Source organism: Pinus tabuliformis, chromosome 4_1 (genome assembly GCF_031772625.1).
Source record: "Pinus tabuliformis cultivar Carrire ecotype Pingquan chromosome 4_1, CPIR1, whole genome shotgun sequence".
Taxonomy (NCBI): Eukaryota; Viridiplantae; Streptophyta; class Pinopsida; order Pinales; family Pinaceae; genus Pinus; species Pinus tabuliformis.
In genome coordinates, this window is record NC_142303.1 from 402,439,968 (window position 1) to 402,512,056 (window position 72,089).

Genomic DNA, 72,089 nt, shown 5'->3' on the forward strand with positions numbered 1-72,089 from the left:
CTCAAGTTCAAAGTAGGGAAAATTTTTAGCTGTTTAGCATCAAAGCGAGTATGAGGCCTCTTGAAATCCAAGATGATCAAATAAATATATAGACAATGGAGTCGCCAAGATGTTTATAATGAAATTCAGACAATGGAGTCGCCAAGATGTTTATAATGAAATTCAGACAATGGAGTTGCCAAGGTGAGAGATATTCAACCCACGCTTCCCTTGCTCACTTGATATGGGGAATGTAAAAATTGTCGTACCCAGGGAAAAATATTCTGATTCGTTCCTTGGAAATGACGACAGAAATATGTTGTCACTTTTTCTAGCACATGTAGCACAAGTGCTTCAGGAGATATAGAAAGCTTCCTAGAGACAACCTCTGGGTTGATTATAGACCAATGCCTAGGACATCTTAAAGAGAGGAGTGCTTTTGGATATTATGAGTAGGGATTTATACTGCACTCCAATTGTCACGTACTTTGAAAAGATAACAAAGGGGTCTTGGTTCAATAGTCTTTCATCAAGGTGAGTGCAAGACAATACAAGTATCTAAATGCATAGGGATTAAATCGGGCCAATCTCAAAGAGAAATGTCTGGTCTGATGGCCGACACAACAATAGGCAACCTAATATTGGATTTGTAGTAAAATGAAGAGGAGGAAAGAGAGGAGGGAATCCGATGCATAGGGTTGGAAACAAGGCGTAATCCTAAGCAACAATGTTCTGACAGAAGTATGGAAGACTGGAGAGGTGGAATGGAAGAAACAATGGAGCGCTAATTAAGGTACCAAACTATATGCATCATGGATACATTTATCACCAAACAACAATTAGTAAATCAATGCACATTACAGGTACTGCAAGCTATCAAATAACATAAGTAAATCTCTTCAAGAACACTTACCAACGCTCGTTCTAAATCCACTTCAGTGTCTTCTTCATCATAATTAATAACTTCCACTTTCAGTTTGTCTATGGCCATAAGCATGAATTCTTTTGGACTTTCATTATCTTTGTCCTCATTTGAGGATTCACTGACTTCACTTTCAGATGAGTTGGCTTCTTGGATATAGAGACTCCTCATCTTAGCCTTCTTCCTATCCTTTTGTATTTTCCTAAATTTTTCTCTAAGATCATAGTCCTTTTTTAGGACATTTTGAAGCATAGTGACAAACTTTGCCACAATTAAAGCACTTAAAAGGTAACTTACCTTTATATTTTCCTGAGCCTCTCTTGAGTTTCCTCACAAACTTGGCTTCTTCTTCATTTGATTCACAACATGAATCATCAAGCTCTTCCTTGGGCTTGTTGTCTGCTTTAAAGGATGAATTCTTTGTTATAGGATTGCCATTGGAAATTCTCATCTCATAAGCAGTAAGTGTGCGTTAGCTAATCCAAAGTGAAAGTGTTCAAATTAGTCATTTCTTCAATGGTTGAAACCTTGGGATTAAATCTCTCAGGAAGAGATCTCAACAACTTTTGAACTACTACATATTCTTCTAATTTCTCATCAAGGCCTCCTATGTTGTTCATAACCTCATCATCTCTTAAGAAGTACTTTGCAATATCTTCATTGTCATGCATCTTCAAAGACTCGAATTTCATTATAAATCCTTGAAGTTTAGCTTGTTTTAGCTTACTATCACCTTCATTGCAGCTACTCATCTTATCCCATACAGATTTAGCAGATGTGTAGTCCATTACTTTTACAAGTTCTGATTCAGGTAGGCCAACAAGCAAGGCATTCATGGCTTTAGCATTGCATGTGAACTCAATCTTATGATTTTTAGTAATCACTGCTAGAGCCTTTTGATATTCTTCTTCTACACCATCACATACATAAGCTCCAAGTGATTGAATATAGCTCTTCATCCTTACTTTCCAAAATACATAGTTTGTTCCATTGAACATAGGTGCCCCATTAGTAACTCCTCCTTCCTAGTTTTCCATGGTCCTCAATCTTTCTTCTAGCTATTAAATTGATTTGAAGCAACTTTTCTCTAATACCAATTGTTATAAACTAGGACAATATTGAGAGAGGGGGGTGAATCAATATTGTAGGAATTTCACAAACTTTATTTTATTGGCACACTACCTCTGTGTCCTCTATCTTTTTGCTGCACCGAACCATGTCTTGGCACTAAAGTTTGGCCGACGACTCCTTTATCCCGACACTCCTCTATTGTGCGTTCAATTTCCTTCCGGAGTCTACCTTGTAGGATTATGTGTTGCAAGGGGTCACCTTTCCACTTCTCCCATTAGTCGCCACTACTTAAATGTACATGCCAATGTGTCCTGGTGCTTGTCATCCCGCCGTTCTTATTTTCACACTCTTAAAACCTTTCAGGGTCAAGGAATCAAGATGAGTTGTCCCGAAGGGTCTGCCCGGTACACCTGCACACCAATCAAATGCAACTGCATTGAGTTGTCTCTAACAACTGCCACATACTCCCGATGCCCAATCATCCCACAGGTTCCGTTCAAAGTCTTCCAGGATCAAGCTTATGGGATGATGTCATGCTTGTGCCATCCCTGCCACGTAGTGTCTTTAGATTGGTCCACATGTCACCAAGAAATGGTCCACTTAGCGACTTGAAAAGTCCAAAAATGACTTCCACGTGTAACCTTGTGCGTCATGCTGACGTCATCATCAATCAACCAAATGCTGCCACGTGCCCTCTCCTCGTTGGACCCCTATCGCCTGTTAGTTAGTCACCCATTTTCTTATGGTTCCACTTCTGTGATCACATGTCATAGTCACATCGCGATCACAATCACAACCATACAAAATCAACTAGTGGTTTTCGGACCCCCCTCAAGTGGTTTGTGGCATAGAGGGCGGGTGGGTGCAGTCATCCTCCATCGTCAATCTTGTGATCAACAGTTTGGGAAAATTGGCCATTGCACACCCCCCTGCACATTAATGCTCAAAAGCGCTCGAGCTTGCACATGACTGACGATATGTGGATGGGGGCGCATGGCGACAAATCCACCCACATACATGCTTGTCTTTAATGGTCATGCTCCGCCGTCCTTCCGCCAAATTGGTAATGCACCAAAATAGACCTACTCTACATCACTACCAATAATAGCTCTACAAACTTACTTTTTTCGGTCTTGCCTTACATTGCCCATATCTTCTGATCCAGGAGGCCATTTTCTGACTTCCACATATCATTGGAAGGATCTTTCCATCCAAGTGGGTTCCACCTACTATTTAAGTGATCTTCTACTCTAAAAATGGCTTAGAAGTCACTGTACCTTCTCACCTTTCCTATTATTTTTCATTCTTCTCCTTATACCTATATCCTGATCGCTAGTGTCATCATCATTAAAACCTTTGACACCTTTTCCATCCTTTTCCATTCTTTGCCATCAATTAAAACAAAATTCTAACAACTCAAAATCCTTGACTAATTAAAAAGTCAAAACATGGTAACTCCATTCAAGGGAATGATTAGATATTGGTCTCACATACCAATAATAGAAAGCATGAGAGGAACAAAGATAGGTAACAATATTCTAAAGTACTATGTTGATTAACATAATTTTGGTGATCCCCTGATCGGGGTGCATGCAAGAGAATTGTCCACTTGGGACCCAAGCCATGAATGATTTGATGGTTATTAATGTGGGAGGGCGGTCGTGGCAGGTGTGCGACATGTATGACATATATGAGGTGATGCGAGGAGGCATGGGAGAGAGCAAGTTGGGTGTAAAGTCGTGCTGAGAATTAAACAACCAGGTGGTGGAGGATATCGCCAGTTCTTTGCATGCAATTTGGTTGTGGTGTATTGCAGTTCTGGGAGCTGAGGATCACTGATCGAGCTCCTTTCCTGCGACAAGTTTGGACGACAGGCCTCAATTGTGGAAGGGTATCGGCGCAGGCTTCATGGAAATGGTTATAGGGTATGTGCTATCTCTTCCCTTTGACCCTTTCCAGAGACATACCGAAAATGTGACAATATTTCATACAATCTTAGTTCCCTCCCACGAATGGGTGACTTTGAGATTCGATATGGTCTGTTCGTTAGATGGGAATATGGTTGAATCCGTTGTTTTTAAACCGGTTTTAGTCCTGTATAGTATTTATTACTTCACATAGGAATGTATGGCATAGTACGGACCTTCTCTCTTTGCGAGAACTGTATCTGTCATGGTTGACATGATTGTTTCTATATTTGGTCGAATTGGGTTACAATTAGGACCTGTAGGATGTCGGTTTTGGTTCACTGTTACTCTGAATTTCGATGTGGGAAATGGCCCGAGTAGCGTGCTGACAATCCCTTCCTCGAAAGGAGATCGACTCACCATGGTTTGTATTGTTTCAATGTGGTGCTAGGGCACAAGGTGCTAGCAGATGGAGAAGGGTACCAATGGAAGGGGGACGCCCAGTTCTGTTGTATTTTTATTAGAAATAAACCTAATTTTATATGTCCCCTCTTTTTGTTCTTTGTTAATGCACCAAGTGTTAATAGGTTGAAAGCCCGCCTATTTTGCGAGTCGTGGGCATCTGGTCGACTGACAGTTTGGATCAAAGATTGTTCTGTTGTTTAGTGTGAGTTTGGTGAATATGGCTTGGTCAACCGCAATGAAAAAACAAAATAATACAAGAGGGTGCAGACGTCTCCGAAATGCAACACCTAGGGAGGGAAGATGAGCTTCCTCCTCGCAACTGCCAAGGCAAACTGGCCAGAAATCACAAGCTCGACATATCAGTGCTGCGACTCAAGCTTATGTCACAGGCAACCCTGCCCAGGTGAGACAGATGATTGCAGGTTGGGAGGCGGACCTCAACCAACGAGCCGAGCAGGAGATACAGGAGGAAGAATGAAGGATGTTGGTTCTGCATCCCGACAATACCCGCAACAAGCTTACATAGTATAAAAAATAAATTCATTTCTATTGGATGATGAGGAATATAGTGGCCAGAGAAATTATGAACACAAGTTTCATTAAAACTGATCCAAGATTTCAAGAAATCCAAAAGGAATTCCAACTTGTCCAATTTCAAATTCAACAACAAAATGTTCAGTTGGGTCGTATTGAACGACACATCAGGTGCCCGCCTCAGTCAGATATTCTGGGTTCCAGTGCAAAGGACCCAACTCCAATGGAGTCCTCAAAGGACTAGCTCTAGATGTTTTTTGTTTTGTTTTTGTGACTGTTGTTAAATTTTGATGTTGTATATGTCTTTAAGTAGCACTGCTATTAGTAGGTTAATAGTGAACTCAGTTCTAGACATTTAGGCCTATAAAGCTAAGTTTGACAGACTTAAGAACTTCAAATTTTGGATGGCATATAATGCATTCCGATGGAAAACAGACCTAGTTTCCCGATGGGCAGGTTGAGGCCACAAAATGTCTATTATGGTTGTAATCTACTTTTGTTAGAAGGGGTGAAGCATAAGAACGATAAGGAAGACGTGAGAGGAATCCTCAAACCTATACATAGATTATGAATTTAAATTGGTGTATAAGAGTCCAGATATACAAATATTAGAGACAAAAATATTCAAAAAACGTTTGATTAATAAAACACAAATTGTAAATCCAAAAATATATTATTATAAATTCATTTACATTTGTGGCTTCCTCTTTCAAATCAACAAAGAAACATTGTAATAAAATATAAATGTGAATACAAGACAAAAATGAAATAAATAACAAAAGAAAAAGAAAAAGAAAAAGAAGACAATTATTAAAAAAGAAAGAACAAAATAGAGAACAACATTGTTTAGACATATCAACCAAAACCAATATTACTTGTTAATTTGTGAACTATCCAATATTTACATGAAAAAGATATACTTTTACCATTTATATATTATTTATGATATTGACGTTCCATCAACTTACAATTCAACTAAAGGCAATATTACTTATTAAAAAAATATAGTTTTATCATTTATCAAAACATATCATTAAACTTTTAATCCATATATATATATATATATATATATATAATGAATGTAAATGAGAGCCCCAATTTTGTGATGATATTCAAACACTTCAAATAAAGGTAAACTGAAATTTTAATTAGAATGTGTAAAGCTTGCATAACGATATTAAAAATTTGAAAATATTTGCTCAACATGAGTGGAAGGTTAGAAATTTACACAGGCCAAGTCCTTTTAAAAAATCCCTCAAATGAAACAAAAAACCTCGCCCTTTAATGCTTGCCCCACACTATGAGTCAAAAAGTATGCATTTGTATTTAAGTAGTGAAAGAATCAAATGTTTTTTTCACTAAACAATGTGGTGCATTTACAAAAGTTCTTTCCCTATAAAGATGTTGTATCCTAATCAAGGTCACCATCAACTATATTTCTCAAGATATACCGAAGTATGCCAGGAACAAGTGAATAGGAATATGTGCCAACCAACATGCATATTGGATACTTTTTATAGAATCTATAATTGAAAGAAAAACTAGGAAATTTTGCCAATAAACATATATTTGAGATTTAGTAGTGAAAATGAAATGTCATTGGTGCATGGATGGTCCTATGAATTTCAATGGGTCAATTAAATGTTAGGATTTATTAGCATATTAGATACTTTTATAAAATATACAATTGCAAGAAAAATTGAAAAATTTTGCCAATAGACATATTATGAATGATATTGTGAAAAAAATTCTACAACTTTAAAAGGTGGAACTCTCATCAGTTTGAGAAGAATCATAGAATCTTAATTTATTTCTCAAAATGTTGGCAACTCTAAATAAAATTTCCTCTTTTAAGCAATCATTTGATAAAAAGGAGGAACTCTCATCAATCCAAGAAAAATCATAGAATCTCAATTTATTTATGAAAATATTGGCAACTATGTCTAGGAACTTTACATATTGTGTTTTCCTTTTACAATTAAAAAAAAAGTTTTGTTTTTGCCATCACTTGATCCATCCTAAACTCCATGGAAAAATGAATAGATACATATCTCCTAAACTCAATGGACAAATAAATGAATAGAAATATATAACAAACCACAATGAATAGGAATATAAATTTACTTCCTGCAACAGGTATTGGGATGGAAATAAACAACTAATTAATTAATTGATATTGCATTGTTATAGATATGGATGATCAAATTTTACATAATTTGTCCAATAAGACCTGTATTTTCTCATTGCTATTTCAAACCAAGGTAGGCTTCATGTTCCCATTATTGTGACGAACAATTGAATTTTCAATATCCAAAAACTCCACACTTGGGTTGTGTATCCTTGGCCGAATACATGCTAGGAGCTATTCAGAGGAAGGTCAAGTTGTAAAATGTAATCAAATTGGGAGGCAATGTTCCAAGCTTCCACAATACCCTATCCTCCCTGTCTTCATTCTGAGACATGCAATAGATCCACAAATCAACAATACCATGTCCTTGTTTTGAAAAATGCAATAAATCCACAAGTCAGTATACATGACTACAATTAAGAAAGCTCATAAAGAAGAATAATTGAATTTTATTATTATTTATTGTTTTTAAAGAGACATTTTATATAATGATAATGAGATACAAAGATTGGTATAAAAACTAACCGTGCTTTGCCACTTGTAATAACTCACGTTTCTTCCATTCTTTTAAGTAAAAAACATTCATCGTATATGCCCAAGCATAAGCATTGAGATACTACCATTTAACTTTCCTTGGAGGTTGACAAACCAATGTCCTTGTTTTGAAAAATGCAATAGATCCACAAGTCAGTATACATGACTACAATTAAGAAATCTCATAAAGAAGAATAATTGAATTTTATTATTATTTATTGTTTTTAAAGAGACATTTTATATAATGATAATGAGATACAAAGATTGGTATAAAAACTAACCGTGCTTTGCCACTTGTAATAACTCACGTTTCTTCCATTCTTTTAAGTAAAAACATTCATCGTATATGCCCAAGCATAAGCATTGAGATACTACCATTTAACTTTCCTTGGAGGTTGACAAACCAAAGTGCAAACAAAGTTTTTTGTACCACAATATCATCATTTAAAAAGAGAGGATATTGTCCAACTTAGCGTAAAATTGAGGTAAATAAAAGCAAAAATGATTTAGAATAGATAAGTATTTTGGATTTCGATACTTCAAATTGGAAAAGTTGTTACCAAAGTGGTTGGATGATCTCCCTTGAAATAACATTCTTTCATTGCTACAAATCAAGCTATCTAGGAACTAGACAATAGGAAGAATTTAGCCATTTGTAATCATCGACATTTTCAACATTCATGTATTGTAGCTTTGTCTGGAGGGTTTTCTGAAAACCACATCTGCATAGCCCCAAAATTCAATCTATCTGTTATAAGATGAAAAACATGTTTCAATCTAACTGTTATAAGATGAAAAACATGGTTTTCAGGTTCCCGATAGAAACAAAAAATATGTTGAGGTATATGTTGAATGAGAACAAAAAGAATGACCCATAACCAAAATAAAACATAGTATGACACTGAAATTAGATTCATACCTGGGCATTTATTTTGGATGAATTCACCATGAAAAAAGTAGCTAGCACATTGTCAAAAATTAATGCATAATGATAACTAGCGTACCCCCTAAGCAGGGGAAGGAAGCACTGGAAAGAAAGAGGTAAAATTTTGATTATATGTAAATGTATTGAATGTAAAATCAACAATTCATATAAAACAAGTATCGCATTAGTGAGAAGCTAGAAATTATGCTCTAGAAAAAGTTACATAAAACATTATAACTTGTATTGGTCAATGTGAAATTAACAATGGTTAATAGGCAAATTGAATCATCTAGTTTTGCTTTGGAAGAAACTAAGTTTAATTAATAGACGAAATAATCTTTTCCCAGACTTTTTGTTTGTCAATTTTACCCAACATATGGTAGAAATTAGGCTTCATTATTAATTACACCGTGTTGTTAAACTATTCATTTATCTAATGGTTTTACTCGTTGTATTTATAATTTGTGTAAAATTTACAAAGGATGTCATTTTTTATTATTATAACATGTCAATTATAAATATTTGTTAATATAATTTTATTTTGAGTTTGAACTTCTAATTAATTAAAAAATTGTAAATTCTTTAGTGTCATACTATTAAAATATGTTTATTATAATCGTTTTCATTTTATTATATTTATGATTAATTACATTGTGTGAAGGTTCTTGTTCTCACACCTCTGTAGGAATTTACAGGGTAAGTTCTTCAGACAGAACACCAAAGGACACCGCTCACAAACAGATCACAGATCAATACACTAGTATTTTTGACATGGTTAAAACCCTCAAAGAGGGAAACAGTCCACGACCTGAGCCAACGCGGCCACTTCAGGCAATTTATTAATAAAAGAATGAAAATTTACATAAGCTTCTCTCATGGACAGTTACCCTACAAATGACCCTCCATGCTCTTTAAATAGAGATCATGGACCAATCGGGTGTTAAGCCATAGATCAAGTGTCGGTAATACCGAGGAGAGAATGAATCGTCAGATCACTACATATCGTGACCGTCAGATTGTAAGTTACAAAATGTACATAGTAAAGAAACACACTTAACCTAACTCTATACTAGACCAAGTTATACTTAACTATTTCCTATGTGTCGGAATATCCTAACATCCCCCGTTAAGAACAACTTGGGATAGGATTGAAGGATTTACAAATATGACACAATAGGAGAAGGAAGGAGGCACTAGAGCGTATCCCCCCTTAGTGACAACTTCCTAAACTCCAACCATAAATCGAAGTTTAGTAAACTTCGCCTCTGTGAGAGCCTTTGTAAAGATGTCTGCAACTTGATCATCTGTTGAACAATATTTCACTTCAAGAACATGGTCGTGAATGAGCTTTCTGATGAAGTGCATGTGCAATTCAATGTGTTTGTTGCGCTGATGTTGGACTGGATCTTTGCATAGTTGAATAGCACTTTGATTATCACACCAAAGTGTAGTCAGATGTTGTTGCTGAAAGCCAAACTTTGACAAGATCTGACGAAGCCACAAGGCTTCCTTACTAGCTTCTACGGCACCACGATACTCTGCTTCTGCTGAAGAAAGAGAAATGGCACCTTGTTTCTTGCAAGCCCATGTAATAGGTCCTGAACCAAGAGTGAACACATAACCTGCAGTAAACTTCCGATCATCAGGGTCACCAGCCCAATCAGAATCAATGAAACCAACTAATAGAGGAGATGCTTCGGCACTGTAATGAATCCCAAATTGAACTGTACCTCGAACATAACGAAGTATTCTTTTAGCTACTTTCCAATGACTTTCATGTGGGTTTTGCATAAACCGAGCAACAAGGTCAACGACAAAGGAAAGGTCAGGACGAGTATGGGAAAGATACAAAAGTTTTCCTACAAGTTGACGGTATAAGGTAGCATCAACTTCAGGAGAAGTACAAGTGACTGAAAGTTTGACTCCAGACTGAAAGGGAGAAGGGGTTGGCTTACAGTCTTCCATGTGAAAATGGCGTAGAATATCACAAGCATACTTGGACTGGGAAAGGGAAATACCTTCCTTGGATTGCAAGACTTGAAGACCAAGAAAATAATGTAAGTGTCCTAAGTCTGTCATTTCAAACTTCCTTTTAAGGCTAGACTTCACATGGTTTATAAGGTTGGGATCACTACCAGTCAGGATAAGATTATCAACATAAAGAACAAGAATGATAAGAGACTTGCCCACTTTCTTGGTGTAGACAGTATTATCAGAATGACACCTAGAAAAGCCAGTTTCTAAAAGAAAGTTATCCATTTTGGCATACCAAGCTCAAGGAGCTTGCTTGAGACCATAAAGGGATTTCTTAAGCCGACATACAAGGCTGGAGTCTGTTTGTATAAAGCCAATAGGTTGTTCCATATAGATTTCTTCATGCAAGTCCCCATGCAAGAAGGCAGATTTAACATCCATCTGATGGACTTCCCATTTGAAAGAGGCAGCAAGGGAAAGAACAAGGTGGATAGAGTTCATTTTGGCAACAGGGGAGAAGGTTTCATTGCAGTCAATGCCTTCAACTTGTGAAAAACCCTTAGCAACAAGACGAGCTTTATGTTTATCAACTTTCCCATCTGGTCCATACTTAGTTTTGTAAGCCCATTTGCATCTAACAAGTTTTCGTCCCTTTGGTAGAGGAACAAGATCCCATGTATCATTTGCCAATAATGAATGATATTCTTCATTCATAGCTGCTTCCCAATCTAGATGGCCTGAAGCTTCTGCAAAGGTGTCAGGATCATAATTCACTGAAGCTTGAGCCAGTAAAGAAGAGGCTCAATCAAATTGAGAACGTGTACATCGCTGATCTGTAGGATCACCGGCAAGATCACCTGCTGCATCCCGAGTAGCATAGACCTATTTTGGAAGCTGAGGAGCTGAAGGAGGATCCTGAGAAGGTGGGGGAGGATTGTCATGATCGCTTTCATCATCTGAAGAAGAAATATTTTCAAAAGTAGAAGAGATAGGGAGAGGTGGCACATCCTCCGAACTAGGCTCGTAGGCCGATATATTTTCAGCAAACTTTACATCTCTTCTAATGATAACATTTTTGGACTTAAGTGAAATAATTCTATATCCTTTGACATCTTCAGAATATCCAACAAAAATACATTTTTCACTCCTAGGTTCTAAAGCTATATGTTTCTCATCTGGAATATGGGCCCATGCTTCACTTCCAAAAACACGAAAGTGACTTACATCTGGTTAAGTTGAGCTCCACGCTTCTTCTGGAGTGATATTATTTAAAACCTTAGTAGGAGTGTGATTTATTATGTAATTTTCACAGTTAATTGCTTCTGCCCAAAAATTAAGACCAAGTCCTTTAGATTGAAGCATACAATTAGCCATTTCCTTTAAGGTGTGATTCTTCCTTTCAACGACACCATTTTGTTGTGGAGTATATGGAACAATATGTTGCATTTGAATTCCATTCTCAGTGCAAAAGTTGATGAATTTGTTGTTAACATATTCTCTGCCATTATTAGATCTTAGCTTAAGAATTTGATGTCCAGATTGTTTTTCAACAAAGGCCTTAAAGGCCAAGAACATGTTAAATACACTCTTGAGTTTTAAGAAGTATACCCAGGTGCGTCTGGAGAAATCATAAATGAAAGTTAAGAAATACTTGTAGCCAGAGAATGAAACAACTGGAAGTGGACCACATAAATCACTATGCACAAGCTGTAAAGGGGCTAAGGCGTGCCAAGAGGCACGTTTTTCAAAACTATTTTGGTGATGTTTTCCAAGTACACATCCGGAACAAACACCATCTCTGCAAGATACCATTGGAAGACCTGTCACCATATTTTCTTTACATAGATTCTGAAGGGAGCGATAGTTTAAGTGACCAAATCGCTCATGCCAAAGTTTGCTCACTTCATCGTTATGAGCAACAAATACCGAGGGAAGATTTGATGACCCAAAGTTGTGAAACTTATACAACCTTGTAGAATCATTATCAATGCTAATAGCTAAAATCTGTCTAGGATCTCATAGGTCCTTAATTACAACATCGTGAGGTGAAAATTCAACAATTTTACCTTCACCTGAATGAGTTATCTGATATACAGATAGAAGGTTGCAGGATAAGGTTGGAACACATAATACATCATTAAATTGACCATTGTCTATATGAACAGTTCCAGTCCCTACAACACTAAGAGATCTATCATCACCAACATATATATTTTTGGTGATACAATCATTTAAAGAAGAAAACATGTCTTTGTTTTTGGCCATGTGATAAGAAGCTCCAGAATCAATGAGCCACTCATGAGAATGAGAAGAAGAAGATACATTTAGTGCATAGCTAGACTGAGATGCTTGACAACCACATGCAGAAAGTGCTATTCCTGAAGATGAAGTTGAAGTTGAAGAGTGCTCCAAATGGATGTTATGCTTCTTCATTGCTGCTTCCAAGGCTTCCATCTTCTTAAAGCATTTGGATTCTAAGTGGCCATCTCGATTACAAAAGTTGCAATGTCTATCAGCCTTCTTCCCTTTGCTTTTATTTGTCTTATCATTTTGTTGAAATGATTTTTCATTTTGAGGCTGAAATTGCTTAGGACCCTTGTTTGGTTTAGGACCATTCCTTTTAGGATACAACTTCTTAGGATTCTTTGAATTTGGTTACTGCTGGGCGGCTAACACTTTCTTAAAATAGTTTCCAAGATTAAGAAGACCAAGGTGTAAGAGTTTTTCTTATTCTCTTATTAAAGAATCACAAAAGGAATCAAAAGAAGGGGACTTGTAGGCTTGTCTTTGAGAAATGAAGGCTTCTCTTGTAGAATGGAAGGTGGAAACAAACACAGAATAGGCTGGTCCCAACTTAGTAAGAATGAAATATATAAAGTTACTATCTTCTTTATTAACCTTAACACCTTCCAAGAGAAGTCTAAGGGTCTTGAACTTGGACAAAAAATCTTCAATGCAAGAAAAATTATAAGGGTCCAATGTAAGCAACTCATTTTCGAATTGATGGGCTTTAAGCTCATTTTTAATTCCAAAAAATTTAGTGATTTGTTTCATTGCTTCCTCAGGAGTATCAAGTTCTGCAATATGAAATCTAAGATCTGGAGAAATAGACATCCCTATCAACCCTCGTGCTTGATCTTGCCTATTTTCCCATTTAGCTGCCTTATCTTCATCTTTCGGTTTGGTTTCTTGGCCTGAGGCTATTCTATAGAGACCTTTACTTCTAAGTAAATCCACAATGTAGGACCACCATTGGAAGTAGTTGGTGCTGTCAAGAATAACTTGGCATGGACTTTCCATTTTAACAAAAACTAAAGCTATAGATGCTGAAACTAAGTGTTCCAATGGAAAGATCTCGAAAAATTAGGCTGGTTCAAAAAAACGGCTCTGAAAACGGCTTCCGGATGAAGAAGTTATGGTTTTTTGAAGAAAATTTGATGAAGATGCCGACGAAGTGCGGGAATGTGCGGAAATAAATGATAATGTTATAAAAAAAACAACCCCCTTTCCAAACTTAATCTAATTAGCTCAACAAAAAGAAGACTTGAACTCAAGACCTCTACTCACATAAAGTAGCTTTGGACCAAGTGAGCTAAACTAAAAGTTTAGTAATTTTGGAAAAGCGGCAGGGTTTTTTATTTTAGTCGGTGAAGCTTTGGGCTGCGTGCTTAGTTTGAGAAAGCTCTTTTTCCCTACAAAACAAAAAACACAAAACTCAACACGGACATACAAAAAAAGCGAACCTTGCGGCTCGAAGTTAGCTTTAGCCGGAAACTAAATATTTTCCTCAATGTTTCTGATTTTCCGAGATGACACTAAGGCGCAGCGGAAAAGCGCATACACATGAGAAAAATCCTTCCTTTCTGTTTCTGATTTGCTCAGATCGCACAGAGTCGCAGGGCAAAGAGCATACACAGAAATGAAAGGTATAGATCCGGTAATTAAAAAAAGCTAAATAAACCGAAATAAACAGAGAGAAAATAACTGTAAACTGCAAATAAACACTGTATACCTCCAAATCTTAAAAATGACGTAGCTAGGGCTACCGGAAACCTTTTCGCGTGAAACGAAAGGGGTTCCTCATTGGAACAGATGCTCCTAACACAATAGAGCAGTCCTCTCGGCCTGAAAGTAGTCAGAAACAGTAGATCTAGGAAACGACAGTCGGATGCAGTTCTACCGGCTTTAAATTTGGATCACCAACAGACGCGACCCTCAAATAGCTTTGATACCATGTAGGAATTTACAAGGTAAGTTCCTCAGACAGAACACCAAAGGACACCGCTCAAAAACAGATCACAGATCAATACACTAGTATTTTTGACGTGGTTAAAACCCTCAAAGAGGGAAACAGTCCACTGCCTGAGCCAACGCGACCACTTCAGGCAATTTATTAATAAAAGAATGAAAATTTACATAAGCTTCTCTCATGGACGGTTACACTACAAATGACCCTCCATGCTCTTTAAATAGAGATCATGGACCAATCTGGTGTTAAGCCACGAATCAAGTGTTGGTAATACTGAGGAGAGAATGAACCGTCGGATCACTACATATCGTGACTGTCGGATTGTAAGTTACAAAATGTACATAGTAAAGAAACATACTTAACCTAACTCTATACTATACCAAGTTATACTTAACTATTTCCTGTGTCTTCTATATATTTTTATTTTAAAAAACTTAAATAAACACAAATATTTTGCCTAAATTATATACTAAAATTAAAATAAGTTAAAGGTATAATTAAAATTGAAATAAGTCAAGGATATGGGCATGTTGTGTTTAGTAAAAACAGAGGTTAAATTTGAGGGATCCCCCACTTATCAAGGAAATTTTTTTATGAAAGTTTTATTTTTAAATTGTTTTTCACATGACTAATTTCATCTAAATTCTGCAAATTATATTCATAATTACTCTCAAATAAAAATAGTAAATATAACTATTGTTACTCTCAACAAGATTCCAAATAGGATGTTGTTTCTTCCTCTACTTCCCGTAGAAAATCCAACTTGCGTCCTGCCAAGATCACCCCTCCCCCGGCTGTTGTATGTTTAGATGGGATCAAGCTGAAGGACCGTATTGAAAGCTTACAATCCCGCGCACTAATTGGGAAATGGCATTTCCCCGAAATGAACGACGTCCAAATTAGGAAATGGCTAGGAGCTAGGTGGCGGTCGCTCATAGGGTACACCCCTACCATTGTCCGTCTAATGAAAGACTAGTATAGCTTTCATTTTCAGAAAATGAAGGACCTCTATATCGTTTGGAAACTTCCATGGGTGTATGGACGGAGCTTTTTTGCTCTCCATAGATGGTACATAGGTTTTGACCCGTTGAGAAATACCCCTCACAATAATTACATTTGGGTCAAATTGCCAGCTCTCCTGATTAAACTGTGGACAAGAGAATCTTTAGCATGTATTTGGAATGTTATCGAAAAGTTTGTCTATGTCGATCCTAGGTGCCTGGGAGCAAATGATAAAAGGGTCGCCTAGATCCTGGTAGAAAAAGATTACAGGGGTGGATTTCTGGAGCACATTGATCTGTTCTGGGGAGCTTTATCTACCTATCAAAGGCTAGATCACTGGGGAGTCCCCTTCAGGTGCTCCCTATGTCATAAAACGGGACACCTCAAGCACAAATGTCCGCGGCAAACAAAAGCAAAGACGAGACAAAAAGATCACAGGGTGTATCAAAACTACCAGGTCAAGACCACACTGTCTGGTTCCGAGGATGATGAAAAGTTTTTTTATTACAGAAGCTCCCAAATCACTAAAATTTCCCCAGCTTGGCCTCTCCATATTTCCTCCTCCCTGTTTTGGTTAGGGGAACCTTTCCTCCGCCCTTTCTTATCCCCCAGAAATCATAAATCCTCCTCCACAATCTTTTCGAGATCCAATTCGATGGGAAACTTACTCAACTCGGTTTCCAATGTCTTTCCCTCTCAACCCCATCCTCCCCAACAATCTCCGGATATCCCCATCATCTCGCCTTCACCCATCCCGAAGGAAAACACAATCTTGCTCAATATCTCGTCATCCTCTTCTTCCCCTACTCGATCGGGTCATGTAACTCATATTCTATCCCCTTCTACCATCACTCCCCACCCCCCGATTATTTCCCATAAATCCTCAAAGGGAAAAGTGCCACTGATCTCGATCTCTCCCCGGTCATCTCCAATCCCATCCCCCACAAACGCACTGGGCAGCGATCTGGATATGCTTCTACAGAGGGAGTCTCTTAGCCTGCTGCCCCTCACCATTGATAAACCTCGAATGTCAACTTCCCCTACACTCTATGCACACAAAAAATTTAGCAGCGGCCATCCTTAAAATAGATCTCAGGAGAGCTTACGACTGCATAGATTGGAGCTACCTGAGGTGTCTTCTCATAAAGATCGGGCTAAATGACTAGTGTACAAAATGGATAATGGTATGTGTGGAAGGAGTAAACTTTGCCATACTTATAAACGGAAGTCCTTCTACTTTCTTCTCGGCAGAAAGAGGTCTTCGATAGGGCTGCTCCTTGTCCCCCCTGTTATTCATATTAATTATGGATACTCTAAGTCTTCATCTAAAAAAAGTTGTGGATATGGGGAGCATTGGTCCGCTTTATGTTTCCAGGGGATGCTATTTCTCTCACAACCTCTTCGTGGATGATATCCTACTCTTTGCTATGCTCTGTAGAAAGTTTTGGCTTATTTTGCACGAAATTTTAGTTTCCTTCCAAAAAGCAACAGGTCTATGTATAAATGAAGGAAAATCTTCATTCCATTATGGAACATGGATATGAATGATATGGAATATATTTCTCAGCTGTACAAAATATAGGCTATTTCTATCAAGGAGGGTATGAAATATCTTGGTTTCACCCAAAACCCCACGGCTTATACCATATCCGACTGGTCATGGATCATCAGCAAATTTTATAAGTTGATTTTGGGATGGGAATATAGATGTTTATCTTTGGCGGGCAGGATGATTCTCTCCCAATCTGTCCTGACCCGATTATCAGTCTATTGGGCGCAACTATATTACTTACCTTCTGCTATAATAAAAAAATTGAACAATCTGATGGCCAACTTCATCTGGGGAGGAGTTAAAGAAAAGAGAAAATATCATCTCACAAATCTAAAAAACATAACCCTCCCAAAGAAAATGGGGGGTTGGGGCATCATGCATCTTCGCAGTTTCGGCATGGCCCTTTTTTGTAAATCACTGTGGAGAGCTGTCTTTGGAGACAACCTTTGGAGCACTGCTATGAAAATAAAGTATCTCGGGAACAAAGACATCTCTTTTTGGTACAAGAACATATTGCTTGGTTCATGTCAAGGTTCGGCCATATGGAGAAGCTTTAAAAAGGTATCTCAATTCTTCCTTAAGAGACTGATATGGAAATTACATACTGGCAACAACATATTAATTGGCTTTGATCCTATCTTGGAGTACAGACAGATTCCCCTTTCCCCTAACAACTCATCATGTCTCTACATCAGAAAGGCCTGTTCTATTGGTCACAAGTCTTACATGGATGGCAGGGATCTGTTCCTATTTGGAAATCGGCCATAGAGCTGGGTCTTGATGATACTCTAACTGATTTATGGAATAAGACTTTATGGGATATGAAACTCGCGGGTTTTTACAAATCAAAGGAAAATGACAGCATTGTCCTGCAGATTAAGGAAGGAAAGTCCAATGTACTAGTCAAGGATATATACCTCTCCATGATGGAAAATTTTATGGATGATTCTCGAAGAATTTTCCCCAAGTCCTTTTGGAAAACTGGTGTTCCTCTCAAAATCACACTATTTGCATGGCTAGCATTTCATGATAGAAATCTTGGACTAATTTGCAGAAAAGAAACTGGCACGGGCCAACCATATGCTCAATTTTTTTTGCAGAAGCGGAAGACAATTTCCATATTTTTCTCAACTGTCATAAAACACGGATTCTTTGGAATCGGCTGGCAACACATTTCAGTTTTGTTGTCATTGCGCACTCCTCTATAATGGATGCCCTTCAATGGTGGAGCTCCCAGAAAACCGAATGGAGACCTATCCCTCTTTTAGTTTTCTGGTTTGTCTGGAAGTGGAGAAACAAAAGAATTTTTGAAAATGGAAAGGAGGATTTTGGACACATTTATGACAAAATTATTCCTTTTTATTCAACAATTCTTCCAGATTTTCCCCACCAAACAAGATCTCAACACATATCAGCAACAATCCAGTTCTCCAATCCTTGGGCACACTTCGATGGAGCATCAAAAGAAGGCGTATGTGGTTGCGGAGTTTATTTACACATGGCAAAGGATATGCAGTACTATATCTACTGGAATGGTGGAATGGGAACGAGCAACCGAGCTGAGGCAATGGCTCTCCATGGACTTCTCATCTTCTGCACCTTTTTGGAGATTGACTCAATACATATCTATGGTGACTCAAAAGTCATTATAGAGCACGTCAATGGAAAACTTTCTATCAAAAACGACTCTCTCATGGGATGGATGAACAGAATTGCAGCTCTTTGGAAACCATCTCGTTTTCCTATATCACACATCAAGCGCTTGCATAATGTGGAGGCGGACAAACTTTCAAAAAAAGGTTTGCAATCCTCTCGAGGTATGTGGAACCTGAGCATCTCTGTTTACTCCATTACATACTTTCCACAGCCTTTCAAAATGCCCGGCATATAGTTGTTGACAGCACTGGTATGTTTCGTCTTTATCCAACAAAATCATGTCCGTGGGAAGCTATTTTGTTTTTTTTCTGCTGTCTATAAATCCGATGGGTCTCCAGCAAGCAGATATATTCAGTCTATAGGATACTAGTAGACAATCTGGTTCTCATTTCTCTTTTGTCTTTTTGCTATCTCGCGGGCAAATCACCCATGGTCTGACTATATTCTCAATCTACAGTATGTACTGCATATATTTTTGACATATAAAATATATATACAACTTTTTCTCCTGAAAAAAAAAAAAACTAGTGTTACCAGTTTAGGGTATATTATCCTGACAAACCTATGTATAAATGATAGCCTAGCACAAATCCTATTATTTTACAAGCAGGAAAACATAATAGAGGTTAAATTGATAGTTTATGTTTCAAATTCATCCACCCATAAGCAAGTGTTTCAACTTATGGGTATATAGTAAAATAGTTGGATCTTCATCGAGTCATCAATTCTACTGAATATAACTATTGTTGCAAGTTTAAGGCATATTAGCCCGACAAACCTGTGTACAGATGAATAATTGCCTAGCACAAATCCTAGGCATATATTATTTTAGAAGTAGGAAAACATAATAAAGGTTAAATTGATGGTTTCTGTTTCAAATTCATCCACCCATAAGCAAGAGTTTCAACTTATGGGTATGTAGTAAAACAATTGATCTTTATCGAGTCATCAGCTCTAATGAATATTTCGCTAAGCTGGCCACCAAGTAATATATCGCTGAAAGAAATTAAAATGTCAGTAAACTACTACTTTTGCTCTCATCTCCTCTGGATTCTTTGCTTTCCCATGCCACCCGTCTTTTTAAGGTCCCTCCCCACTCATGAATCTCAATGCATGCCTTCTTGTAACTATATTATTCAAACAATGGGATTTTATTATCCGCGTGTTATTTAAATTTTTGTATTCCAACAATCTCAATGAAGATTGATTCGACAAGGTAAGATATGGTTGAGGATGATTTGGTTCTATAAAATTACCACCACTAAATTCCCAAGTTCACTTGCATTCTCTAGATTGGTTGAAATACGATATTTTCAAATACAAATTTATCATTAACCAACCGAGTTAAAACTTAAACTGCATCCAAGGGTCACGTTGTCACTATTTGTTTTTGTCCTCCTTTTTCTTACTCTTGACTAACACCAGTTTTATATTTAATCATCAACTTCATAGTGAAAAGCCTTAAAATCTATCAAGGGCCAAGCTGTCACTATTTATTTGTCCATCTTTTGTTGACACTAAAGCTGTTAGTGTTGTCCTTTGGTTTCACTTTTTTCATCATGGGTTAGATTCTTGCCAGGGGCAGTTGAATGCCATTGTATTTGTGCGATATTTTCAACTACGAATTTATCATTAATCAACTGAGTTAAACCTTAAACTGCATCCAAGGGTCACGCTGTCACTATTTGTTTTTGTCCTCCTTTTTTTAACTCTTGACTAACACCAGTTTTATGTTTAATCATCAACTTAATAGTGAAAAGCCTTAAAATCTAAGGGCCAAGCTGTCACTATTTATTTGTCCATCTTTTGTTGACACGAAAGCCGTTAGTGTTGTGCTTTGGTTTCGCTTTCTTCATCATGGGTTAGATTCTTGCCAGGGGCGATTGAATTCCATTGTATTTGTGAAATGCTGGACATCTTTTGTTGTTTTAAGAAAACAAAGCTCTTTCTCAATCGTACCTGTTTTCTGTCAAACAGAGGAGCATTAGAGAGCAGAAGAACAAGGGCAATTAAAAAAATACATTTTTATCGGTGAACCATCTGCTTTCTGTCAAACAACGGAGCATCAAAGAGCAGAAGAACAAGGGAAATTAAAAAATACATTTTTATCAATGAACCATCTGTAGCAGTAGAAACAACTTTCCAATTTTGTGAAGTTATTGCTCCATTTTTCTCATAAAACCAATCCATTAATATGTAAGTGTAGTTATAACTTATCATTATCGATAAAACAGAAAAAAAATTATTTTAATAATTTGGGTGAAACTGAAGTGTTCTATGGTTACAGGAATTAACACACCTTGAGAAAACTCAGGTTATAATTTTCTAAATGTCTACCACAATATTATTGGAAGAAACCTATTATGTCTATTTCAGTACTTGTTAAGACACCGAAAGATATGTAAGCATAACATCGCAAACCCATCTTAATAAAGCATGTGGGATGAGAATGTAGCTGTTAAATTCTGAGCAATTTTAGTTTAAGCAATGTTTATCATATGCTCATTTAATGCCTAATATCAACAAATAACTTATACCATATATATGCATTGCAACTCTTACCTGTCCTCCATCAAAATCATAAGATGCTATTAAATATTTCATCTGTATTAAGTGCCTAAAGAACTGGACAACCTAGCATGCAGAGAGGTATTAGCTTGATCAATCAGGACATATTGGATATTACTACCACAATGACTAGTCACATAGCTGGTCTAGTTGACTACGATTTCCAAGTTCTTGCCAGGATTGCTACAAATCAAGTCAAACTTGCTTGACTCGACACATTTCAATAACACGCATCAAAATTTACCAAGTTTAACAAAACTTGTCCCTCAAATTCATGCTCCAACTCAACCACACCAAACTGTCTCATCAACCCTTTAAAAAGCAACGCTTCACTCTTCAACACTTTCACAGATATCAACTAGATATTCAAGCTCGAATGATTTGAAAAGGAGAATGATTAAAAAAAAGTTGCTTTTCAATTTATATCAAAGCTTTAACCTCTCAATTGCAGCAACCATTTGTAGTGTCGTTCTTGGGCAATAATTTGCTTGATCCTTGGATGCTTAATCTTCCTTGACTGAAGGCACCTTTCTCAAGAAGACTGGAGTAATTTTAGGATATTTGGGTAATTTTTCTTTGAGAGTTTGTGCATTGTATTAAGTAATTACAAACTGTCTGTCATCAACTTGAAGATTACAAACTTTCAACGTTTATAAACTAACCATGCGTGTTATAGTGTCAGACACATGTATGGTATATACACAACATATCTTTATTTGGAATGGACTTCAATTTGTGATGGAATGGAATTATCTCCTTTCTGTCAATCCTCTATGAAAGTCTGTGTATTTAAACTTTCACCTAGCTGCAAGTTAACTCTTGGATTTTGCATAGATTCCCATAACTGGTGATAAATGGAACTAATACCTCGATCTCAGAGAGCAATGAAAAATGTGTACCATCATTTACTTTACAATAATGCAGATCCATCTTAACCTCGAATCTATTATGCACCATGAGGTATCAAACTGCATGAGGTGCCAGTCTCAATGTTTTCAAATACACTTTGTATGGTTAAATAATATTTATGTTAGCTGATTTTTCTCTTATTTCTATTAGCATTACATGGTGCGAGCACACACACAAATGGTTGATGCATATCCCTTGTCAAATGCACCTCTTGGTAAAAGAAATGGACTTCTAAATTTTCAATTCTTGTAACTATGAATGCATTTCTATAGCGTTTTGGTTTTATAACTAGAAAATATGTTTGCATAGATTCAAATTTCCAGAAATAGAAGTTGTGTTACAACTCATGCTTAGTTATTATTCCTAAGGATCAGACTAAATTTAATTACTAGCGAATCCATGAATACCGGTTCTTGCATTACAAACTGTGAAGCAATTTTGTTGAAATTTCACTGGTGTATATGTATATTACATCTATATTTAAAACACTTCAATTTCACCCTCATATTATCACTAAAGACCTAAAAATCAGAAAGGCAATTTAGTTTCACCCAAACACTTTTCTTGAATTCCTTTTTCGAATCAGATTATGCTCCCCCAAAATGACAAATAAAGCATGTAAGTCAACTTTCAGTGCCAGGGTTTTGACAAAGCATAAGCAAACAAACCTACAAATTTGCGGTTAAGAGTTTATTTTCATGAGGTCTACTTTCATTTTAAATCAAGTTCTCAAATCAAGCTCTCCGAAATTATCAAAATAAAGCACAATTCTTCAATCGATTTTAAATTCCGAGAAGTTAACAAAAATTAAGTACAAGACTTACGGGTAGGACGACCTCGTATCTCGCCTCTCGTCGTCATGAGCAATTGCTCCTCTAAACAGTCTGTCATTTTCCTGTTCACTTGCTTCCACGATTCCATCATCACCGATCCTTTGAATCTCTTCTTCAAGTCGTTCTCTTCTACTCCACGCGGCCCTTGCCATTGATCATTTTCAGTTTCGTCCAAACGATTTATTAGCTCTCGCATAGTAAACGTTTTATGAGATTGATCTTCGTTTTCATTAAAGTTCTCAACCTTCTTTATAGAGGTTTCACCATTCTCATTTGATTTTTCCATTTTATAGTAGGTTTGTCGCTCATATTTTTGACATTTTCAATTAAATTTTCAACATGCTCAACATTTTCAATATTTTCCACCTTCTTTACAACAGCCTCCCCTTCAAATCCCTCTGATCAGCCCATTTGTTGCCTCTATCGTTCAGCTAATACGTTGAAATCTGCAAAATCTTGTTTGTCTGCATTCACATCCTCGACCCTGTTGGGGTTGACTGTCACACCTTCTAGCGCATTTGCAGATTCGTATCCATTTTCTGACATGGTTTTGACTGAAAATTCTTGATCTGTGGTTGAATTCAACAAAATTGAGCTCAAAATGGAGTATTTGAGTTCATCTAGCTGCCTAATCCGCACCTTCCCATCTACGCGGCCACTGAAACATAATTCGACAGGCTGCCAAATTCGACTTTCATACATGTATCCTTCAATGTTGCGCCTGCACCATTGTCCCCGGCAGTTGTTCGATGCGTTGAGAAATCTAGGGCATGAATAGTTACACGATTTCTCTACTTGATAATTGCTTGTGATATACTTTTACTTTTTAGCTTATGGTTTTTTTCATTATGCTATTATTGTGTTCTTTTCATCAAGACAATTACCAATATGCACAATAAAAGACAGGTGACACAGTATGTAGGCTTGCCAGCCAAGGCCAAAACCTCTCACTTCTTGAGAGGAAAAGCAGATCAAAATTCTTCTTCTAGATCTTCAATTGACCAGTGCCAAGACCATGACATAGACCCTTGACTTAAGTATCCTCCCAAGAACCTTGTCACTAACCTTGATGCTCTGCCTCTTTCTCGACTTTCTGCTTGATCGCTCTCCTAGACTCCTAGAGAAACTCGGTCTCTATACTTCACACTACTTCTTCTTGACTTTCCTAGAGAATCTCGGTGTTTAGTCTCCACACTACTCTTCTCGGCTATCTCTAAAGAATCTCGGTCTCTAGATCAAAATCCCTAGTTTCTATATTGCTTCTCTTCAATCTTTACTTGATGCCTTCAGATCTTTTTTTTTGTACCCAAAACAAATACCCGAGAAGAATCCTTCCTTCACTGAAGAGGATAAGTGACAAGGTCTTGGAGAATACTTTACATAGACAAATTTGACCTTTTACAAAATGTAACATGGCTTCATTACATGACAATGACTATCATTTTATGACTAGATGACAAATAATTCCTAAAGACTCTCAATGGGAGTCTTGACTCCAAAACAAAATCTCTTCTTCATGAAACCCATGAAGCAAGTCAATATAATAATTTATTTTTCTTCTTTACATCTCATTACATAAAATCATAATTACATGTCATTATGAAGACCGAACCTATTTACACTTTTTAACATAGTGTACTTCTCATTAGTATGTGAATTAACTTAGACCAACATTTTCCTCTTGGTGGTAGACTCCAAATAATGCCCTATATGCAGATTGCGTGTAGGACAAAATTTCCATGCATAAATCTTATATTAATGCAAAATCTTATAATTAATACAAGACAAATGTCCATGTTTTCAACACAAACACCCTTGGCATATTTTTGTCCATGATTACAAGCAATATATATATAAACCTGTCATTATCTCATTTTTCAGTTATTGTGATATTAATACAATCCATGGATTATCGAAATATTGAAACCGAAATATGATAATATTGAGGTAGAGGAATAAAGTAAGTTGAGACTAGATTGGATGTGAGAAGTAGCACGTGTAAACCATATTATCAATCTGAATTGAAAGAAGATTCCACACATGTTCTATGGAGAGGAGCGGTGATTCGAACATGTAAACAATGATGACTTAATCGAGAGCACAATCATCCCTAAAGAGAAGCAGGGGATGTGAAGAGCTATAAAATACCACCTAAGGGATAGAGAGGTAGCATAAGAATTGTAAGGAAAATATATTAGGGGTGAAGAGATTAGAGGAGATTGGAGTAGTTCATGGTCGAAGAAAGAGAAGTATCGTGAAGATGGTGCAAGGGATGGAGGTTGTGATGAGAGTAATAGAGGGAGTTGATGGAGGATTGTTAAGAGTTGAGAAAACACTGAGAGAAAGTGTCAAAGCTGCTGACGGCTATAAGGTGACTTGGCTATGTAAGAGAATACTGTGTCAAGAGAACCTGGGATGGAAAAATGAGGATCAGAGACTACGTCCATGAGGGGTGATTAAGTTACATCAAGTGGCGTAAACAAGGGAGGGCCCCCTCTGCTCACTAGAATGGTTTTCTCAATACACTGCAGCTCCACTAGTTAGTTTATCCTGACACCGATTTTGGGAGGACCATATGAATATATTTAGTATACTAGTGTCGAGGCAATCCCCACCATGGGGGTTGTAGCAGTTGGACAGGGTTTTGTCCCCATGCATGATTGGGGGGCATGGGGACACTCAGGGAAGAACCCCTACTATGGTGGGTAAAAGGAGTTGTAATCACTTTGAGGGCACGTGGCAGCCAACTAAAAAAGGATGAGCTGCCTCTCCATGTTGACCCTCGCAGTAAAAATGGAGAAGGCAAGAAAGTCAAATTCATGCCACTACTCGCTAGAGAATGGAGCAACAGTGGTTCTTAAGTTTCTTTTTCTGAGAGCACAGATATGGGGAGACGAAGTGTAACACTCCCCTCTTATCTGGTTTCAGAGTTCCAAGACAACCAAACCACCTCACTGCCCTTACAAAGTTTTGTGCCATAAGCGTGAAGCAACCTTAATATGAACAAAGGTTACTGAATCCATGGGGATAAAAGAAGGGTTGATTGACTCGGGACGAGCCACAATTTTGTGTTAGCGGCTTGTTGGAGCCCAAAAATTATTTTTTTTAAATTTTTCTAAGTGAAGGACCACGCAAGAGGAAAGAGGAGTATCAAGGAGCAGATGGTGCACAGTAGAAGGAGATGGTGTAGGAGGAAGAGGCACAACACAGGAAGGTACCGCATCATTGATCGAGAACACTGAGCCAACTTCCCCCCCATTTGAGCTCCCATGGTGAGGAATTGAGATAGAGGGCTCTTGGGGTTGAGGGATCTTAAGAAAATAGGGTCATATATGTTGCTCCCCTATCTGCTACCCATAGGGTTGGAGTAGTAGCTCACCCTATATTGGTATTTTTAGATTATACCCTAGTTGGAATCATACCCACAAGCTAGGCTTGTTGGGAATACGCTCCCCGTTTGGTCAACGGGTTGAGAGTGTAATTAGTGTGTACAACCCCAGATGATTATGATGTAGGTGTTCTACTACATGTTTATTAAGGTTCATTGTTCGGAATATTAGTAGGAAATAGGATGAGTTGAGTAGTAGCTCCCCTATATCACCTATTGTTCGATATGGGGTCATAGATGTTTATCTCCCACATGAGATTCTAGGTTGAGATATGCTCCCTGATGTGGTTCCAGGTTAAGATGTGCTCCCTGATAATATGATCTTTGATGATGGTGTAGGTCGTAGATTTAGCTCCCCAATAATGTTTCCCAAGTGGTATAATTGGGCTTCCTGTTGGTAGAAATTCTGCGCGGTAGCAGTGACTCCCTGATAGATAATGGGTGGTAGATTGAGCTCCCCTCCAATGTCGAAATTCTTCTTCTTTTAGATTCGAGAATGTTCAACACATGAGAAGGTACAATCAAAAGATAAGCAGGAATAAGAAAGATATGAATCAAGATGAACAATGATGATTCATGATGATGAGATACTTGTGATTAGATATGATTTGATGATAGTATACACGTGACATGATGCAGGTGGAATTCTCCCTAGTTGAGAGGGAGTGTTAAAATATGAAACTATGCTAAAATTACACTTTGGGTAGCTCATTTGATATAGATAATGATTTCATTTAAATCCTCTTTATGAGAGGACCAAAATCGACCTAAATATCACTCAAAATGGATAAGGGAAAGTGTACTTATGAATAAAAGCCCACATGTGCATATTTGATAAGATCAACCCTAAAGCAAAGTGGACGCCCTTAGAAGGCTATAAATACAAGTGACATCTACCTCATTTTGAAATCATCATGAGACACTATTCTATCTTGGTTTTTGTCTCGCACAGGTCTGAGGCTCGTCCGCGGAGGAGCAGCTTTGCTCGAAGATGAAATTGCAGGGTTTGAAGCTTGCATTTCTGTTCTAGGGTTTTGGGCCTCAGTTGCAATCATTGGAAAAAGTTATCTCGACTGTAGTTGCTCACTACTAGGCTCATCCTTACGACCAAATCATCCTAGTCCCACGCACAGCTCGTCCTTTGTGCGACTGACATCTAGGTTTCAGAATCTCAGTTGCAAACTACAATCACTCGCTTGTAAGCTCCAGAAAGCGATTATAAGCTTCCCAACTACATGCATGACTCCTACTCCATATGAACATGACCTAAATGATGGAATTTTAGTTGTCAAAATATTTCGCACAGTGACTACAGTGTTCGACAATTGACCATAGAAAATGATAGTTCATTACAGGCTTCAGAATCGGGATTTTGAGTATAAGCATTATTGGGTTCATTTCATGGATGTTGTAGTTTATTTTGATGAATAGTAGTATGAATGAAGATATGGATAATTGTACTATATTTTTTTGAATAATTCTATGAAAATCTGGAAAGGTTTTTCCCCACAGTGGGTTTTACCCTAGTCTCCGACCAATCCTGGTGTCTCTATGTGTGACTACTTTTCTTCTATTGTTCCTTTATGTTCTGCTACATTGATGATGATGATATTGTTCTTTCTATATAATTTCATATGTTGTTGAATAATGATGTAAATATGAATAATGTTATGATGTTATGGGGTGAATGTAATGTGTTAATGAATAAATGCAATTAAGACAAATATAGCCCTAAGAAAATTTAACAAGCTATTTGCAGGTAGTTTGAAGGAGGCCTATTTTGGCTATTTTCAGCCTTTTTGAGCCCAAGAAGAGCCTACATAGGGTATTTTGGGCATTCTGGATGCAATGGCAGTGTTATTTTTACAAGCTAAGACTTGTATGTTGATGTATTTGAACATTTGAGATTATAATAAAAAAGGCCACCATTGGACGCTGGACCTAGATATGTAGCCCAGGAGGGGTGAAATTCATCATTAATTTGTTGTGTTTTGATGCTGCTTATTGTCCATTTTAACTATTAAAAATTTGCAAAATTTACTTTAGTTTGTGTGCTTTTGCAATCACGATCCATTGCTTAAAAGACAAGCTATCTTGCAAAAAACAATATGAAACCTTGATTTTAATTTTGGATCAACCCACTTGATAGTGAATCTCTGTTGCTTCATTGCCCTTATGGTTTTTTCACAATTCTAGCCACATAATGGTGAACCAACTCTTGCACTCATTGTACAAAGTGCTTCTTCAAGTCTTCTTTATGAACAATTTCAAATTTGGGCATACACCATTTAGTCATGCCTAGGGCTTCATTGTACTTGCAAAAAAAAAGAACCCTCACAAAAGGAACTCTTCCTGATAGTTGCTACAGGGAGATGTGACCTTGTTTGGGAAGGCCTACTAAGAAGCTTGGTCCCCAAAACAGATCCTTCTTTCAATTTGCAATTACACATAAGCCTTATTCCCTCTTGACTATGAGAATCCTCCTTTTTCTCAAAACTATCCCTCTAGAATTTGGACAAATGTTCTAGGGCTTCAAAGACACGTTTTTCTTCCCTCAAACAGTCTTTTAGATGCCCAAACAAACTGTCCTAACTTGGACCTCATCCACTAGCAACAAAATCAACTTGAAAACACCATGCTACATACCTTTCAATACTTTTCTAGGTTTGTGCATCTATTGTAGGTTCTTGGCTTGGTTAGGGATTTTATCGGTCTACTTAAACCCTATCTTCCTTTTCCCAAAAACCCTCCTCAAGTTGCATTCCTCCTCTTCCTACAAGACCTTATCATGCCCTGGCTTCTACAGATGCTTTTAGCCCACTATAAGGCCTTTCTTTCCTCTTCAAGTATGAAGTTCAACGCTAGACCCTCCCTCCAAAAATCACAGAGAGTGTGGTATGATTTTAGAGAAATATGCCTCCCAAAAATTCACACAAATTTACCCACAACTTCATTTAAATACTTAGCCTACTCCTTTATTTGAATCTGCCCAAGCAATCACAAAAAAAATCATCAAACAAGGTCTTCCTTTCTTATTTTCTAGGATTCAAATGTTTGTGGCATAATTAAGAGATGTCTTCCTTATGTTTCGTTGCTCTTTGAATGGATAAGATCATAGCCTTTTTTAGCATCCCATCTAATCCTGCAAGTTCACCCTATGCATAGACTACATCTCGACTTCTTTTTACATCTTCTCGAGAATTAATTCGCTTTTGGAGAAAGCTTGGATCTTTAAACCTTGCATTAAAAGACCTTTAGATCTTATATTAACTCATATCATTGAATAGGTGTAGTATAGATAAGGTGTAGTGTCTTGCCATAGGCTCGGATATAAGTCACTGCTTTTGGATTGAATCAAATAATTGCTCCAGAAATTTGTATCTTCATCATATCTTGGAGGAGGTGTTACAAATCAATGGTGTAACTCGTACTACTATCAACTTATCCCCTCTTTGAATCATAAAACAACTTCATAGCTTGTATGACTTCATATTGTTGTCATTTTTTCAAATATATAATTGTCTAAGAGGATATGGCTTTATGTCATATATCAGAGTCTTAACTCAGATGAACGGTAACTTGGATCATATAGTCATGCCTTCTTGTCATTACGAAAGATGTATTTCGCCTTGCAGTCGACAACTTGGATCATAGAACTTTGTATTTAGACTGTAGAGCCTCACATGATTGTATTTTCATATATTGTAGCATGACTTTAGTGACATCCCATACCTTACATATCTTCTCACTGTCCTTCACGCTTCAGGATTTTGATCTTTCTCAGAATTCTTGTATCACGAAAATTCTGATCTTGTAATCCTCCTTCAAATTCAACCTTTCTTCATCCTTCTTGATGGTAGAAGAACAAAAATTTTGATCTTCAAGAATACACTTAAACAAAACTGCCTTATCATAGTATTTGGTGAAGGAGATTGTTGTAGAGGTATCAACTATGCCAATAATGGTGATATTCAAGATTCCTACTTTTACCGGCCTTAACTCTAATACCATGTTGGAAAATCAAGGTATTTATAGATTTATGTTGATTCTCCTTACTTAATAATTAGTTGTGATATTTGTTGCCATTTTATTATTTTGTTTTTACTTCTTCATCAAGCAATTATAAAAAAAATTAAGATCACAAAACACAAAGAACACAAGATATAGTCTCCATGCCAGGTCAAAACTCTGCAACTGGGGAAAACCCGAACAATCCACTTCTTATAGAATCATATGAAAAATAGATATCCAACCTAAGACTAAATACTCCCTTAAAAGTTCCACGTCAGCCATCCTCTCAAGTCAAAGTAAAATATGGTCAACTTCCTTGAATCTATTTTCTCAAGATATATTCAACCTTCCTCAAACTTCACTTTAGCTACAAGAGTCTCAATATTGTTACCAACTTCAAGTCAACTCAGATTTTTGCCTTTAACGAAACTACAAGATGCTTCAGATTTCCTCGGCCCTGTCAAAGGATTACAGGAAACTCGCACCTGTGAAACATAAAGTACAAAACTTTGGTCTTCCTCATATTTTTGTTTTTTTCTTGTTCTTGAAAACTTGACTTGTCTTACTTTTTATCTGCTACATAGATCAAACTATTTCAATATTATTTTCTTCTCCTTAAAAGAGCTCGAGTAGGTGTCTATTAATAGTTGATCATGAGGTGTTAATTACCCACACACGATGACTTGACTAAGAGAGGGACGACTTGAACCTTTTGACTAGCTATAATTGACCCAAAAAAAAAATCCATATTTTCAAATCTCAAATGCCATGACTCAAATATATATTAATTTGAATTCTTTTGACTTCAAAAGAATGAAGAACATGCTTGATAAAATAATAAAAATAAATTTATTAATTAATATCTCTCATTATGAAGACTGACACTAGTTACATTCTCTAACATTAGCCTGCAAAAAAATTATGTAAGTTGGAGTAGGAGCTTCCCAACAAGTTATAGCTTTCAAAATAGCAGAGAGGTTGGAACCTCCAAAAGTTGATGTAATAGAGGAAGTATGAGTTTGATTTTCCATCACAACAACAAATTCGTGGTTTTCTCCCTTTATGGGTTTCCATTTATATATGGTGTCCACATGTGATTTCTTTTATTTGTTGATTTTTATGTTGTGATTTACATGTTAAATATTGGTTATAAGTTAAATTTTTTGTTCATATGATGCTCTTCTTATTAGTTAATAAGTTCAGATAAATATTTGAAGGAAAAGTAAACATAAATTTTATGTCCATGAATGTACTAAATTGATTCACCCCCACTCTCATTTTAGTAAAGTTTCCTACAACCTTCAAGGTGTTTATTGTTGACCCTCAGCATTGTGGATTCCAACAATCCAAATAAACACGTCATGTATTTCCTACTATCATTATCAAAACATCACATAGATAATATTTCAACAACAAACTAATGGAAATTCTTGCAAAACCCTAATAATCCATGAAATGAATAAAGGATGAGGAAACCAAAACTTGAACCAATTCCCTTCTTCCAAATTTCCTAAAAGATATTCAATGAAGTACTTGGGAGATAAATTCTTATCTTCCACCTAGGCCTTTTAACAATGAGAATGGATCTCTTTTTATGGATTTCCCTTCCAACTAATTTGCATCAAAATATTATTAATAAAGATCGAGAATATCATTATCCACCTTTTCCTCCATTAATTTAAGATGATTCAACCCTTCATAAAATATTATTAGAAGGGTTTTGAATGAGGTATCAAGTCCACTTGCATTCTTCAAAAGAAAAAATAAATAAATTAGAGAATGCATTTATTATTCATTTGAAGGTTTGACCATGTCAACAATGCTACATGACATCTCCTCATGCAAGGATATCTTCAAATATGTAGCAAAAGCCTCAAACTATGTGCCCTTGACCCTAAAGGCCTCAAAATGAAACTCTCCTCCAAATATCTTAAACAAATCTTGAACAATGCCTCCATCAAGCCAAGATCACCCCTTTACACCTCTATTCTTACCAAGGATGATGAGTATAATGATGCTTATGAAAGATAGAATAATGTATGATAGCTTCTAGGTGTCTCCTCACAACTTATAACTATCACTTAGGCTCCCACTGATTTGCACTATGTCAGCAACAAAAATGTGCAATGAAAATTTGAAATAAATTGTGCATTTTCCATGGATAACACTAACTCCATGTAGGGGTTGCACTCTCTTGCAAGGTGCAAGAGAAACTTGCAAGGTGAATCAAAGTCATTGTTGTTCATGATGGAATGGGTCAAAAACTTCACATGCTACAAAGCGTCTTCAATCCCATTATGTTCCAAAAAAATTGGGAATGATTATCTAACTAATCATTCTCATGAGTTTTTATAGATAAGGCATGAGTCCAAAATGCCAAATAGAGCATAACATAAAAGAAATCTACTACTTACAAACATTGAGATTATTCTTCCTACCCCACTCTATAATAGGAAGATGTAATGATAAGTGAAACCAAACAACCAATGCAATTGTCACATCTTCCCTTGTGTGTGGTACTAAACCAAAATAATGTTACATCAAATATCTAACAAAATAATCTTGAGCATTGGTCACTTTGCAACAGAAATGTAGGGAACTCCTAATATAATATAAAATGGAGATCACACTAACATTAATGTGCAATGCTACATGAATGATTTATCCAATGTTTGAAATAAGAATGAGACAACCCATTTTCATCCTAATATCTTACAAAAGTTTCATGGAAATTCTAATCTAAATCCCAATCGTAACGACACAAACTTACACAAAATTATAAAAATTATTTACTTCAAAAATATAAAAATACATACATACATATATATATAACAAATGGCATATAAAATTTAAAATACATATGAAAACATTTCATATATTCACATCCACCAATACTAACTAACGTCCAAAAATAAAAATAAAAATAAAAAACATATATTATAATATATGTATAATTTAAAGAACAATGTAATTTTGACAGTAAAACATAAATAAATGATTTCCAGCATTAGACAATAATGTCCCTCATCTAAATCACATAATCCATAATCATAATCATAATCATAATCATGTGCATAAACAGAAAATCATATCATAATGTATTTGTATTGGGAAAAAGACATTCTACCCTTCTAATTTACTCATTTACGCATCCCAAAACAGAGTACTCATTGCGATCAATTCTTTGTTCCAAATTCAAAAAATAAATTACATCTGACTGACACCAGTGGAAAACCAGACTTCCCACACAGACAGATATCAATTCTTTGTTCCAATTTCAAACAAGAAATCACGTCTGACACCAGTGGAAAACCAGACTTCTCCAAACAAAAAACCGCTTCCATTCCATTGAACAAAAATGGAACAACACCTTGTTACAGTTGAAGAACAAAGAAACAAAAAGGGTTAAGCAAAACGCCTTCCTCTATCGTTAGTTTACGGAAATCTGAATTGTTTTGAACTCCATGGCAGGCGGAATCCTGGGCACAGTAACAGTCAAAACCCCATCCACACACGATGCAGAAATGCCCTCGACATTGGCATCCCCAGGCAGCGTGAATTTCCTGGCAAACTTAGGGCTTCTCTTTCTTTCCACTCGCAGATATTTACAGCCCTCCTCATCCTCGACCGCGTCGCGCTTCCACTTGACTCCCTGGCATTCTATCACCAGCAACGTCTCCTCTTCCACATACACCTTCAAAAAAATAAACCCTCCCTGTCACTAAAATGAAACCCTAATCAAGAAACCCACCCTGCTCACTGGATTTAATTTTCGCCATTTACCTGAATGTCGGACTTGGTAAGGCCCGGAACGTCAGCGTAGAACACATAATCCTTGGGCTTTTCTTCGATGTCCACCGCTACGCCCTTGTTCTCCTCATGGTGATGGCCATCTAACCGCCTGCATTGACTTTTGAGCATCTGCATCTTGTCATATAACAGAGGGCTCATCTCCAGCTTTTCCGGGAAGTGCAGACCACGATCCATGTGACTCTTCTCCATTGACTTTTGACTTTTGAGCATCTGCAGCTTGAGCATCTACATATCTAGCTTTTCCGGGAAGTGCAGACCACGATCCATGTAACTCTTCTCCAGCTTTTCTAGAGCACGATCCAGGTAACTCTTCTCCACGTCTTCTAGAGCACGATCCATGTAACTCTTCTGCAGCTTTTCTATAGCACGATCCATGTAACTCTTCTCCATCTTTTCCGGGAAGTGCAGACCACGATCCATGTAACTCTTCTCCAGCTTTTCCAGAGCACGATCCAGGTAACTCTTTATCGCTCAAATCTCAATCTGAATTACCAAATTCCATAGAAAATACGTTACACTCAACTAATTTCCCAAAAAAAAACGCCATAAAATTATTCAAACCCTCCTTAAAAGATTCTGCAGACGAAAAATTGCCATAAAGTTATTCAAACCCCCCCTAGCTGCCATTAAAAGACTCTACAGAAGCTTAAACCCTGCAACCAAAAATGTTAAACCCTACTAACCAAAAAGGCAAAACCGTGTATATTAGATTTACCTTCTGAAAAGAATAAAATGGATAACAGTGTATGTTAGACTTACCCTCTGAAAAGAAATAAAATGGATTACAGGCAGTCACAGTGGATGGGTGAGATTCTTTGCAAATCGATTCCAAACACCAAAATTCTAGAAGCCGGACATCGATCAAGCAAATTCAATTGACAGTTCTGATCCCATCCCTCGTGATATATAGGCACATAGAAACTTCGAGAGGAAAAATTGGAAGAGAGTGGAACGTTCTCGAGCTTTACAATTGGGACGTTTAACTTTTAAGCCATCAATTGAGTTTTGGTTCACCAAAATGTTAAAATTTTAAAAAGTTTTATTATTAAGTTTTTCGGCAATTATAATTTTAAGAAAAGTAATTTAAAAATAAAGTTTGTTAAAAATAATTTATGCTTTACATGGCGCTGAACAAAATCCAATTTACAATACAAACATTTAACTTTTAAGCCATCAATTTAGTTTTGATTCATCAAAATGTTAAAATTTTAAAAAGCAAAGTTTTATTATTAAGTTTTTAAGCAAATATAATTTTAAGAAAAATGATTTAAAAATAGAGTCTGGTAAAATTAATTTAAATGTGTACAATTGTCTTAAAACTGTTTAGTTTGACTAAAAAAAATTTAAAGATAAAAATTAAAGATAAAAGTTTTAGTAAAAATTATTTAAATTGTATAGTTGTCTTAAAAGTGTTTTTGTTTGACTAAGAACTTGTTTCTTTAAATGTAATGGCCCAAGACCCACAGGGAAAAAACTGGACAAGCACCTACAGCTGGAATAGTTCAATTTAGTTTTGGTTTACCAAATTGTTAAAATTTTAAAAAGGAAAGCTTTATTATTAAGTTTTTCCGCAAGTATAATTTTAAGAAAAATAATTTAAAAATAAAGTTTGGTAAAAATAATCTAAATGTGTATAGTTGTCTTAAAAATGCTTTGTTTGACAATTAACAAAGAAATTTTAAGAAAAAATAAAGTTTGGTAAAAATAATTTAAATTTGTATAGTTGTCTTAAAACTGTTTTTGTTTGACTAAGAATTGGGTTTCTTTAAACGTAATGGCTCAAGACCTAGAGACATCTAGCAGGAGTGAAAGTTTGCCCCTTACGAACAACTAGTTGGTTATTCTAGGTGGTGTGATTTTCCTTGAATAACAGTGATGAATCGACCTAGAGACTTCGAGTAGGAGTGAAAGTTTGCCCCTTACGAACAACTAGTTGGTTATTCTAGGTGGTGTGGTTTTTCTTGAATAACAGTGATGATTCAACAACTAGTGATGAGTGTCCTCACAACTAGTTTCACAACTGACAAATAAATTATAATAGATTATAGATTTTCTCACCATTTATAAAAAACTTAAATTTGCATAGTGTTTAATTAATCTATTATAAGAAAATAATTTCAAATTGATCAAAACACATTGTGGTAAACTTAAATTTGTAGTGTTTAATTAATCTACTCTAAAAAAATAATTTCAAATTGACCAAAATACTTGGATGCAGCGATATAACAAATGGTTTAGTAAATAGGGTACTTGCTTGGGGTATAAAAGTATAGGAAGAGGCTTTAGGGTCAGTTGGAGAACACACTAGAGTGATGAGTCGTTCAATTTTCTAGAGTGAGGTTTGCTAAGAGAAATCGAATCAATGATCAACAGCTAATGGCAGTGAGTACATAACAGAGAGGCAGAGTTGGTACTAGTGAGACAACGCAGATCCTGGAGAGGTTGATGCAGACGCAGTTGGGTGTTATGCAGAGGTAGCTACGAGCTGCACAGAGCCAGGAGAGGCCAGTGTGTGTGACTCAAAGGGTCTAATGGCTGACGTAGAAGCTTCAAAAGGTCAGAGAGGTTAGTAGAGATGACACAGGGCCAAAAGGTAGCGTTGGGAGGATTTCGTGGGACAGACTGGGAGCTGGTGAGCTGGGTAGGGTGATGCAGTCCCTATCAGAGTGATGCAGAGCAGTGGAAGATGCAATTGTTGTTGTACGATTGTTCATCTGGTGATTAATCAACCGAAATATCTATCTCCAAGGAGAGGTACTACTGCTAAGGGAATTGTATGTTGGTTGAGCCATTTCTGGCACCTTAGTTGTATTATGAAAGCTGTATAATAATAAAACCCTCTGAATAGCTGCACTGACTTTTCCACATTGGGTTTTTCTGGGGACATTGGTCCAAAAGTAACGGTGTCACTTGTGTGCTTGTTTTCTTTTAGTTGATGATCTGTAGATGTTAACACTGTACTTGTGTTTATTTTCAGTGTTTACATGGTAAATAACTTGTTAAGTAATTAAACACGTAGGAAGCAATAAACCAGATAGTACATGAAGAATTTCTAACGGGTTAAACTTAGAAATTCCAACAAGGTATCAGAGTGTGGTTGCAGATCATAAGAAAATTGTAGGCATTAACCAAGCAGAGCATTTGCAACAGATTCAGTGGTCCCCAGTGACAGAGCTGATCCTTGCAGAAGGCGACAGAGAAAGGAGTGGTGCAGAGGCACTATGTCATTGTTCTAGGCCAGAGAAAGGCAACGCAGAGGCTAAGGGAGGCAGAATCAATCTCACGCAGAGCCTAGGAGGGTTAACGCAGTTGGCTAGGGGAGTTGATTTGATGGTGTCAAGATTGCGCAGAGTCAAGTGGATTAATCCTTCACTTATTAGGGCATAGGAGGCTGTGTGTAATTTGTGGAGCGAAGCTAATGCGGTACTATGGTCAGAACAATACCTAAAAGGGCAAGACCAAGGAGGAGGGAGTTGCTGCTGAGACGGTTTTCTAGTGTAGGAATCCAGATCAATGTTATAGTTACACAAATGATCGGAGTGGGGAAACTTGACGTTGGCAAAAGGATTTCCAGGAGGGAAATCGGGACTTAGAGGGAGTCCAAAGGAGAAATTCTAGATGAGAAGTAAAGAGACTCAGGAGGAGTCAAACTGAGAACTTCCAAACAGGAAGAAGAGAGACTCGACAAGAGTCGAACAGAGGACTTCCAGGAGGGAAGTAGAAACACTTGGAAGAGTTGAAAGGAGAGCAGTGAAATGGCCATGAATTAGATGAGAGATCAGGACACACTAGACATAGAGTCCAACTTTGTAGTCTAGAAGGCTAGGATTTGTCCGTTTTAGAAAAAACATCGCATCAAAGGTTTCGCCTTGAGAACGATGGCTATCCCGATCGACCTAGTAGTGAATGGTATGTATGATGAGACAATGGCTAAGACAAAGTGAATCATCCTTGATGGGGTCAAGGATCATGTGGTACCACATTTTTGCTTAGAAGGAAATGACAAAGGAGATGTGGGACACTTTGAAGACATTGTACCAGCATACTTCTGTGTAGAGGAATATTCCCTTGGAGAATCACCCAAGGGCATACCAGATGCAGAAGTGAGAGAAGATAGATGTCTTCCTCGATCGGTTGAAGGAGATCCATGACTAGCTAACATCCATAGGTGGCTATGTGTCTCAAAAAAGCTTTCCCTTTACTAAAAATAACATCATAGTCTCTATCCTCCAAATTGCAACAAATACCAAATTATGCTTGAGACTTGGAGGTGTACATAGAGCAGCCCGAAGGTTTCGAGATCTTCAACAGCGAGTCGCAGGTGTGTAGGCTCAAGAGAGTGTTGTATGGGTTGAAAAAAGCACCATGTGCTTGGTACACACGGATAGACAGTTATTTCACCGGACTTGGATTCTCCAAGAGTGAGGCGGATCCTAACCTACACCAGATTATGGTGGAGGGTAAGTTGCTTATCATTGTACTTTATGTAGATGATTTGATTCTAACAGGTGATGAGTTGTTGATACTTTTATGCAAGGATGATCTTGCTAAGGAGTTTGAGATGAAGTACTTGTGCCTCCTTCATTATTTCCTGGGATTGGAAATTTGGCAGTGCAGTGATGGACTATTTATTTCTCAGGGTAAGTATGCTTGGGAGTTACTGGAGAAGTTCAACATGCATGTCTGCAAGCCTATTGATACTCCTCTTCCTGGAGGTTGGAGGAATGAGGATGCTACTTCAGCAGAGGTAGTGGATGCCACTGTTTATCGACAGTTGGTGGGGTCGCTTATGTATCTGGTCAATACATGACCTGATATATGTTATGCTGTTAACCAGCTTTCACAAGCTATGGTTAAGCCAACCAAGCTCTTCTGGAAGACAGGCAAGCATGTATTGCATTATCTCAGAGGCACATCGGGATATGGATTGTGGTACAGACAGGAGGAAGAGGTGAAGCTATGTGGCTTCACGGATGCAGATTGGGCAGGGAGCCCAACGGACAAAAAGAGCACATCTGGAGGGATTTTCAGTATCGGGTCGACAACAATTTCTTGGTATAGCAGGAAGGAGAGATCTGTGGCACGAGTATATGGCAGCGAGTTGGCTGCATGCGAGGCCATATGGATGAGGAAGATCCTGGTCGGGTTGTTCGGTTCATACTTGAAGCCTTCTGTGATTTATTGTGATAACCAGAGTTGCATTAAACTCTCAGCTAATCCAGTATTTCATGATAGATCTAAGCACATTGACATCAGGTACCATCATATCAGAGATTGTGTGCAGCGGAGAATCATGTTACTTTCATACATTCCAACGGAGGATCAAGATGCTGATATCTTGACGAAGGCACTGACCATGAGAAAATTCGAATACCACCGAGGCAGGACAGGGGTTGCTGATAATCCATATTTTGTTGAGAGGGAGTGTTGAGAATGAAACAAGATGATGGAGCTTAGTGGAAAGAAGTCGCCTTCACTAAGTGGGCCCGCAGGCTATTTTTGGCACAAAGTCTATTTTTAGACTATGTCTATTTTTAGACATATGGATCATGGTCTATGAGTTGCAGGATGCTATTTTTGGATGATTGGCCATGTTGGTAAAAATAGATGGACCTCTATTTTTAGACATATGGGAGGAGTCTATTTTTAGACTGTAAGGCTAAAAGTAGAACAGTCGAATATTATTAGCTCATAATAATATTTGAACTATAAACATTATCTTATCCTCTTAGAGCACTTCAGTTTGAGCTACAGATGTGGCACATGCAGCTGTCAGAAGGAGATACGCTTTTCTTATGGGTCAGTTGAGCTATTGCATGATGGACTTCAGTTAAAACTCATGTGGTTGAGTTTGGTGCAGTTGTTGGAGTTGTGTTCAGTTTGACTTGGTGTATTTAGTCTAACTGTAGAATACACTAGTGATCAGTGATGTGAATTAATTTTTAATTAATTCACTAATTATTAACTCATAAAGCAACTAAAGAATACATCAGTTAACTCAGTGCATGGACAGTTCAATGGAGACAGGTGTTAGAGGTTGAGATTGCTATCAGTTGTGACTATAGTTGTGCATGAGATTTGCACAATCAATGGATCGAGTATTAACAATGAGGATTGTGTGGTTCAACCAGGGAAATACGAGTTTGGATCAGTCATTCTCATATATTCTCATGCAGGATTGCACAATGGAGGCAGGCAAGCAGTGGAGGAGATTTGAACTTGTGATTGATTCAGATCTAAGCTAGTTTGTGTGTAACAGGTGGAGATAGTACTGAGTACTTGTGAGGAGTATTGTACTATGTATTGTTACATGTTCTCAATCATTATAATATACAGATAGTGTGGGGTTTTCAGTTGTATGCTTTCCCTGGGTTACATATTATGTTAATGTGCGCATGCGATTGATGTTTCATTGTTTTAAATTCTGCAAAATTGATGATCAACGTAGAGAAGGTTATGTATTATGCATGCATTCCGCAATAGTGTATAATCGAGATAATCTCTGTGAATAAGTGTCATATTATTCAAAATTTCTACAGAAATCACTATGTAATTTTGGTTTTTCTTGTTTCATGTCTATGCGTGTTGTTCTAAACTGTGATTTCCATTTCGTAGATTGTTAGATTAGAATTGTGTCTCTTGATTTCAGTTTGATTTATTGAACAATTGCAATTTATATCAACATTTATACATGGCATTGGAGCCCTGAAACCACATTAGAACCAATATTTTGAATTCTTCCCTCAAGAATTTTGAATTGTAGCTTCATTGTTGAAGTTTTCCTTCAGATTTTGGACAATGTCTTTCAACATACTAATATTGGAGTATGCCCTAGAGAGTAACTCAAATTTCATTGCCTGGAAGGATTGGATGGAAGAAGTGCTTGATAATAATTGTGTTAGAATATATCAATACTGATATTGCAAAACCCCAACAGTCTGATGCAAATCAATTATCCCAATGGAAGAAGGATGGTGCGAAGACCAGGAGAATTATTCTGGAAAGGTGTGAGAAACCATGTGATCTCAAATCTCCATGGAAAAGCTACACCATTTTCTGTGTGGGAGACACTAACTAAGCTATTTGAAAATAACAGTGACCATAGAAAATTGGCCCTAAAAGACAAACTTCAAAACATAAGGATTCAGAAGAATGAATATGTTGTCCAGTACCTGACTAGATTTACACAATTTCAAGATGAGCTTGGATGGGTTGGGGAGAATGTTGCAGAATGTGACCTAGTGCGCCTAGATCTTCTAAGCCTTCCAAAATCCTAGCATAGCTACTAGGACTCTATGAATGGAAGGAAAAAAATATCGAATTGGGAGAGGTTGTGGTCTGATTTGGTACAAGAAGAGATCAGGAGAAATACCAAAGATGGAGCATCATCCAAATGAGAGGATGAAGAAAAATTTTCCTTGGTTAGGAAGGGGATTAAGGGAAAAGGAAAGAAGACCTATAACAAACCTAAATCCAACAAAAAATATGGCAAGAAGAAATACTTGAGCAAGATAAAATACTTCCACTGCCACAAATATAGTCACTATGCTACAAAGTTTCCACGCAAAGATTCTAACAAGAAACCCTCAGGAGGAGTAGGAGGTGAAGCACTAGCCTCATAATTTGAATTAGACTTCACCCTAATAGCGTGCATATCCAACACTATATGGGGTGTGTGTGGTACTTAGATTTCAGTGTCTCGTTCCATATGACAAGGTGTACAGAATTTTTTAGCAACTTGGAGCATAAGGATCTCCAAATGCACATCAAATTGGGTAATGATGGGAGGTACAACACCAAAGGAATTGGGATTGCATGCTTTAAGAGGGAGTTGGGCTCCCATTTCCACTTGAAAGATGTCATGTATGTACCAAGTCTCAAGCATAATTTGGTATTTGTTGCAATTTGGAGGATAGAGACTATGATGTTATTTTTAGTAAAGGGAAAGCTTTTTTGAGACACATAGCCACCTATGGATGTTAGTTGGTCATGGATCTCCTTCAACCGATCGAGGAAGACATCTATCTTCTCTCACTTCTGCATCTGGTATGCCCTTGGGTGATTCTCCAAGGGCATATTCCTCTACACAGAAGTATGTTGGTACAATGTCTTCAAAGTGTCCCACATCTCCTTTGTCATTTCCTTCTAAGCAAAAATGCGGTACCACATGATCCTTGACCCCATCAAGGATGATTCACTTTGTCTTAGCCATTGTCTCATCATACATACCATTCACTACTAGGTCGACCAGGATAGCCATCGTTCTCAAGGCGAAGCCTTTGATGCGATGTTTTTTCTAGAACGGACAAGATCCTGACCTTCTAGACTACAAAGTTGGACTCTATGTCTAGCGTGTCCTGATCTCTCATCTAATTCATGGCCATTTCACTGCTCTCCTTTCAACTCTTCCAAGTGTTTCTACTTCCCTCCTGGAAGTCCTCTGTTCGACTCTTGTCGAGTCTCTCTTCTTCCTGTTTGGAAGTTCTCAGTTTGACTCCTCCTGAGTCTCTTTACTTCTCTTCTAGAATTTGTCCTTTGGACTCCCTCTAAGTCCCGATTTCCCTCCTGGAAATCCTTCTGCCAATGTCAAGTTTCCCCACTCCGATCATTTGTGTAACTATAACATTGATCTGGATTCCTACACCAGAAAACCGTCTCAGCAGCAACTCCCTCCTCCTTGGTCTTGCCCTTTTAGGTATTGTTCTGACCATAGTACCGCACTAGCTTCGCTCCACAAATTACCCACAGCCTCCTATGCCCCAATAAGTGAAGGATTAATCCACTTGACTCTGCGCAATCTCGACACCATCAAATCAACTCCCCTAGCCAACTGCGTTAACCCTCCTAGGCTCTGCGTGAGATTGATTCTGCCTCCCTTAGCCTCTGCGTTGCCTTTCTCTGGCCTAGAACAATGACAGAGTGCCTCTGCACCACTCCTTTCTCTGTCGCCTTCTGCAAGGATCAGCTCTGTCACTGGGGACCACTGAATCTGTTGCAAATGCTCTTCTTGGTTAATGCCTACAATTTTCTTATGATCTGCAACCACACTCTGATACCTTGTTGGAATTTCTAAGTTTAACCCGTTAGAAATTCTTCATGTACTATCTGGTTTATTGCTTCCTACGTGTTTAATTACTTAACAAGTTATTTACCATGTAAACACTGAAAATAAACACAAGTACAGTGTTAACATCTACAGATCATCAACTAAAAGAAAACAAGCACACAAGTGACACCGTTACTTTTGGACCAATGTCCCCAGAAAAACCCAATGTGGAAAAATCAGTGCAGCTATTCAGAGGGTTTTATTATTATACAGTTTTCATAATACAACTAAGGTGCCAGAAATGGCTCAACCAACATACAATTCCCTTAGCAGTAGTACCTCTCCTCGGAGATAGATATTTCGGTTGATTAATCACCAGATGAACAATCGTACAACAACAATTGCATCTTCCACTGCTCTGCATCACTCTGATAGGGACTGCATCACCCTACCCAGCTCACCAGCGCCCAGTCTGTCCCACGAAATCCTCCCAACGCTACCTTTTGGCCCTGTGTCATCTCTACTAACCTCTCTGACCTTTTGAAGCTTCTACGTCAGCCATTAGACCCTCTGAGTCACACACACTGGCCTCTCCTGGCTCTGTGCAGCTCGTAGCTACCTCTGCATAACACCCAACTGCGTCTGCATCAACCTCTCCAGGATCTGCGTTGTCTCACTAGTACCAACTCTGCCTCTCTGTTATGTACTCACTGCCACTAGCTGTTGATCATTGATTCGATTTCTCTTAGCAAACCTCACTCTAGAAAATTGAACGACTCATCACTCTAGTGTGTTCTCCAACTGACCCTAAAGCCTCTTCCTATACTTTTATACCCCAAGCAAGCACCCTATTTACTAAACCATTTGTTATATCGCTGCATCCAAGTATTTTGGTCAATTTGAAATTATTTTTTTAGAGTAGATTAATTAAACACTACAAATTTAAGTTTACCACAATGTGTTTTGATCAATGTGAAATTATTTTCTTATAATAGATTAATTAAACACTATGCAAATTTAAGCTTTTTATAAATGGTAAGAAAATCTATAATCTATTATAATTTATTTGTCAGTTGTGAAACTAGTTGTGAGGACACTCATCACTAGTTGTTGAATCATCACTGTTATTCAAGAAAAACCACACCACCTAGAATAACCAACTAGCTGTTTGTAAGGGGAAAACTTTCACTCCTACTCGAAGTCTCTAGGTCGATTCATCACTGTTATTCAAGGAAAATCACACCACCTAGAATAACCAACTAGTTGTTCGTAAGGGGCAAACTTTCACTCCTACTAGATGTCTCTAGGTCTTGAGCCATTACCTTTAAAGAAACCCAATTCTTAGTCAAACAAAAACAGTTTTAAGACAACTATACAAATTTAAATTATTTTTACCAAACTTTATTTTTTCTTAAAATTTCTTTGTTAATTGTCAAACAAAACATTTTTAAGACAACTATACACATTTAGATTATTTTTACCAAACTTTATTTTTAAATTATTTTTCTTAAAATTATACTTGCGGAAAAACTTAATAATAAAGCTTTCCTTTTTAAAATTTTAACAATTTGGTAAACCAAAACTAAATTGAACTATTCCAGCTGTAGGTGCTTGTCCAGTTTTTTCCCTGTGGGTCTTGGGCCATTACATTTAAAAAAACAAGTTCTTAGTCAAACAAAAACACTTTTAAGACAACTATACAATTTAAATAATTTTTACTAAAACTTTTATCTTTAATTTTTTTCTTTAAATTTTTTTAGTCAAACTAAACAGTTTTAAGACAATTGTACACATTTAAATTAATTTTACTAGACTCTATTTTTAAATCATTTTTTTTAAGTTATAATTGCCTAAAAACTTAATAATAAAACTTTGCTTTTTAAAATTTTAACATTTTGATGAATCAAAACTAAATTGATGGCTTAAAAGTTAAATGTTTATATTGTAAATTGATGGCTTAAAAGTTAAATGTTTATATTGTAAATTGGATTTTGTTCAGCGCCATGTAAAGCATAAATTATTTTTACCAAACTTTATTTTTAAATTACTTTTCTTAAAATTATAATTGCCAAAAAACTTAATAATAAAACTTTTTAAAATTTTAACATTTTGGTGAACCAAAACTCAATTGATGGCTTAAAAGTTAAACGTCCCAATTGTAAAGCTCGAGAACGTTCCACTCTCTTCCAATTTTTCCTCTCGAAGTTTCTATGTGCCTATATATCACGAGGGGTGGGATCAGAACTGTCAATTGAATTTGCTTGATCGATGTCCGACTTCTAGAGTTTTGGTGTTTAGAATCGATTTGCAAAGAATCTCACCCATCCACTGTGACTGCCTGTAATCCATTTTATTTCTTTTCAGAGGGTAAGTCTAATATACACTGTTATCCATTTTATTCTTTTCAGAAGGTAAATCTAATATACACGGTTTTGCCTTTTTGGTTGGTAGGGTTTAACATTTTTGGTTGCAGGGTTTAAGCTTTTGTAGAGTCTTTTAATGGCAACTACGGGGGTTTGAATAACTTTATGGCAATTTTTCGTCTGTAGAATCTTTTAAGGAGGGTTTGAATAATTTTATGGCGTTTTTTTTTGGGGAAATTAGTTGAGTGTAACGTATTTTCTATGGAATTTGGTAATTCAGATTGAGATTTGAGCGATAAAGAGTTACCTGGATCGTGCTCTGGAAAAGCTGGAGAAGAGTTACATGGATCGTGGTCTGCACTTCCCGAAAAAGCTGGAGAAGAGTTACATGGATCGTGCTATAGAAAAGCTGCAGAAGAGTTACATGGATCGTGCTCTAGAAGACGTGAAGAGTTACCTGGATCGTGCTCTAGAAAAGCTGGAGAAGAGTTACATGGATCGTGGTCTGCACTTCCCGGAAAAGTTGGATATGCAGATGCTCAAGCTGCAGATGCTCAAAAGTCAAAAGTCAATGGAGAAGAGTCACATGGATCGTGGTCTGCACTTCCCGGAAAAGCTGGAGATGAGCCCTCTGTTATATGACAAGCTGCAGATGCTCAAAAGTCAATGCAGGCGGTTAGATGGCCATCACCATGAGGAGAACAAGGGCGTAGCGGTGGACATCGAAGAAACGCCCAAGGAGTATGTGTTCTACGCTGACGTTCCGGGCCTTACCAAGTCCGACATTCAGGTAAATGGCGAAAATTAAATCCAGTGAGCAGGGTGGGTTTCTTGATTAGGGTTTCATTTTAGTGACAGGGAGGGTTTATTTTTTTGAAGGTGTATGTGGAAGAGGAGACGTTGCTGGTGATAGAATGCCAGGGAGTCAAGCGGAAGCGCGACGCGGTCGAGGATGAGGAGGGCTGTAAATATCTGCGAGTGGAAAGAAAGAGAAGCCCTAAGTTTGCCAGGAAATTCACGCTGACTGGGGATGCCAATGTCGAGGGCATTTCTGCATCGTGTGTGGATGGGGTTTTGACTGTTACTGTGCCCAGGATTCCGCCTGCCATGGAGTTCAAAACAATTCAGATTTCCGTAAACTGGCGATAGAGGAAGGCGTTTTGCTTAACCCTTTTTGTTTCTTTGTTCTTCAACTATAACCAGGTGCTGTTCCATTTTTGTTCAATGGAATGGAAGCGGTTTTTTGTTTGGAGAAGTCTGGTTTTCCACTGGTGTCAGACGTGATTTCTTGTTTGAAATTGGAACAAAGAATTGATATTTGTCTGTGTGGGAAGTCTGGTTTTCCACTGGTGTCAGTCAGATGTAATTTATTTTTTGAATTTGGAACAAAGAATTGATCGCAATGAGTACTCTGTTTTGGGATGCGTAAATGAGTAAACTAGCAATTGTCCCAAAAGGTACAAAGAGAGGCCGATAGGATTATTAAATCGGAATTGTTGCATTTTTCTAGAAGAGATGTTGGTTCAAGACTAACGAATGAGCAATTTGAGTTGGCTAAAGGCTTTCTAATTGTTTTTTATTATGGTAAAATTATATTGATAATTCATTGGTTTTACTTTACTTTCAAAAGCTTGAAGGAATTTGAAAAGCAAGTATAGAATTGCTTTATGGGATTTGATCCCAAAATCATTGCTTTGTAAATACATACTCAATGAAATGTTAATTGGTTGAAACCCTGCAAAGAACACATTGAATGTCTTATTTCATTTTAGTGTAAGTTAATTACCCAAAATCAAAAAACCTCTATAGATGGCCAAGCATATACGAAGCTTGCTAGTGACCAAGGCAATAACCACCATGACTATCCCCTACCAATATATTTCATTCAAAACCATAATTGTATATTGCCTTTAGAAAGTCAAAACATAATATTACAAAACATATTGATATATTGCTATTAAAAAGTTGATTCCATTAGAAACCATGATATTATCGGATGCCTCGTATCCATCAAGACTGAGGCTGAATTTGTTGATCGTAAGGGCTGTATTCCACAGCCTCCAACCCACAACGTTGACAGCTGAGTCAACAGTCCCAACGAATTGGGCCAAGATTTCAATTCTGCGCAATCAGAAACCCACAACTTCTTCAAGCTGCTAAAGTGACCTAGAGAACAGGGCAACATTTCCAACAAAGCATTTCCCAAAGAAAATTCTTCCAAATTGCTTAGGTTTTCAATATCTTAACAATTCTTTTTATGTAATTCTGAATTTTCTAATTTTTTTAATATAATTATCTGATCATTAACTTGCAATTTCTAAATCTGTTCACATAATTTTCAATTACTAAAATGATTAATTTGTCAATCAAGTGAATTACAAAAATCTACTTTTTAATCTAGAAGGATTTCTTATTGATATTGAAAAGTTTTAAAACAAAACTAATGCATTGCTTATTATGCCCTTTGGTTATTAACTTATTCTTTGTAAAACCAAAATGATCATTGATAACCCTACCCCTACTAATAAAATTAAGAAGATTGGTTATGCTTTGTATGACCAAAATGATAACCCTACTAATAAATTTGAGAAGATAGGTTATGCTTTGTAAGACCAAAATGATAACTCCACTAATAAATTTGAGAAGGATGAGCAGCAGAGCATTGAAATGAGTCATCCGTAAGTTGTAACAAAAGGATTTAGGATTTCCAACCTGCCTAAAACGTTGGGAAGCCTAAACAAAGTTCAACCCAGTTAAGAGGCTGGAAGCCTAGACACATTTGTAAAAGCTACAGTCCTTAAAGGTGTCTCTGCAAGAAAGATATCATGGGATACAATTCACATTTAGGCAGGGAGAGTCAATTTGTGATTCTATTCAATTTCAACCAAATGGAAGGCAAAAGAAAACCGATCTGGAAACCAATTTATCATCCTTTTGAGAGTGAATCCCCTAATCTTGTAGTGAATCCCATCATATTACAGAATGAAATAGAAGTCTAAAGGATTTATCAGAGACATTACAAAGAACGCTATCACAGTGGAGAGCTGCTTCACAAGGCAGGACATGGATTCTGCTTATTCACCACAGAAACTCTTGTTGTTGAAGATGAGAAGCAACACAAAAGTAAGTCATTCCACAACTACTACAAACTTACAACAATATTAACATCCTGCAAATATTCTCATCTATGAGGAGCTTTGGGGGCCTATAGATTACAAGAGAATAGCAGAAATTCTTCACTAAACATGTTAGTAGCGTACTGATCATCTTGGCGGTTGGAGACAGAACTGGTGTTGAAGCTCTCTTTCCTCACAAACCCAGCAGGGGCTTTCTTGTCATAATTCTGAGTACAAAATTTGACTGTCATTTTCTACATCTTTCTATTTATATACATTGTTTGAACTCCTGTACAAAATTTCCCACAGAAGAGAAACAAAAGATATTACAATCATATTGTAAGAGAAAAAAAGATATTACAATCATATTGTAAGATAAATGATCTGGCTACTAACAAATGAAAACCAACATGAAATGATGATTCAAGCACTACAAAGCTAAATCCTAGTTTTCAAAATACATTCTGTATTAACTACATGTGGGCATCAGACTGTCCTTGTACAGTGACTTAAGCTATTTGGCTAGCAAGAAATGAAAAGAATTCAAAACAAAGATGTTATTACTAATCAAGTTTGACACAAGAATAGATATGCATATTAAGGGACACAGCCACCTTTAAAGGAAAAGAAACAAATAATACTAAGATCCCCAGATATATATATAACAATAGTGTGGAGTTATTTCAACGAGGCTTGTCAAGGTAATCCCAGCTATTGTGGATCATGAGGCATTACTTTAAGAGACAATTACGAGATCAGTTTCAAAGCAGAGCTGTAGGAGATGGATTAAACAACAGAGCAGAACTTTATGCTTTTTGGTAGATTCTGAAAATAGCAATAGAGAAAGGTTTAAATTGTCTAGCCCCAGACGTTGAAAGAACAGAAACCATTCCTTGTTCCAATAATTCTTAACAAGACCTTGAGTTCATACAATCCTCAGCCTTCAGGAGCAAGACTCTGAGGCTTGCGTGGCTTGTTCCTATCCAAATAGACTAAGCAGAAAACAATGGACTGATTGCTCTCAAGGATGGGTTTCAAATGGCACCAGAACTGAGTTATACAGATAGTTTATCTCTGTCAAATTTGATAACTTTTGGCATTTATGACAGTTCTTAGTAACTGGGAGGGCGAGATTATGGTCATATCATCCATGGGAAAACAAAGCAGTGGGGAATCTTATTTGTTAAATCACTTGTCATGGTCTCTTTTGGATGTGGCAGGTGGAAGGTGTACCGATGGAGTGTTGATGACTGTGAGAGCAGCAGAGATACCGATGGAGTGTTGATGACTGCGAGAGCAGCAGAGAAACGCATTTAACACAAGAAGAAGATATGCTACTATCTGTTCTTAATGCAGCCATAAGCAATTTAACACTCTTCAACAAGAAGGTAGGTTCTTAAGTTCTTTTGAAGTACTTTTGATAATCTTTTTTTATTACAAATGAAAGCATAGGTATAAAAGAAAAATATAATGTAATAGATTATCTCTGTTTCGTTGAGATAATTGCTGAAATAAAGTCCTAAGAAGGTATAGTTGAAATCTGTTTCCCTTTAATTAATAAATTATTTGGTCAGGTACCGTATTTGATTCGATTTTTTAAGAAGATGACACTAAGATTTCAAAGAAATTTACTGTGTACTTTTCAAGTTAAAAGAATAGTAACAATTAAAATTTAATGTTATCATTCATAATTCAAGAGCTTAAAATTTAATGTTAACCAGGAAGAGAGAATTGCTGCGAGAAGAGCTCAGAAATCTCATATGAACATTCAGCAAAGGTTATCTCTGAGACTAGGAGAAAGTTGGCAATAATGTGTTTTCGACTTTTTAAGTTTTGTACTATTGCTCCAAAGTTTAGATAGATCTATTGCAAAATTCCCTGGCATAATCTTTTGATCCCTAGCAAAATTCCCTGGCATAATCTTTACTGCCTTAGATGCCTTCCCCGTGAAGCTTGGATTGCTTGCCAACATTTTTGCTAGCTGCAGAGTGAGCTTGACAATCTTTATATCTGATTTGGGAGTGTTGAGATTTATCTCTGCGAGGGATGGCTGCCACCCAAATGCAATTCCGGTTTGTCCGATTTCACTTCAAATTCTCTGTAACATACATTAGCTTTGGGCCAACAACTTGTGATCTCCGGAGATGGTTTCCGACATGTTGTGTTGTATTAAAACTTAATTTAAGAAACAAATTTCTGTAACAAACAAAAGCTCAGATCAAACAGTTCAAGTGATTCTAAGAGCACGGTTCAAAACTTTGCATACATTCGTTTTTGATATAGTCGATTTTTCAATACTCCTTTGATTTTACACAAAGGCAAAAAACATCATGCAAAGTTTATCTCTGAATAGTTTTCTGTTGCATGGTTTAAACTTCTGCATGGTTGAAATTGTTGCATAGTCCAAACCTTTGCATAATGAGTTTTAGACTTAATCGATTTTTTGAGCTTTGAAAAACAGTTGGAATGTTAGCCCCAGACGTTGAAAGAACAGAAACCATTCCTTGTTCCAATAATTCTTAACAAGACCTTGAGTTCATACAATCCTCAGCCTTCAGGAGCAAGACTCTGAGGCTTGTGTGGCTTGTTCCTATCCAAATAGACTAAGCAGAAAACAATGGACTGATTGCTCTCAAGGATGGGTTTCAAATGGCACCGGAACTGAGTTATACAGATAGTTTATCTCTGTCAAATTTGATAACTTTTGGCATTTATGACAGTTCTTAGTAACTGGGAGGGCGAGATTATGGTCATATCATCCATGGGAAAACAAAGCAGTGGGGAATCTTATTTGTTAAATCACTTGTCATGGTCTCTTTTGGATGTGGCAGGTGGAAGGTGTACCGATGGAGTGTTGATGACTGTGAGATCAGCAGAGATACCGATGGAGTGTTGATGACTGCGAGAGCAGCAGAGAAACGCATTTAACACAAGAAGAAGATATGCTACTATCTGTTCTTAATGCAGCCATAAGCAATTTAACACTCTTCAACAAGAAGGTAGGTTCTTAAGTTCTTTTGAAGTACTTTTGATAATCTTTTTTTATTACAAATGAAAGCATAGGTATAAAAGAAAAATATAATGTAATAGATTATCTCTGTTTCGTTGAGATAATTGCTGAAATAAAGTCCTAAGAAGGTATAGTTGAAATCTGTTTCCCTTTAATTAGTAAATTATTTGGTCAGGTACCGTATTTGATTCGATTTTTTAAGGAGATGACACTAAGATTTCAAAGAAATTTACTGTGTACTTTTCAAGTTAAAAGAATAGTAACAATTAAAATTTAATGTTATCATTCATAAGTCAAGAGCTTAAAATTTAATGTTAACCAGGAAGAGAGAATTGCTGCGAGAAGAGCTCAGAAATCTCATATGAACATTCAGCAAAGGTTATCTCTGAGACTAGGAGAAAGTTGACAATAATGTGTTTTCGACTTCTTAAGTTTTGTACTATTGCTCCAAAGTTTAGATAGATCTAAAGTTTAGATAGATCTATTGCAAAATTCCCTGGCATAATCTTTTGATCCCTAGCAAAATTCCCTGGCATAATCTTTACTGCCTTAGATGCCTTCCCCGTGAAGCTTGGATTGCTTGCCAACATTTTTGCTAGCTGCAGAGTGAGCTTGACAATCTTTATATCTGATTTGGGAGTGTTGAGATTTATCTCTGCGAGGGATGGCTGCCACCCAAATGCAATTCCGGTTTGTCCGATTTCACTTCAAATTCTCTGTAACATACATTAGCTTTGGGCCAACAACTTGTGATCTCCGGAGATGGTTTCCGACATGTTGTGTTGTATTAAAACTTAATTTAAGAAACAAATTTCTGTAACAAACAAAAGCTCAGATCAAACAGTTCAAGTGATTCTAAGAGCACGGTTCAAAACTTTGCATACATTCGTTTTTGATATAGTCGATTTTTCAATACTCCTTTGATTTTACACAAACGCAAAAAACATCATGCAAAGTTTATCTCTGAATAGTTTTCTGTTGCATGGTTTAAACTTCTGCATGGTTGAAATTGTTGCATAGTCCAAACCTTTGCATAATGAGTTTTAGACTTAATCGATTTTTTGACACTCTTGATTTTATGCAGAGGCAAAGAAAACATTATGCATAACTTACCTTTGTATGGTCTAAAAATTTGCCACAGTGGCCTTGCCACATGGTCTCGCCACCATGGAATTGCCACATCACCTAAAACATGTTGTCTACATGGACTCCACCACCTTGCCATGTTAATAGGTTAGGAAATTTCTAAATTTCCTTTAAAGAAATGATTTTTTCTCAAGTTTAACATTCTCCCATTTTTCCAAAATTACCCCTTTTTCGAAATTGACTTGCTTGAGTTCATTTTTTCCATGTTTGCTCCAAGCTCACCCTTGTACTAAGAATTCAATCTATGTGATGCTCCTTGAGCACCAATTAAGTCAATTTAACCCTAAAATTTGGGGCTTTCACCCAATTTTCCCTTAAGACAGTTTGCAACCTTAGATTTCCACCACCATAGGTTGAAATTGGTTGAGATTAAAAATTAAAATTGAAGTTTTGTTGCTAGGGCCCAATCTCTAAATTTTTCTTGAGATCTCCTTTAGATTCACTCGAATAATTTATGTTATTTCATTTGTAATATTTAGTTGCAATTTTTTTTCTATGCTTGAACAGAAGCATTTACATCTCTCTCTATATATATGAATATATATAAAGATTTATAACACCATTGAACATTTAGTACAGTTTCCATCCCTTCTGCAAAGTTGCATACCAGTGACAACAATGGCCTTCACATCATTTCTCCTCATTGCTTTGTCATTTTTTTCTTTCAAGACTGCAAGAATTGTAAATAAAACCAATTGAATGGTTACTACAGATATTAAGTTAAATGGTAACACATATGCTAATGCATTACTTACACCCAGATATCAACACACAAATGCGTATGTCATTAAGCCTTCTCTTTCAATGAACATAAAATTATGACGTAGTCAACTACTTACTGGACAGTAATATGATGAATTTGGTAAGGTTGACCTATGATTTCGAATTGGTATGTGCAAATTAGTAGGCCTTGGAGGATTGGTTTGCATTTTATAATCATTTTAATTTGACCTTATCTGTCCTATCCTCATATGGCAGAGCTGATATCAGTTTGCTGCTGCCATGATGCCCTTTATTTCCAGCCGCAGCACAGTTTCTTTACTGCTGAAGCATTTCTCAGTTTCAATTTGCCTACTGGTGCATGTGATGTTGTTTGCAAGGCATAGGAAAATCAACCTTTTCTGCCACTCCCATGCCATTGCTGACTTGTTGTGGCCCATCAAGGGTGCTCTTGCTGGCTGGGGTCTGATGGACTTGAGTTGTCTCAAATCTGCATATCCTGTGGGGATGTGGTGTTTCCCCTCACACCCCTTCAACATTTTATAGGTAACCCAAAGCCAGACTGCGCAGTATGTAAACTGGCCATGGCAAATCATTAAAAGTACTTCTCGTTTTAAAATCATTACGGGATGAATCGATGTTCTTTGTTTTTATCACAAAACACTATGGATGTTTGAATTAGCTGTCCCTTTAATATCATTTTCCAAATCTGAAACGGTTAATATATGGTGTTGTTCAAACTCAACATGAACCATTAATAGTATCAAACCCTAATAAGTTATTGATCATGCAGTATCAAGATGGGGAGAACGGGATTACTGTGATATTAAGTAGAAAACAAGGAGAATGTCCCAAATTTGTTTCACCTGCTTTTACTGTAATGCTGTGCATAGCTCATTCTTCTTTCTATTCTAGTTCCCTTCCTGAATGAAACAAACTCTTTTACATTTCCAAAGTTTGTGTAGAAGGTGAAGTTCAGTATAGCTGATGAACTTGAGCAACAATGTAATGAAAGAAATTAGATTCCAAAAGCTTGAAAAACAGAAAGGATTGAGGCATGAACAAGTGAAGAAGACAAAAAGTCCATCAACAAAGCGGTCACTAGAAAGAAAAACATAATTATAGTTTATTCGGAATCCATCAACAAAGTACCATCAACTAATCTTCCACATGCCCAATTTTGACTTTTCTTACTAAACTCCATGGCTGAACTTGGCATTTAGCATGTTAAGTACGTTCTTTATCCAGGTTAAAAGCGAGAAATGACAAATGATGGATAAATTTAGACATAAGGAATAGCTTCTTCTTAAAAGAGGAAATAAATTCTGGAAATCCAAAAAACCTCGGTACATTGCACAGAAAAGATCATCTCCATATGATTAAGAAAACATTGGCAGTCGGTTTGTGGTGCAGGACAGATCAGTGGGAGTTATATTACAACTGCTCCAAAATCATTCTCAGTTCATTCTATGTGAGAAACCCTAAAACGATGAGTCCCAGAACCCCATCGGAGGGTTTCTATTAAAGAAAAACAACAATAAAACTGGAAATGCTTGGGGTCCATAATAAAAGTGAGACCATACCTGGAGAGCTTCGCGTAGGGGCTCCGATGGGGTTCTGAACAACATTGCTAGCTCTAGTTTGCACAAAACCACCCGTGAGAGCCCGCAAGGAGTCCCATACTGAGGGTTTCACCGGCAAATGGAACGGAAGCCCGCGGGTTCGAGCCCCGGAGATTGGAATTGAGAGTACAGGGACACGATGAGGTTACAGCGGGTTGAATGATTAGTGTTTAAAGCTTCAATGTACCGGCAATTAAAGAAAGCAGTCCATCCTGCGGGAACCGCCCGCATTGAACCCCAGCCGCAACCTGCAAAAAACCCATCGACACGTTTAAATCTTTAACCATTATCGTTATCAATAAACAGACAAAATAATAACTAAAGCAGCTCCTGCGGTACGAAGAGCATTCGACCTCACAAATCAAAACGATAGCTCTACCTCAGAAATTAAACCGACAGCTCAACTTCCGATTGATCTTTTGCAGAATTTAGAAAAAGAAAATGCCAAACCGACAAAGAAACTTGCATTTTCTGCCGCCAAAGCCAAAGAATTGTACGAGGAGCAGAGCTGACAGCAAATAAAACCAAAAATCAAGCCCTGCGAGCTGCAGAGCGACGACGGCCTCAATTCCGCGGAATTCACCGGTAAATCCAGCGGTTTATCCGCACACCGTAAAACGGAGGAGCAAAAACAGAGCCAGCTATACTGTAAGTCTGCACATTATCTCTTTGCCTCCGCTGAAGGTAGCCATCCAAATGGTTTATCAATTAATTCTGTAATGTTCCAGATGTGCCATATCCCTTTCCACTGTCCACCGCCCACTCCCAACGAAAACATCGGAAAAATTACGGGAATTTATGCTGGTTATGCGAACGAAGCCGTTGCAGAGGGAATTGAAACGATGGAGCGAGAAGAGGCGATCGACCAGGTGTCAGCGTGAGAATCAAGCGTCAACAAACACTAAGCAAATGCCCAGTCCGCCAGGTGTCAACGTCAAAAGGAGAAGGACGACGAAAGGTCCCTTTCAAAGGAAGGCCTATCGTCCTAAATATATAATAAGGAAATGTTTCTTTAATTGGAACAAATTGAACTCACTTAAGGCCTATCGTCCTAAATATATAATAAGGAAATGTTTCTTTAATTGGAACAAATTGGACTCACTTAAGTGGGCCTCCGTTCCCTCTACTATATACCGGGGAAAGTTATTGGACCATAAAAATGTTTCTTTAATTGGAACAAATTGGACTCACTTAAGTGGGCCTCCGTTCCCTCTACTATATACCGGGGAAAGTTATTGGACCATAAAAATGATATTTCCATTAAGCCTGGTTTACATGAAAGTCCGTTTCAATTCATGGGAACGCATGCTAATTTCACTTCCCTCGTTGTGGCCATCTGCTTAATTCCCTCTAATTCATCATGTATTCTTCATTGGACACACATAATTTATCAGGGGCTATAGTTGTTATTTGTGCACTGTGGTGTTCCTCCTCTTGGCATCTTCTTGGGCAGTGGGTGCATGTTATTCATTTTCAACTGTGGGATTCGAGGCGGAGAAAGTTTTAAAACTATTTGAATCACGGCAGAGCAGATATGGCAAGCTTTACCATAGCTGGCACGAGACATCCAAGAGGTTGGGAATCTTCAGGAGTAATCTGGAGTACATTAATGCTCATAGCAGAAACAGAAGAAGCAGCAGGAAGGGTTCGGGCCACTCGTAGGGTTTCAATAAGTTCTTGCTGAAATATTGGCTCCTGAAGTTCTTGCTGAAATAAGTTCTTCAATAAGTTCTTGCTGAAATATTGGCTCCTGAAGTTCTTGCTGAAATAAGTTCTTAGAAGGATTTAATGGGTAATGTCGTTTATATGGATTGGCTTATAAATCGTTATTGTGTGAAGAGGAAGCTTTAAATTTTTTCATTCTGTGCCGTAATTATCTGTGAATAGATGTTGAATTGAGATTCAATAGTAATCTTATAAATTACATTCATTTTTCTTTATGCCTTGTAATGATCTATATCTATATATATAGATGTTGAATTGAGATCCAATAGTGATATGTAAATTAATTGTAAGCCATCAAGAAATTGAGTATGGTTGCATTGCTCACAAGAAGTTTGCTATTACGAATTCTGATGGTGGGCACACTAACCGAAAATGGTAACAGGAGCTCAACATGGAATATACGATGCCTTTAAGGTTTTCAGTGGAATGTAAGTTCTTAAATGCTTTCCAAACGTGCCTGTTCAGAAAAAGGCCCACTGCTGGACCACCAACAACAATGCTGAGACAATCATCGCAGCAAGAATGTGGGTGAATATATATCAGGAAATAATAAGTTTAACCAATTTCTTGATGAGAAAAGGCAGTTTTATCGAAATTACCAAAACATTTGAATTTTTTTTGGGGGAGATCAGTGGCAAATTCACAAGGAGAAACAATTATGGATATTGTCTTCCGCAAGGCTCATTTGTTGTATCTCATATTATAAAAAATATGACTATGTATTTTTGGAAAATTGGTTATTAAGGTAAAATTTATTTTAAAGTGGTTATTAAGAGAAACTTATTTTAAAGTGAATTATTATTTATAAATAAATTTTATGTAAAATGAAGATGTATTATCTTTCAGATATTAGAAACCAAATTCTAATAATATTTCACTGATTTTATGAATTGTTTATATGTTTGGTGTTTTTTTCAAATTTTAGGTGGATTTATTTTTAAAAATTTAATATTCATAAAAGGTAAATTTTATTTGGTAACCGTTAATGTTTAGTGGAAAGAATCTAATCTAGTTGGTGACACCAATAAAGATGAGAATGAATGTATAAAGAAGTGTATTGATTGGTTCTTAAACTTGAAAAAATAAGTCAAGTGAAAAGACAATATGTATAATTATTTCAACCAAAATTAAGTACCATATGATTTTGTAACAAGCAAGAAGCACCATATGTAATTGAAAAACACATGCATTATCTAGGTTTATGTTGCTGAACTTTTAATTGTTTGTTTTCATTCATTACTTTCATCTTCGGATATAATAATGATGCAAGTTATAATAATGTTGCTGAAGTTATATGATAACCATCGAGTCTTGATTGGAAAAGAGATCATAACATTTGAGGTTCTTGCATTCTACATGGATCATAGCATGTAATAAAAAAAAAATTGTGACCCCTTATTGAAGAAGAAGTGGTGTTAGAGAATATATTATTAAAAAAGAGTAAAAAATGAGAGTAGTGAGGTGGTGGTTTTAAGCTCCAATGGATTCTTGTAATGGGGATCAAAGATTAAAGAAGACCGAACTATATTTGGCCTTTAAAATAGGTGGAGACCATATGTGATTCCCTATAATGAGAGTAGTGGGGAGGTGGTCAATGAAGAGACATCTAAGTGAATGTAGGAGGGATTCCAATAGAACTATTTAGATGCTAAAAAATGAAGCAAGAATTGTGAAACTTTTTATTAACAAGGCAAAGGTCACCTATGGCATCTATTGGTTGTGGAAAATAATGTCGTAGGAGCATCTAGATGCCTACTCAACACATTTGATGCTTGGGATTTTCAGTGAGAACAGTGTGAAAAACATGTCACAAGAATATGAAAGGAAAGGAAGTTAGTTGCAGATGAAGTAGTCTCTTTAGTATGAACAATATCTTGATGATGCTCTCCTTTTCAAAATGAATTGTTCTAGGACATTCTAGTATGAGAACTCCCTTCGAGCATGACCTTTTGTAAATAATATATATATATATTGGATCTCTAGAGAATTCCTTTGAGTGCTCCTCAATTAGGCTAACTATAGCCCTCAAGCCATGCTTTAACGACACAAGGCTGCCACATGTCTTTCCATGAGCATGTTGCCTTAAAATAATGGTTGTTAACTATATCAAATGGAGTGTTGGTATGGTACATGTCCTTCCATGAGCATGTTGCCTTTAAATAATGGTTTTTCACTATATCAAATGGAGTGTTTGTATTGTTGAGAAATCTAGGGCATCAATGGTTAGGTGATTTCTCTACTTATGATACTTGCTTGTGATAGAATTTTTGTTAAATTTAGGTATGTTCAATGCTTAGAGCAATTTATTTCAATTTTCACAGTTACCTCAATATATTTTCCAGATTAGCAATCACATCAGCATTAAAGTAAATTGCAGATAGAACATAAGCATAGATCACAGAAGACAAGCCAAGACAAGAGGACACAAGATGTGGCGCTAGCCAGGGACAAACCCCAATTTGGGGAAATCCTTGATCAATTATTCTTATATGTTCTTCAATAGTTAAATAGAGAGAGAGAGATAATACATATACAACAAAAGTCAACACTTTGACTTATCTAACTAAGAGCATAGATCATCTCTAAGTAGATGATACATGAGGTAGCTGAACTCAGTTGAAGACATGTTGCTTTAACTAATTCTCCTAGGTGACTCCATCACCATGCATTGTGCTGCACCTCGTCATCATGCTCCACCTCACTGTGTTGCACCATGCTGCACCCATCATCACTATGTTGGACCTCATTACCATAGTGTTGCACCTTATGTTGCATCTTCATGTATTGCAACATCTTATTGTACCTTATCATCTTGCTGCACTCACCAGTGCTACCTCATACTGTACCTCACTGCTTGCCACCATGTGCTTGTTGTACCTTGCTTACAGTATTGCTGTCCCAATTTTCTATTGTTGTTGTCCCATCACAACTGTTATCCAAATTGTGCCATGCCATAGCTACTGTCCCAATTGTATTACTGTTGTCCTATCACAACTGTTGTCCCAATTGTGTCATGCCATAGCTATTGTCCCAATTGTATTGTTGTTGTCCTATCACAGTTGTTGTCCCAATTGTTCCATGCCATAGTTGTTGTCCCAATTGTATTGTTGGTGTCCCATCATTGTAACATTGCTATACATTCCTAAACCGCATCACCATGTTGTTTAGATGATTTTCTATTTGCTGCATTGGTGGGCAGCCTTTAGGTGAGGCCATCAACAATCCTACCTACTGGCATGCTGCTCCAAATCTGTTTGTTAGAGCACACTGTTGTATCCTCCATGTTATCCCACAGCCAACCCCATAAGGACTGCAACCAGCTTCATGACATCAGTTAGGGTGAGACTCGATACTTATTGATTGCGGCTAGGGATCTTTAGAACAACATCATAGGACCTGTGTTTATGCCTCTACATATAGCGTAATACACTACCCTTTCTTGCACCCAAGACACCTCTATGTAGCCCTAAAACAATCTTCCCTACCTCGGACTCCCTTACAACAATTTGGCCCTCCAAAAGACCCATGAATGCTGCGGCTAAGACCTTCTGTTTGACTGTGGTTAGGGCATCCTATAGACAGCTTAGGATCACCCTTGGGACAGTGTATAAATCTCTTCCCTGACTGCGGTTTGATTTCATTAGGGCAGCGTATAGGTGTCCACAATTAGGGCTCTTTCTTTCACTGCGTCTAGGGTTAGATCTCCCCTCTAGGATTGCAGCTAGGGCTAAGAAAGGCCTCCTCCATGGCTGCGTTAAACTTCTTCCATGACAAAGGTAAGGGCTCCTTTAGGTCATCCCTTCCGTAGCTTCGTTGGTCTGTCTTCTTTGCTACGGCTAGGGCAACCTCTTTTCCTCCAACGTCTAGGGCTTCCTCTCCTAGATTTCTCTTCCACTAAAAACCAAAAGCGAGTGGAGAGAAATCAAGAGAGGAGTGTGTGCAAAATGACTCTCAAGTCATCTCCTTTTATACTAAAACGTTGAGCACATGTGGGTGTTATTTAGTTGCTGGACGACCTTGACGAATTGTCTTATAACACAAATGAATTCATAACTCCATGAATACTTATCGGAATCAGATGATCTTTAGATCAATCCTACACCTCTCGATGAGAGGGATCCAAGAAAAATATCATCTGCCATAAATAAGATGACCCACATGGAGTTTGTCCCTAGTTTCCAATTTTAACACTCCCTCTCAACTAGGGAGAACTCCATCCGCTGATCCATCTGCCAAACTGTACTATCTCTGCCATCAGTGCCCTGCACTGCTCTACTCTGCTCTATTGTGTTCTACTATGCTGAACCATGAAGAAGAAGAATTGCTCGAGAATGTCTCATACCATTCTCTATGGACCCGAATTCAATTCCATATGAAGAGAGTGTGTCATACCACTCTTACTGACCCTAGATCAGTTCCAAGAGAGTGAGTTATGTCACTCTTACTAACCCAAAGTTAGTTCCAATTGATCCTAGATCAATATCAAAAGGGAGTGTCTCAAACCACTCATACTCATCCCAGATCAATTTCATTGATCCTAGATCAATGGAGGTCATCCTAGCATAGGGAGTACAATAGATACAACGATGCACACATCGATAGTACTACTATGGTCCCTAACCCCATTTCCCTACTCATTGGTCAGATGAGAGGTACTTCCCATGAGTCCCAGACTGCATGGGTAGGATGCTTTGACAGGAGAACCACTCATCCTGTCCATAAGTCGCCACGGGGTATCACAGGGGAAGGCTGAACCATTCACCTTGTACATAGTGCACCATTAGGGGAGGGTGAGTTGCCCTATGGTCGCTTGTTGCTCCAAGAAGTACCCCAAGCCCCCCGGATCTCCCAGAGCTCAATGCATGCATCATGTAGGACCCTCATAAGAGGGTCTCTCAATGACTCCAAGTCGTTCGGGAAAATCACAAATTTGACCTTTCCCCGGGGCTTCAACAGAATGTCTACGACCTGTACATCAGTCTCAATGTGATGGAGCCTTCTCGCTCATCGATGTACCATATCCCAGATAAGGTAGTATTTGATGTCTATATGCTGGAGCAATCATAGAATACAAGATTTCTCAACAATCAGATCCCCCCGTGGTTGACACAGAAGATCACGGTGGTATCCATCATGTGTATAAACAACTCACTGAAGAGCTTCCACAACCAAGCATATTCACACGAGATCATACTCGTAGCTGTGTATTCAGTCTCAGCGGTGCTTATAGTAACCGACTTCTGCTTCCTGCTCATCCAAGATATCGAAGAAAAGCCTAAAGAGAACCAAGACTCAAAAGTGCTCTTGCGATCGTCCACACTGCCTGCCTAATCATCATCAGAATAATCATGCAACTTCATATTTGCGACAGTGTATCTCAATTCATGAGAGATTGTGCCCTGAAGATATCTCAAGTGATTCTTGGCAGCAATCCAATGAGGCTCAACCAAATATGAGTCCAACATGCTAACTCCAAAACATATATCTAGACAGGAGTTCACCAAGAACATCAATGCTAGTATGAGTTTGTGAAACTTAGAGGCATTTCCCAAAACAGGTCCGACATCCCTACCACATAACTTCTGAAAGTTAAGATCCATTGAGGTAGTCACGGGCTTGCAGTTCATCATTTTAAATCCGGAATCCAACTCCCTCTTACTTTTACAAATGAGAGGGTATGCACCTGTTAGAAATAGGTCGTCCTCATAAGGTGTCGGTATGAGAGGTCTATCATCCACAACCTTTAAGCAATGGTTTGGATCGACTTCACTCCTAGTGAATCTCAGCTTCATCAGACAACTATCAATCCTCTCATATTAAGCCCGAGGTGTTTTGCTTCAAGCCATAGAGGGCTTTCTTCCACCTGCATACATGAGATTCCCGATCATGAATCTCAAACCCCTTGAGTTGTTCCAAACCTGTGGACCTGCTACATCAGGGGAATGGTCCCCTTGTAAGATTTTCCTTCGGTACATCTTGAAAATGTACCTTCAAGCTCCTTTTGAATTTAGGCATACCTGTCACCATCTAACTCACATCGGGTAGGGCCCTATAAAGTAGACCTCCGGTGCTATAGATGAGATGTGTTAACTGACATGGTCCCCAAAGGACTTCCTGCAACTTGATACAAATTTCCAACCCTAAACCCATGAGCAAAAGCATATTTGAAAATTCTATTTTCAAACACGTACCTTTCCATCGATCAATGCCACGCTGAAAATTTTGACTTCCATTGCCGAAATGGACACCAGGTTCTTCTCGAGATCAGGTACATAAAGAGATTCTTGTAAATGAATCGAGTTACTCTCATTCAATTAAGGGGTAACATTCCCCACACCCTTTCTGGGATAGGTGGCATCGACTCCAAGTATAATCCCACGATTGTTTCCATCTCTACCAAATTAGAGAGAACACCCTTCTATCTGGTGAAGTGCCTTGAAGCACTAAAATTAATAAGCCAGATTCCCAAAGAGTCTGGGGGAGAGGACCAATATAAGATAATGTTGCTTTATCTTACCAAAGACAACATTTGATTCTTCATACCTGGGTTCCTTGCTTTCTTTGAAGAGTTGGTCGTTTCCTTGATGACTTGCATTAACTGGCATTCCTCCGATCATTGAAGATGTCCATGGAATGATTGTTATCATCATCAAGTGATGTGTCCCTACCATTCAGACACTCCTTCACATAATGGTCGGAATTATTACAACCAAGGCATTTTCTTTTCCTTCCACCCTTAGATTTGAACTTCCCATTGAAGTGATCTTTAGGTAGGCCATCAGAAGCTTCTGTTGCGCCATTCTGATAATATTCTCTGCTTCGACTTCAACCTTGGTGAATTAGAAGAGGGATGAGGAATCCATTGATCCTTTTGTCCTTTCCCAACTGTCTTCGGTGATTGCTCATTCACTCTTGCTTGGGATTTGTCTTCTATGCTTAGAGCAATTTATTTCAATTTTCACAGTTAGCTCAATATATTTTCCCGATTAGCAATCACATTAGCATTAAAGTAAATTATAGATAGAACATAAACATAGATCACAGAAGACAAGCCAAGACAAGAGGACATAAGATGTGGCACTAGCCAGGGACAAACACCAATGTGGGGAACTCCTTGATCAATTCTTGTTATATTTTCTTCAATAGTTCAGCAGAAAGAGAGAGAGAGAGAGATAGTACATGTACAACATAAGTCAACACTCTGACTTATCTAAGTAAGAGCATAGATCATCTCTAAGTAGATGATACATGAGGTAGTTGAACTTAGTTGAAGACATGCTGCTTCAACTGATTCTCCCAGGTGACTCCATCGCCATGCATTGTGTTGTACCTCATCATCACGCTCCACCTCACTGTGCTGCACCCTTCATCACTATGCTGGACCTCATTACCATAGTGCTTCACCTTATGTTGCACCTTCCTGTACTACAACATCTTGATGTACCTTATCATCTTGTTGCACTCACCAATGCTACCTCATACTATACCTCACTTATTGCCGCCATGTGCTTGTTGTAGCTTGCTTATTGTACTGTTGTCCTAATTTTCTTTTGTTGTTGTCCCATCACAGCTGTTGTCCCAATTGTATTGCTTGCTGTCATATCACAGCTGCTGTCCCAATTGTGCCATGCCATAGATGTTGTCCCAATTGTATTGTTGTTGTCCTATCACAGCTGCTGTCCCAATTGTGCTATGCCATATCTGTTGTCCCAATTGTATTGTTGTTGTCCCATCATTGTAACATTGTTGTACATTCCTAAACTGCATCACCGTGTTGTTTAGATGATTTTTTGTTTGCTTCATTGGTGGGCATCCTTTAGGTGAGGCCATCAAAATTTATACCTATTGGCATGCTGCTCCAAGTCTGTTTGTTAGAGCACATTGTTGTATCCTCCATGTTATCCCATAGTCAACCCCATAAGGACTGTGTCCAGCTCCATGACCAGCAGTTAGGGTGAGACTAGATACTTATTGACTGCGGCTAGGGATCTTTAGAACAACAACATAGGACCTGTGTTTAGGCCTCTCCATACAACGTCATACGCTTCCATTTCTTGCACCCAAGACACCTCTACGCAACCCGAAAATAGTCTGCCCTACCTTGGTATCCCTTACATCAATTCGGTCCTCCAAAATACCCATGATTGTTGCGGCTAAGACCTTCTGTTTGACTGCAGTTAGGGCATCCTATAGACAACTTAGGATCACCCTTGGGACAGTGAATAATTCTCTTCCCTGACTGCGGTTTGATTTCATTAGGGCAGCGTATAGGTATCTGCATTCAGGGCTCTTTCTTTCACTGCGTCTAGGGTTAGATCTCCCCTCTAGGACCGCGACTAGGGCTTGTTAAGGCCTCCTCCATAGTTGCGTTAAACTTCTTCCATGACAAAGGTAAGGGCTCCTTTAGGTCATCGCTTCCATAGCTTCACTGGCCTGTCTTCTTTGCTATGGTTAGGGCATCCTATAGACAACTTAGGATCACCCTTGGGACAGTGAATAAATCTCTTCCCTGATTGCGGTTTGATTTCATTAGGGCAGTGTATAGGTATCTGCAATCAGGGATCCTTCTTTCACTGCGTCTTAGGTTAGATCTCCCCTCTAGGACCGCGACTAGGGCTTGTTAAGGCCTCCTCCATAGTTGCGTTAAACTTCTTCCATGACAAAGGTAAGGGCTCCTTTAGGTCATCGCTTCCATAGCTTTGCTGGCCTGTCTTCTTTGCTACGGCTAGGGCAACCTCCTTTCATCCAACGTCTAGGGCTTCCTCTCCTAGATTTCTCTTCCACTAAAAACCCAAAGCGAGTGGAGAGAAATCAAGAGAGGAGTGTGTGTGAAATGACTCTCAAGTCATCTCCTTTTATACTAAAACGTTGAGCACATGTGGGTGTTATTTAGTTGCTTTTTGACCTTGACGAATTGTCTTATAACACAAATAAATTCATAACTCCATGAATACTTATCAAAATCGGATGATCTTTAGATCAATCCTACACCTCTCGATGAGAGGGATCTAAGAAAAATATCAGCTGCCATAAATAAGATGACCCACACGGAGTTTGGCCCTAGTTTCCAATTTTAACACTTTTGCTTCTTGATTATGATCTTCTCTTTCTTGTAATTATTATTATGTTCTTCTCATCAAGACAATTACCATATCATGAAAAAATAGAGAGACAAGAGACAATATATAGGCTTGTCAACCAGGGGAAAAACCTCTCACTCTTTGAGAGGAAAACACAAACAAAATTCTTCTTATATATCTTCAATTGATAACACCAAGACCATGACAATGACCCTTGACACTAGAGTCCTCCCAAGACCAAGTCACTAGCTTCTTTTCTGACACTGCTTCTTCTTCTTCCTCTTCTCGGCTTCCTTCAGAATCTCGGTCTTCCTCTTCTCGGCTTCCTTGAGAATCTCAGTCTCAAGAGAGAGACCTATTGCACTTCTACTTGACTCCTTCTAGCGAGGCCTTCTACCCAAATAAGATAACCTTGATGTAGATGCAAGACTTCGACCTTATTTTGGCACCTTCGTATCTTCTTCCTTCACACATGGGAGGATATACTTCCCAAAACAGTAAACAAACTAACTTCGCTCTCCTTCCTTTTGCTTCGCTGAGATAGATGCTTTCTCTTGTATGTTTTTTGCACTTCTTTTTAGAATTGCTTGATCGAGCTTTCTTACTTTGAAGTCCTTTAGGGCGAGATGATCACTTGAAGGAGGGCCAACATCATCTTCTGGATTTCTCCCTTCGTTGTAGGTCGACTTGATGAGGGCTAGTGACAAGGTCTTGGAGGATGAATTTACATAGACGAGTGTGACTCTTTACAATGTGTAACATGTCTTCATTACATGACAATGACTCTTTATACTTTTATGACTAGATGACAAAGTTCCCAAGGGCTCTCAATGGGAGCCTATACTATAATAAAATCTCTTGCTCATGAAACCCATGATGCAAGCATTACAATAATTTTATTTATCTTCTTTACATCTCTTACATAAAATCGCAATTACATGTCAATATGAAGACTGAACCTAGTTACACTTTACAACAATCCCTCTTAACTATGGGGGTATTCATAATGGTACTTGGTCATTCTCAATCTGAAGAACTTCTCATAAGAAGAATCAGATTGGTAATCCATTTGCCTAGTATCATATTAACCAACATTGTTATATATAAAGGCCTTGAATAACAACTCTATCTCTCCACAAGATCTGAGCTCAATGCTGGTGATACCAATGTTTTATAGGCACCCTCATCATTTTCTCTCTCGGAACATACCCCACCTGGGTTCTCAGGGTGTGCTCCATGAGGACTATTCTTATCTTGGACTCCCCAACCCTTAAAGAATATCGGTCCTCCACGAATCCTCTTATTTTGGATTCCTTATCTCATCCTCAAAGAGTGTCGGATTCCAAATCATTACCCAATCCTTTATTCTGTCTTCCCAAGTGAAGACAAGAATAATGTGTTTATCTCCCCCTCTCAGTTAGGCAGGACAAATTTACTCATTCCTACAGACGAAATGTACCTAAGATCCCTCTTGGCTTAGGAATTTCCAAATTAATTCCAAGTACGAAACTTGTTTCCAAGCTCCCTCTTAATTAGGGACTTACAATAGCTCCTCAGTTGGAGATTATGGGACGACCAACTGCTAGAACTCCTTCCTTCGATTCCATGCATTTTCTTTGTCAAGGAGTCTTTTTCTTTTGGGGACTTCTTCATAGGGCACATACCATCCATCACTTTAATCAATGAGTTAGTCATGTCATCATCCCTCTCATCAGAAAGTGAGCTATTAGCCTACATCTGGCATTGCTTCATGTTATGCTACCTTCATCGTGCTTTCTTCTTTGGAAGGGTCTTTCATCCTTCTTGGAAGATATCCATAGTTCTTCCCTTTGGTAGTCCTGCATAAGCCCATCCAAATACTATAAATAAGTAATGAACACTTAAATCATAATTACGTTTGTGAATGTTTTTCACCATGACATCTTCTTGTAGGCATCATCATCTAGCATACATGTTGACAAAACTACTAAAGATATGTGTTATCAAGGGTCTCTATATTTTTTAGACTTCTATCAGAGTCTTCATATCTTTTTGGGAGATATCATATTCGAATCTTCTTAGTCTCTCAGATGTTGACCGCCTTTACCATTGTTTCTCATTCTACGATCTATTCCTATATTTCTTCACATATTTCATTCCCAGGAAATTCCAATTAGAGTTCCTCAATTGTATCCAATTACCTCATTTTTCATATGAGGACATATTATGTTGATTTCATCTAGTAAATATGTGATATATGCATTCATCCATCCTAGGAGGAGATCCTTTCTCTGATCATGCTTCTTAAGATAGAACATTGACTCATGATGTCTGTAACCATATCACCTGTGAGCATACATACCCCATCTTTCCTCAGAATTTCTGCAACAACTTCCTCAGAATGAAGGAGCCTTATTTTATTGACCTGCTTCCTTGCTGTTTCATCATGTCATCATCCTATGAATTCCATTAGTTTAGAACTACTTGTCTTTCTTCATGATCGGTGAACCTTACTGTTGTCACTTTTTCTAGCACCTATACAACAAGTTCTTAGGAGATATAGAAAGCTTCCTAGAGACAACCTCTGGGTTGATTGTAGACCAGTGCCTAGGACATCTTAAAGAGAGGAGTGCTTTTGTATATTATGAGTAGGGCTTTCTACTTCACTCCAATTGTCACGTAGTTTGAAAACATAATAAAGGGGGTTTGGTTCAATAATATTTCATCAAGGTGAGTTCAAACCAATACATGGATCTAAATGCACAGGGGGTAAATTAGGCCAATCTCAAAGAGAAATGTCTGGTTTTGGTGGATGACATACAACAATAGGCAGCTTAATCTTGAATTTGTAGTAAAATGAAGAGGAGGAAATAGAGGACGAAATTCGATGCATGGGGCTGGAAACAAGACAAAATCCTAAGAAACAATGTTCTGGTAGAAGTATGGAAGACTGAAGAGGTGGAATGGGAGAAACAATGGAGCACTAATTAAGGTCCCAAACTATATACATCATGGATACATTTATCACCAAATAACAATTAGTAAATCAGTGCACATTACAGGTATTGTAGGCTATCAAATAACACAAGTAAATCTGTAACTACAAAGGTACTTCTCACTACTTAGCAACAAACATAGAACCATGAATAAGAGTGAAACCGAAAACTTCATTACACTATTTCAGAGGGAGAAAGAACGTACATGAAGTGATATACAGAGGAGAAAAACATACTGCGCATTGATCTGATTCGAACCACCAAAGAGTTACATTAATCCTCAAAATGATTTCAATTCAACATTCCATTACATTTAGAAATACATAGCTCGATCCCCTCATGAACAGGCAAATATAACCAAAAGTGGAATCACAGAATTTGGACCCCACGGGTGTAGAATTATAGAACCACTATTAAGTCTTTCTTCCCTCTTTTTATAAGGAGAGGGAGAGCTTTGAAAATCTATTACAAAATATCTCAGCCAGAGCATAAACTATCTGATTGACTAGCTATCTCAGCGTGTGATAGCTCGACTGCCAAACTGATTACAATAGATTTGATTCCCTTCTTGAAATACAAAAAATGCAGAATAAGAGAAAAAGGAAAAACTGAATGATGATGGGAGGAAAATATCTCCATGTCATTCCTGTTATGGCCTCTTCTCAAGCCATGTATCTGCCTTAATGATTTAGCCAGTCCGCCTGTCACTTTCCTCCTTAACCGTGTGAATTCAATGAACTTCCCACTTTCTAGAGTTGGGAGCGATTAATAGTGGTGGGCTCTGTGTTGCTCGTGAATCATAGCTGTCGACTCATCCATCCCTCTATAATTCCTATATAACACTATCATAGCCATGAAATGCCCAGTAACACTGTCGTAATGCTTATATCAGAGGTTCTCATTATTGAAACATTATACTTAGAAACCTTACAAAACAGGCAAGTTTCGGGATCTTTAGCCCCCTTTGTTTTAGCCCCTTTTTTATTTCTTCATCATATGACCAGGGGTTGTGACCCGATGCTCAGTCCTAAGGTGCTAGGGCCTCTTTCTCCTATCGATGGGGCATTTTCCCTTTGTAAATAGATTAACGTCCAATTCCTTTGAGTTGCTCTAGTGACCACACGCCCTATATCAGAGCTCCTCTATATCAGAGGTTTCTAGTAAGGGATTTTACATTGGAGCCGCTACATGTTTGCAATCTTAGATTGTGATAGGCCTTTGGTACTCGTCCTCTAGCTCCGCCCTTGGTCCCTCATGCCCTTTGTGACCGTGGGGCTAGCCTCACTATCGAAGCCCCCTAATCAAAAGTCTTCAATCATAGGTTTTTCTTTTTTGAGTGTTACAAAATGTCGATTAGTGACCTCTGACTGTGACGTAATCAATGCCATGTAGCGCCTTGTGAATGGTGACATGTGTCACCTTGTTTTGGCCCCTTATGACCCCTCAAAAAGCTGAATCTTCCAACCATGTGTCCGTCGTACCGCCACGTCATGATGACATCAGACGCCACATGGCTTTATCGAGACCAATGGTATTCCACCATGAGGCCCTCTAGAGGAGAGAGAAAAGGCTCGCCTACCCTTGGTTTTGCATTGAATTTCTTTGTTAGTCGTAATTTGTCGATATCACTGATCACTAGTCACTAATCGACGATATTGATTTGCTATTGCGATGTGCTTTGGAACCTTCAATCATCGATTTACGCTATCGAAAATCGTTGATTTCTGATTCGCTTTGCTCCGCTGCTGGACCTCTGATATATTGAAGCTCTGATATTTAATGTGCCAATATGCCATGACCTCTTATATTGCGATCATCGATGCGCTAGGACCTTCGATTTGCGAGACCTCTGATATTGCGATCGTCGATGTCTCCCAGACCTCCGATATGCTCTTCTTTCTTTACTTTCAAAGGGAAAAATCCCCTTAACTTCAACAGACCATATCTTCTGATCTAGAAGTCCATATTTGGACTTCCACATACTGTTGGAAATATTATTCCGATTACTATCCAATTCACAGGGTACTATTTAGCTTTGAGTGCTTCTGTGGATTGAAAGATGGCTTCAAAGATATTTACTCTTTTGCACACTTTGGGCAGCTGAAAACACATTTTGCAGTAGGTGACAACATTGGCTCCAACTGGGGATAGTTCCTTGCTGGCAAGGTGCTGAGAACCTGCAGACCAGTAGCCTTCACCCTTAGGCATGGAGTTAAAAATATAATGAACTTATATAACCAGAAAATATCCATGGAACTTTATTCGTAAGGAGTCATTTCCTCATCAAACTAAAATGCAAAAAAATAAATTCTAACAACTGGAAATTAAATGCTCAGCTAGTGAGCTTATTTATGTACAACTCCTACTTGTGTACAAGGCTCAATTCACCCAAGTGAAGTGAACCTTCCAATGATACCATCTCAACATCAGGGTACTGGACCTTATGCCATCGTTCTCTAGGAATTCAACAATTAAAACAGGCATGTAACACATAAAATCTTTGGACAAAAATTTTGATATGTGCCCCCATATCAAAATTCCTTCCTTCGATGTCATGTATTTTCTTTGTCAAGGAGTCTTTTTCTTTTGGGGACTTCTTCATAGGGCACAGACCATCCATCACTTTCATCCATGAGTTAATCATGTCATCATCCCTCTCATCAGAAAGTGAGCTATCAGTCTACATATGGCATTGATTCATGTTATGCTACCTTCATCATGCTTTCTTCTTTGGAAGGGTGTTTCATTCTTCTTGGAAGATATCCATAGTTCTTCCCTTTGGTAGTCTTGCATAAGCCCATCCGAATACTATAAATAAGTAATGAACACGAATCATAATTACGTTTGTGAAGGATTTTCACCATGA

General features: G+C 37.7%; 2 protein-coding genes across 15 annotated transcripts; one reads left to right on the plus strand and one right to left on the minus strand.

Annotated features, from left to right (window-relative positions):
• Positions 1–7,023: 7,023 nt before the first annotated feature.
• LOC149176019 (17.4 kDa class III heat shock protein-like) lies at positions 7,024–56,348 on the minus strand. 14 transcript variants are annotated; one of them, XR_016258030.1, is made up of 4 exons: positions 55,823–56,320; positions 55,405–55,691; positions 7,532–7,662; positions 7,024–7,331 (listed from the first exon to the last, which is right to left on the minus strand). XR_016258030.1 is itself a non-coding variant. In XM_089419831.1 (4 exons), the coding sequence occupies exons 3-4, from the start codon at positions 34,643–34,645 to the stop codon at positions 34,038–34,040; spliced, it is 519 nt and encodes a 172-aa protein (XP_089275957.1). In that variant the 5' UTR covers positions 34,646–34,903; positions 55,405–55,691; positions 55,910–56,348; the 3' UTR covers positions 33,683–34,037. The 14 variants fall into 14 exon arrangements, 2 of the variants coding, with proteins under 2 accessions (XP_089275957.1, XP_089275955.1); XR_016258031.1 differs by having other exon boundaries at positions 7,024–7,372; XR_016258037.1 differs by lacking the exon at positions 7,024–7,331 and adding an exon at positions 8,460–8,567 and having other exon boundaries at positions 7,624–8,288; positions 55,823–56,323.
• LOC149176020 (uncharacterized) lies at positions 45,818–47,278 on the plus strand. The gene is made up of 2 exons (XM_089419828.1): positions 45,818–46,619; positions 46,709–47,278. Exons 1-2 carry the CDS (start codon positions 46,173–46,175, stop codon positions 46,976–46,978), a joined length of 717 nt encoding a protein of 238 aa, XP_089275954.1. The 5' UTR covers positions 45,818–46,172; the 3' UTR covers positions 46,979–47,278.
• Positions 56,349–72,089: the final 15,741 nt, after the last annotated feature.

Bases quoted from the DNA above. Each gene is read 5' to 3' on its own strand.
- LOC149176019 (XM_089419831.1), bottom strand. From the start codon at position 34,645: ATGCTCAAGCTGCAGATGCTCAAAAGTCAAAAGTCAATGGAGAAGAGT. The intron at 34,302-34,390 runs GTAAATGGCGAA...ATTTTTTTGAAG, and splicing joins TTACCAAGTCCGACATTCAG to GTGTATGTGGAAGAGGAGAC.
- LOC149176020 (XM_089419828.1), top strand. From the start codon at position 46,173: ATGGATCGTGGTCTGCACTTCCCGAAAAAGCTGGAGAAGAGTTACATG. The intron at 46,620-46,708 runs GTAAATGGCGAA...ATTTTTTTGAAG, and splicing joins TTACCAAGTCCGACATTCAG to GTGTATGTGGAAGAGGAGAC.